At 40.1% G+C, this 71,592-nt stretch overlaps 5 protein-coding genes and 2 long non-coding RNA genes across 7 annotated transcripts in view; 6 read left to right on the forward strand and 1 right to left on the reverse strand.

Moving 5' to 3' along the window:
* Positions 1–34,364: 34,364 nt before the first annotated feature.
* LOC124199395 lies at positions 34,365–36,159 on the reverse strand. Its single transcript, XR_006876828.1, has 3 exons — positions 35,650–36,159; positions 35,428–35,585; positions 34,365–35,356 (listed from the first exon to the last, which is right to left on the reverse strand). It is a non-coding gene; the product is annotated as an uncharacterized LOC124199395 (long non-coding RNA).
* Positions 36,160–36,355: 196 nt separating this feature from the next.
* On the forward strand, positions 36,356–39,857 carry LOC124200566 (serine/threonine-protein kinase/endoribonuclease ire-1-like). The gene is made up of 4 exons (XM_046596832.1): positions 36,356–36,372; positions 36,470–36,625; positions 36,694–37,265; positions 37,335–39,857. The coding sequence occupies exons 1-4, from the start codon at positions 36,356–36,358 to the stop codon at positions 37,580–37,582; spliced, it is 993 nt and encodes a 330-aa protein (XP_046452788.1). The 3' UTR covers positions 37,583–39,857.
* A 981-nt stretch (positions 39,858–40,838) lies between these two features.
* Positions 40,839–42,621, forward strand: LOC124200567. The gene is made up of 2 exons (XM_046596833.1): positions 40,839–42,024; positions 42,089–42,621. Exons 1-2 carry the CDS (start codon positions 41,673–41,675, stop codon positions 42,619–42,621), a joined length of 885 nt encoding a protein of 294 aa, XP_046452789.1. The 5' UTR covers positions 40,839–41,672.
* A 7,898-nt stretch (positions 42,622–50,519) lies between these two features.
* Positions 50,520–51,939, forward strand: LOC124199396 (serine/threonine-protein kinase/endoribonuclease IRE1-like). Its single transcript, XM_046595198.1, has 3 exons — positions 50,520–51,103; positions 51,173–51,687; positions 51,760–51,939. Exons 1-3 carry the CDS (start codon positions 50,895–50,897, stop codon positions 51,885–51,887), a joined length of 852 nt encoding a protein of 283 aa, XP_046451154.1. The 5' UTR covers positions 50,520–50,894; the 3' UTR covers positions 51,888–51,939.
* Positions 51,940–53,494: 1,555 nt separating this feature from the next.
* Positions 53,495–56,127, forward strand: LOC124200568 (restin homolog). Its single transcript, XM_046596834.1, has 2 exons — positions 53,495–55,892; positions 55,985–56,127. Exons 1-2 carry the CDS (start codon positions 53,495–53,497, stop codon positions 56,125–56,127), a joined length of 2,541 nt encoding a protein of 846 aa, XP_046452790.1.
* Positions 56,128–57,559: 1,432 nt separating this feature from the next.
* On the forward strand, positions 57,560–59,635 carry LOC124199397. Its single transcript, XR_006876829.1, has 3 exons — positions 57,560–57,797; positions 57,858–58,364; positions 58,425–59,635. It is a non-coding gene; the product is annotated as an uncharacterized LOC124199397 (long non-coding RNA).
* A 7,640-nt stretch (positions 59,636–67,275) lies between these two features.
* The window catches only part of LOC124200569 (uncharacterized protein K02A2.6-like), a 4,541-nt gene continuing 224 nt past the window's right edge, over positions 67,276–71,592 (forward strand). Inside the window, exons 1-3 of the mRNA XM_046596836.1 lie at positions 67,276–69,207; positions 69,277–69,482; positions 69,543–71,592. The exon at positions 69,543–71,592 is cut by the window's right edge and continues 224 nt beyond it. Of these exons, the coding sequence (XP_046452792.1) occupies positions 67,533–69,207; positions 69,277–69,482; positions 69,543–71,592 (3,931 nt within the window). The 5' untranslated portion in view covers positions 67,276–67,532. The remainder of the gene's footprint in view (positions 69,208–69,276; positions 69,483–69,542) is intronic.

The following is a 71,592-nucleotide window of genomic DNA, read 5'->3' on the forward strand; positions in this document are numbered from 1 at the left end:
GTTTCATAATTTTTAATAACAAAGAGTATTTTTGTATAAGTTATTCACTTAAGTAAATTATTATTACATAAAATAACAAACATCCATTGCAGATACGCTAATGGTTCAAATCTTTTCAAAAGCATTTATTTTTTCATGTCAAGTTTGATGGTTATGTATTTTAATTTTATTTTTGAGTATTGATTACTATTCTTGTTGATATTTGGTCATTTCGTGTATTTTATTGAAGAACTATAAACCTAGAAGAACAAGAACAAATTTAAAAAATATGGTTTTATTAATTTCCTACTTGTTTTAATTTACATCTAACCGGAGAAATTGTTATGTTTGAAGATTTGTTATGTAGAAATATTAATATTGAGCTTATTTTTTGTTAAATAAATTTTAACTTTAAAGAGAAATGATAACACTACTTGGGTGAATAAATTTTAACTTTAAAGAGAAATGATAACACTACTTGGGTGTAATGGTTAGCGGTTCGAATGAACTTAAGATAGGCGTTGGCTTGAAAGGCGCTCCTGGTCTATACCAGTGTTCTCAAATATCTGCAGACTTGAATAACCAAGGATTGTTTTTACTTCCGTTTCATAATTTTTAATAACAAAGAGTATTTTTGTATAAGTTATTCACTTAAGTAAATTATTATTACATAAAATAACAAATATCCATTGCAGATACGCTAATGGTTCAAATCTTTTCAAAAGCATTTATTTTTTCATGTCACGTTTGATGGTTATGTATTTTAATTTTATTTTTGAGTATTGATTACTATTCTTGTTGATATTTGATCATTTCGTGTATTTTATTGAAGAACTATAAACCTAGAAGAACAAGAACAAATTTAAAAAATATGGTTCTATTAATTTCCTACTTGTTTTAATTTACATCTAACCGGAGAAATTTTTATGTTTAAAGATTTGTTATGTAGAAATATTAATATTGAGCTTATTTTTTGTTAAATAAATTTTAACTTTAAAGAGAAATTATAACACTACTTGGGTGTAATGGTTAGCGGTTCGAATGAACTTAAGATAGGCGTTGGCTTGAAAGGCGCTCCTGGTCTATACCAGTGTTCTCAAATATCTGCAGACTTGAATAACCAAGGATTGTTTTTACTTCCGTTTCATAATTTTTAATAACAAAGAGTATTTTTGTATAAGTTATTCACTTAAGTAAATTATTATTACATAAAATAACAAACATCCATTGCAGATACGCTAATGGTTCAAATCTTTTCAAAAGCATTTATTTTTTCATGTCAAGTTTGATGGTTATGTATTTTAATTTTATTTTTGAGTATTGATTACTATTCTTGTTGATATTTGGTCATTTCGTGTATTTTATTGAAGAACTATAAACCTAGAAGAACAAGAACAAATTTAAAAAATATGATTCTATCAATTTCCTACTTGTTTTAATTTAAATCTAACCGGAGAAATTTTTATGTTTAAAGATTTGTTATGTAGAAATATTAATATTGAGCTTATTTTTTGTTCAATAAATTTTAACTTTAAAGAGAAATGATAACACTACTTGGGTGTAATGGTTAGCGGTTCGAATGAACTTAAGATAGGCGTTGGCTTGAAAGGCGCTCCTGGTCTATACCAGTGTTCTCAAATATCTGCAGACTTGAATAACCAAGGATTGTTTTTACTTCCGTTTCATAATTTTTAATAACAAAGAATATTTTTGTATAAGTTATTCACTTAAGTAAATTATTATTACATAAAATAACAAACATCCATTGCAGATACGCTAATGGTTCAAATCTTTTCAAAAGCATTTATTTTTTCATGGCAAGTTTGATGGTTATGTATTTTAATTTTATATTTTGAATATTGATTACTATTCTTGTTGATATTTGGTCATTTCGTGTATTTTATTGAAGAACTATAAACCTAGAAGAACAAGAACAAATTTAAAAAATATGGTTCTATTAATTTCCTACTTGTTTTAATTTACATCTAACCGGCGAAATTTTTATGTTTAAAGATTTGTTATGTAGAAATATTAATATTGAGCTAATTTTTTGTTAAATAAATTTTAACTTTAAAGAGAAATGATAACACTACTTGGGTGTAATGGTTAGCGGTTCGAATGAACTTAAGATAGGCGTTGGCTTGAAAGCCTGGTCTATACCAGTGTTCTCAAATATCTGCGGACTTGTATAACCAAGGATTGTTTTTACTTCCGTTTCATAATTTTTAATAACAAAGAGTATTTTTGTATAAGTTATTCACTTAAGTAAATTATTATTACATAAAATAACAAACATCCATTGCAGATACGCTAATGGTTCAAATCTTTTCAAAAGCATTTATTTTTTCATGTCACGTTTGATGGTTATGTATTTTAATTTTATTTTTGAGTATTGATTACTATTCTTGTTGATATTTGGTCATTTCGTGTATTTTATTGAAGAACTATAAACCTAGAAGAACAAGAACAAATTTAAAAAATATGGTTCTATTAATTTCCTACTTGTTTTAATTTACATCTAACCGGAGAAATTTTTATGTTTAAAGATTTGTTATGTAGAAATATTAATATTGAGCTTATTTTTTGTTAAATAAATTTTTAACTTTAAAGAGAAATGATAACACTACTTGGGTGTAATGGTTAGCGGTTCGAATGAACTTAAGATAGGCGTTGGCTTGAAAGGCGCTCCTGGTCTATACCAGTGTTCTCAAATATCTGCAGACTTGAATAACCAAGGATTGTTTTTACTTCCGTTTCATAATTTTTAATAACAAAGAGTATTTTTGTATAAGTTAATCACTTAAGTAAATTATTATTACATAAAATAACAAACATCCATTGCAGATACGCTAATGGTTCAAATCTTTTCAAAAGCATTTATTTTTTCATGTCACGTTTGATGGTTATGTATTTTAATTTTATTTTTGAGTATTGATTACTATTCTTGTTGATATTTGGTCATTTCGTGTATTTGATTGAAGAACTATAAACCTAGAAGAACAAGAACAAATTTAAAAAATATGGTTCTATTAATTTCCTACTTGTTTTAATTTACATCTAACCGGAGAAATTTTTATGTTTAAAGATTTGTTATGCAGAAATATTAATATTGAGCTTATTTTTTGTTCAATAAATTTTAACTTTAAAGAGAAATGATAACACTACTTGGGTGTAATGGTTAGCGGTTCGAATGAACTTAAGATAGGCGTTGGCTTGAAAGGCGCTCCTGGTCTATACCAGTGTTCTCAAATATCTGCAGACTTGAATAACCAAGGATTGTTTTTACTTCCGTTTCATAATTTTTAATAACAAAGAGTATTTTTGTATAAGTTATTCACTTAAGTAAATTATTATTACATAAAATAACAAACATCCATTGCAGATACGCTAATGGTTCAAATCTTTTCAAAAGCATTTATTTTTTCATGTCAAGTTTGATGGTTATGTATTTTAATTTTATTTTTGAGTATTGATTACTATTCTTGTTGATATTTGGTCATTTCGTGTATTTTATTGAAGAACTATAAACCTAGAAGAACAAGAACAAATTTAAAAAATATGGTTCTATTAATTTCCTACTTGTTTTAATTTAAATCTAACCGGAGAAATTTTTATGTTTAAAGATTTGTTATGTAGAAATATTAATATTGAGCTTATTTTTTGTTCAATAAATTTTAACTTTAAAGAGAAATGATAACACTACTTGGGTGTAATGGTTAGCGGTTCGAATGAACTTAAGATAGGCGTTGGCTTGAAAGGCGCTCCTGGTCTATACCAGTGTTCTCAAATATCTGCAGACTTGAATAACCAAGGATTGTTTTTACTTCCGTTTCATAATTTTTAATAACAAAGAATATTTTTGTATAAGTTATTCACTTAAGTAAATTATTATTACATAAAATAACAAACATCCATTGCAGATACGCTAATGGTTCAAATCTTTTCAAAAGCATTTATTTTTTCATGGCAAGTTTGATGGTTATGTATTTTAATTTTATATTTTGAATATTGATTACTATTCTTGTTGATATTTGGTCATTTCGTGTATTTTATTGAAGAACTATAAACCTAGAAGAACAAGAACAAATTTAAAAAATATGGTTCTATTAATTTCCTACTTGTTTTAATTTACATCTAACCGGCGAAATTTTTATGTTTAAAGATTTGTTATGTAGAAATATTAATATTGAGCTTATTTTTTGTTCAATAAATTTTAACTTTAAAGAGAAATGATAACGCTACTTGGGTGTAATGGTTAGCGGTTCGAATGAACTTAAGATAGGCGTTGGCTTGAAAGGCGCTCCTGGTCTATACCAGTGTTCTCAAATATCTGCAGACTTGAATAACCAAGGATTGTTTTTACTTCCGTTTCATAATTTTTAATAACAAAGAGTATTTTTGTATAAGTTATTCACTTAAGTAAATTATTATTACATAAAATAACAAACATCCATTGCAGATACGCTAATGGTTCAAATCTTTTCAAAAGCATTTATTTTTTCATGTCAAGTTTGATGGTTATGTATTTTAATTTTATTTTTGAATATTGATTACTATTCTTGTTGATATTTGGTCATTTCGTGTATTTTATTGAAGAACTATAAACCTAGAAGAACAAGAACAAATTTAAAAAATATGGTTCTATTAATTTCCTACTTGTTTTAATTTACATCTAACCGGAGAAATTTTTATGTTTAAAGATTTGTTATGTAGAAATATTAATATTGAGCTTATTTTTTGTTAAATAAATTTTAACTTTAAAGAGAAATGATAACACTACTTGGGTGTAATGGTTAGCGGTTCGAATGAACTTAAGATAGGCGTTGGCTTGAAAGGCGCTCCTGGTCTATACCAGTGTTCTCAAATATCTGCAGACTTGAATAACCAAGGATTGTTTTTACTTCCGTTTCATAATTTTTAATAACAAAGAGTATTTTTGTATAAGTTATTCACTTAAGTAAATTATTATTACATAAAATAACAAACATCCATTGCAGATACGCTAATGGTTCAAATCTTCAAAAGCATTTATTTTTTCATGTCAAGTTTGATGGTTATGTATTTTAATTTTATTTTTGAATATTGATTACTATTCTTGTTGATATTTGGTCATTTCGTGTATTTTATTGAAGAACTATAAACCTAGAAGAACAAGAACAAATTTAAAAAATATGGTTCTATTAATTTCCTACTTGTTTTAATTTACATCTAACCGGAGAAATTTTTATGTTTAAAGATTTGTTATGTAGAAATATTAATATTGAGCTTATTTTTTGTTCAATAAATTTTAACTTTAAAGAGAAATGATAACACTACTTGGGTGTAATGGTTAGCGGTTCGAATGAACTTAAGATAGGCGTTGGCTTGAAAGGCGCTCCTGGTCTATACCAGTGTTCTCAAATATCTGCAGACTTGAATAACCAAGGATTGTTTTTACTTCCGTTTCATAATTTTTAATAACAAAGAGTATTTTTGTATAAGTTATTCACTTAAGTAAATTATTATTACATAAAATAACAAACATCCATTGCAGATACGCTAATGGTTCAAATCTTTTCAAAAGCATTTATTTTTTCATGTCAAGTTTGATGGTTATGTATTTTAATTTTATTTTTGAATATTGATTACTATTCTTGTTGATATTGTTACACTGGGGTTGAGGTGTAACACGAGTGTAAGGATTCCGCCAGGCTCATAGCATGTAAAAAGGGACACTTGACTTTCTAAAGTCACCCTCGATATTGAAAATAGTCAAGGCCAAGAGTAACCGACACAAACTAGACCCATAACTTCCAGAACAATTTAAACCTTATGCCTTTCTAAAAATGCCCCTTTGTTCATGAAAAAGCCAAGGCCAAAAGCTGACGCTACTAAAAAATGCAGCCCATTCTTCAACATTTCAAAATGTAATAAATAGTAAATAATAAGTAGTAATGTAATAACTAGCAAGTAAAAAGTTCAAGGCAGTGACGTTCGGAGTCAGTTCAGTTCAGTCCGGCAGTTCAGTTACGCCAGTTCCGCCAGTCCCGTCTAAACTGTTCTTCCTCTGCACTACTCGATTCTACCCTATCCGAAATTCTCTCACCGACCAGACTTTTCCTTTCACCTTAATTCCACTTCCCTCAACTGTATTGACCAGACGTATCAACGATTGTCCAGCATTCTCTTATCAGTGTAATAATGCGGTAAATACAAGTCTTAGTAGTATCTTTCTCTTATATTTTAATTCTTATGTTAGTAATTTACGCCATCACGCAGCGTAAGTTATTACATTGGTGGCAGCGATCTATCTGAACTCGTGTGTCTTTATTTTTCATATATGTTTGCAACTGTGTACCATCACGTCAGGTGCGGTCTTCAATAATTTATTATTTGATGTAAAAATCACAGCCATCGACGTTTATGTATTTTTGGTCCCAGAACCCTCGTGTGGTGGGTACCGAATGAGTAAGATACGAGTCTTACGTCATTCGAAGCGGCTGTCGAAGGTTTAGCGATCGTACCAGGAACACGGCGTGGATCTTGGCAGTCGATAAGGGATTGATCACGAGTATTTTTCTGGCTTTCAGAAAAAATTCAAACGAGTCAATCAAAAATATTTCTTATTGATTATGTCAAAAAGAAAGTAAAAAATTTAAAACAAACCCTCCAATAATTAAGAAACGGGAATAATGAGCAAAACATACATTTCGTATAGCAGTTCTGTTGGTCTTCGGCCGACTCTGCCTATTTATTTTTTTATTAAAACATAGCAGTCTTGTTGGTTTTCAGCCGACTCTGCCTTTTTTTCTTTTTTACATAAAAACATAGCAGTTTTGTTGGTACTCAGCCGACTCTGCCTCTTTTTTCTTTATATAACAGATAGCAGTTTTGTTGGTTTTCAGCCGACTCTGCCTTTTTTCTTTTTTACATAAAAACATAGCAGTTTTGTTGGTACTCAGCCGACTCTGCCTCTTTTTTCTTTATATAACAGATAGCAGTTTTGTTGGTATTCAGCCGACTCTGCCGCTTAAAATTTTTTACAATCATTCATGACAGTTTTGTTGGTCTTTAGCCGACTCTGTCTAGAATTTCATTAATTAAATCGATCCACCGAGCGTCTCAGAGTAAATTTTGATGAATAGATTGTTTAAATCTGGTTAATGATTTTAACCAAACAATCAGAAAAGGTTAATAACCGAATGGAAGGAGTAACTATCGACACTCCTAAGGAGAAATTAGGAACGCCAGGCTTTTTGAAAAGTATAGGGACAATTTTTAGTAAATTATCGCCTAAACAATTTCAAAGACGACCAAAATTGCCCCAACCAACTGACGCCATCCAAGTGGACGGCTCGCAACCCTCTTCTGAAGAGGAAGAGGACAACGAGGACGAAGAGGAGGAAGACGAGGAGGAAGAAGAGGAGGAGGACGAAAACAAAAAGAATTTAGACAATCGTCCTTTTGAGGAACAAAGAGAAGATTGGGCACAAACGAAAGGGAAAGCGTTGGCTAGAACGCCTATTCAACCGAAACGACTATATCCAAATCTAGAAGAAGTAGAGGAAGACGAACAAAGATTAGGAGCTGATTTAAGAGCTGATTCAGAGGACGGTGACGACGAATCCGTTGACGAAGCTGGACCAAGGAAACCAGTAAGAAGAAATCGCAATCTGCGTGTCAAAGGACAATCACCGACTCGTGTCAGTACACGTATTAGAGGCGAGCCTCCAGCACCACTAGAGAATGAACATATTGAAATAAATGTACTTGTTAATCAGACAGAAAAGGTCACAAACGAGCAAGAAAATTTGTCGATAATCAACGAATTGAGAAGAGCAAAATCATCGGACAGTGAATCTGACGAAGAGGAAATAACGGTTAACAGAAAGAATCTAATAAAAACAGTAAATAAAAAAGAGAAAGTGGAGACTAGGCCAACAAGCGAATCCGAAGAAGAGAAGGTAGCGGTAAAAATAACAAATCCTTTTCGAAAGGTTGAACAAAAAGGGAAAGTAGAAGAAAATAAAAAGACTAAAGTAAGGTCAATAACCCCCGACCGTTTGAGTGAAACAAATCCTTTTCGAAAGGTTGAACAAAAAGGGAAAGTAGAAGCAAATAAAAAAACTAAAGTAAGGCCAATAACCCCCGACCGTTTGAGTGAAACGAACCCTTTTAGAGATATTGAATTTTGGGAAACAACAACAACCTTTCCGAAAATGAAAGAAGAAGACGAAACAGGTATAATTAAAAGAAAAACAGCAACATCCCATTGGAGTCATTTTGAAAAAATATATCGATATTTAAGAAACGCAGGGGTCTCAAAAGAAGAAGCGACACATAGTGCCCTAATGGCATCAGAACCACTAAACGATGAAGCCCTTTGCGACAGCGAAGTCGAACCGGAAGAAACCATTTTAGCTAAAGATTGCCCAGTAAAATCTAACCAGAGTTATTATAACAGTCAGAAGCTTTTACAGAATCAACAGCAAATGACTTTATCGCTGTTGGCCCAAGTACCCGCTTTTAACGGAATGGGGTCGACAAAATTTGAAGATTGGATAAAACATTTCGAAAGGGTTATTGACACTTCTGAGTTTGAGGAAGGTAAAAAAATTAAACTGTTGTATTCAAAGCTTTTTGGGTCCGCAGAAGACTGCATAACGACTTTTCAATTATGCTACCCAAAAGAAGCAAAGTCTTTTACGAAGGTAAAACAATGTCTACATGAGCGTTTTCACGGAGGAGACAGCCGAAAAATGTATTTAACAGAATACAATAATTGTACACGTAACCCAGGAGAGTCTATCAGAGACTATGCGTGTCGAATACAGAAACTTTATTCGTTTGCTTATCCAACAAAAGCAGGGAAATCCTTGGATCTCGAGATGAGAGAATTAATGATAATGGACAGATTTTTAGGAGGGCTCAAATCAAATCTCCGGGAACGTATGAGTTTCAAGGAATTTAAAAGTTTAAAAGATTTAATAAAGGCTACGGAAAACTTTGCTGCTATATTAAACGAAGCGAAACTGGAGAAAAGAAATGTAGAATTTATTAATGCTATATCTACCAACCCCAATTCTCAAGCTTTGTCGGAATCAAAAAAAGAAGCGGAGGTATGGAAAATAGCCTTTGAAAAGAACTAGAAGTTATTAAGCGACCTTCTACAACAAAAGAAAGAGAAAAAGCTGAAAAAACGGGACGAAGGATTTATTAATGCTGTGTCCACCAACATTAATGTTAAATTCGGTAGTGAAAGGCGACTTTGTTATTCTTGTCGTCAACGGGGCCATGAAATCAAAGACTGTCCTGACAGAATATTCATGTAGTGACATAACAAAAAACAAAACAAAAAAATATATATATATAAAAGATAAAAATAAAATCAATCAATCAATCAATCAATCAATCAATCAATCAATCAATCAATCAATAAATCAATCAATCAATCAATCAAAATCAAAAGAAAGAATCCATTGCTGGGTGTTGTTTGTGCTAAATAAGTTTTGCACATTTTTTTCTGCATAGGCGCTACGTGCCAATTGCAGTTGTTTGTTTTTTCTTTGCTGGGTGTCTAGGGGAATTCAAACAAGCTAAGTGTTTTGGTAATAAAATAAGATGTAAGTGATCTGAAATTTAAGCTACGTGCTCAAGCAATTTAATTACCCATTTTTTTCATTTTATTATAATCTAAAACTTATCAGGGTATTATTTTATCATTTATGAGGAAGTGCAATTGTTGACGAACAAGTTAAATGAGATTCACAAAATTTCAAATGATAAAATTACAAATCCTCATCAATTCGGAAAAATGCTGAAATAAAGCTTAAAAATCTATTCTCCCTATTGTTAAGTCTGCGTTTAAGCACTGTATTCTTGGTCTACAAGTGTACGAAATACATAAGACGGGAACGGTAAGACCTTCCTTCACTCTCTTCTCGACTCGAATGCCGTTCGCTCCGTGGCCCTCTGGCGTAAGCCTTTCGTGCGCCATCTGTCCACGCATTAAATACATCACAACTCCTCCCGAGCCCTCGCTTGGTACAAACAAACGGACAAAAAAATAGAACGATTGTTCCATGAATACAGCCAATGGGAAACCGATTTTTCCAACACTTTGGGGCAAATCGGGGACAATTGCATATCAACGAGTACAAATGATCAGACGGGAATGGTTGTACGACATGAAATAAATTACACAGATGTGATGACCCTTTGCTTCCGAACGCGAGTTCCAAGGCGGGGGCCGTCCGGCGCCGGAACGATGGGAAGTTGTCGGGTTGGTGCGGGGGGAACGATGACGTCCAATACCGTGGGCACGCTGCCGTCTGCCGATGGGTTGATTCGGTCGATCGTCGCCGTTGTCTCTTCTTCCGCCGGGACCAAGGGGCGGAGGAACCGCCGATTGCGCCACAGGACACTGCCACTAGCAAATTTGATTCGGTAGGAGCGGTAGCGGCCAACCGCCACGATGACGCCCACATGAGTCCAAAGCTTGGAATCCGGGTCTTGGATTCGTACCTGTGTGCCGATCCGAAGGGGTGACAATGGGCGGGTATGAGCATCGTACCGAAGTTTAGTTTCGTCAGCTGCCGCCGCCTGTCGCTCCCGTGCTATCATGGCGTCCTGCCATTCGGGAGCGTAGAATGATCGATGCGCCGGGACGATTGAACGGAGTTGGTGGCCGAATAAAATTTGTGCCGGCGATGCACCGCTCTTGTGGGGGGTGTTCCGAAACTCCAGTAGCCCCGCGAGAAATTCTTCCGATGATAAGTCTCCGGTCTTCGCCACTAATTCTTTTATCGCCTTCACTGCTGCCTCCGCATGGCCGTTGCTCTGGGGGTAATGAGGGGTAGAGTTACCCCACGCCACGCCCCAACGTTTCAGTGTCTCTTGGAAGACTCCAGCATCGAATTGAGGTCCATTATCCGAGCGGAATCGCATGGGCACGCCCAGCTCGACGAAATTGTGCACGACTGCCTGGACTACTTCTCGCGCGGTGGGATTGCGTCGCCACTGGTGGCCTACCGGCCAACCCGATAATCTGTCCGCGTATACCAGCACATGGAGGTTTCCGTGCTGGAATAAGTCGGCCGAAACGTCTTCAAATACGAATGTCGGTAGCGGGTCTGACATCAGTGGCTCCTGGCACTGGCTCGGCCGCCTCTCCTGGCACTTGGAGCAGCGTTCGACGAGCATCGTGACGTCGTTTGATATTCCCGGCCAATATACCGTCTGCTGGGCCCGTCGTTTTGTCCGGACGATGCCCTGGTAGGCGGAGTGAAGTTTTTGGAGAATATTACGGCGAGATGAGAACGGCACCACGATGCGGGATCCAAAGAGGACAAGGCCGTCTTCCGTAGACAGTTGATGACGAATGGACCAAAACTGACGTATGTAGTTCGTCACGCGGGCACGGTCCGTGCCGAAACCCGATTCGACTGCCGCCACTAGAGCCGTGTAGTCCGCGTCTGCCACGGCGGTGGATCGTAGATCGGCCAGCAAAGCGTCCGGCAAATGATCCGGCGGGGCCGATTCGTCTTCAGAGTTGCATACAGCCGCGATCGACTGAATCACCACGTTTCGGACGGAAAAATCAAGGTCTGCGCCAACACGTTCATCTTCCGGCGCAGGGTCGTTGACTGGGGCCCGTGATAAGGCGTCCGGAATGGCATGCTCCTTCCCCTTTCTCCAAACGGTTGTGAAAGAATAGGGCGACAGTCGCTCTTTCAGACGCTGTATCTTGGGATTGTCTATAGCATCCAGGGTATACTTATCTAGGATTGCTACGAGGGCCTGATGATCCACCATCAGGGTGAAATTTGGTAGACCGGATAGGTATAAGCGGCACTTTCGGATCGCCCACTCGACTGCGGCCAGCTCCAGCTCCACGATGGCGTATCGTGACTCGACGTCGGAGCACCAACGAGAATTGGCATCCACCAGACGCCAGCCTCCGTCGTGTCGCTGCATTAGCGCATACCCCATTCCATTCTTGCGTGAGGCGTCGACTTGGATGACCGTTTCACGGTCTGGTTCGAAATGGCCCACCACGGGCGGGGAGATTAAAGCCAACTTAACGGCGGCAAATGCTCGGTCATGGTCTGGCGTCCACACGTACGGGTTGCGGGTGCTAAGAAGAGGTCGAAGGGGTTCCTTCGCCGCTGCCACTTCCGTCGAAAATCCGGCAAGTTGCTCCACCAAGCCCATGAATGACCGTAATTCCGAAATATTAGTCGGCCGGGGAAATTGAGACAGGGCCTTTAACTTGGCCTCCTCGATGGTAACCCCGCCGTGCTTGATCTCGTATCCGACCCACGACACACGATTTTGGGCGAAGCGAAACTTTTCTTTGCTTAATGTGATCCCGGCGTCGCGTGCCGCTTGGAGAACTTCACACACTCCCCTCACGTGCTCGGGGAAGGTACGATCAAAGCAAAGCAGATCGTCGACCACACGCACCGTATTTGACACTGCGGTGAACGCAACATGCGCCCTCCTGTTGTATTCGTCACCCGAGCAACTGAGGCCCATGGACGCGCGGAGGAACTTATAACGGCCCCACGGCGTCATAAATGTGGTTAAATGTTGACAGGAGGGATGGAGGGGAATTTGATAGTATCCGTTGGCGGCGTCGAAGCTGGTGTAGAATTGGCACTCGCTGTCTATTTCGGCGACCGCATCACGTGGAGTACGCGGAGGGTGAGTTGGCCGCAGGACGAACTTATTTAACCGGGTATGGTCGACACAGATGCGGATCTTGCCGGTCTTGGCACTCCTAATCACCACCAGGGGGGCGGCCCATTCCGACGCTTCGGTCACTGGCACGATCACTCCCTGCGACACTAATTGGTCCAGCTTGGACTTTACTTCCGGACGATCACTAAACGGGATTGGTCGGGCGCCGCTCACATAATACGGCACTGCATCGTCCCGCAACTGAATCATCATGTCTGGCCCCACCATTGTACGTAAACCGTCTTCCTGGTCAAACACAGAATCGAATTCTGCTGCGATAGCCGCCTCGATTTCTGCGATCTGTTCCGCTGATGGGTCCAAGGGTAAGTGAATGTGCCGTAGAAATTCCCACTCTGCTGGTTGAGTCGGCTGATCTGCATCCTCCGTCGGCGAAATCTGCACGGACTGAATTGGTGTCAGTAACTGTGGGTAATACGCATGGATGATTGCAAGATTCACGCAATCCAAACGGCAGATGAGCATTCCGCGGATTTCCGGGCAAAACACCACCGTCATATGAGTACACCGGCCGCCATAACGGACGGAAATTTCGTGCTGCCCGATGGATAGGAGTGGAGTGGACCGGTCAGCCATGACCAGTTCGAAAGGGGAATGCAATAGGTCCGCTTTGGTCATACCTAAAGCCGCCATGACATCACGCCCGGCCACGCTCACCTCTGCTCCAGGGTCGGGGATTGCGTCATTGATTGTCGCGACCGACGAGCCGCTCTCGTCCAAAAAACCTCCAATGCGATGGTGGGGGATCTGCGTTGCCGATGGTTGGCTTGCACGTTGCCGATAGTAATGTGACCGACTTTCGATTTCGATCCGCCGCTGCCGCCACCGCCGCCAACGCCGCCACTGCTGCCACCGCCGCTGCCGTTGCTGCCACCACTGCTGCCGTTGCCGCCACCACCGCCGCTCTTTCCTCTGTCGCGATTAGGGCACTTTGGAGCAAAATGGTCCGGTTGACCGCATGAATGGCACGTGCGTCCTATGGCCGGGCACGTCATCCCAGTGGAGTGCGCTGCGTGACCGTATGATTTGCATTCGTTTGCATATGGGCGCTCCGTGCGATTTCGTTTGTTCTGGATCAATGATATGCCGGAATGGCCACTTAAAGATCGTTCATTGGCCCGTGCGGATTCTTCACTCCTGCAAATGTTGACTGTCGATTGCAGGGCGGGAAATGGGCTCATTGACAGCAGCTTTTTCTTGGTTTCAGCATCTCTCGTGCCGGCAATGATGCGCGTGACTAGACGGGTGTCGAAACAGGTTGCACATAAATCTGCCGCTTCAGCTAAGCGGCGGAGTGCGATATAAAAATCGTCGAACGTTTCCGATGGACCTTGTCGCCGTTCTTCGAAGGCGACTCTGTCGAGGGCGATATTACGTTTCGCGCGGACGTAATCGGCGATGCGATCCAGTACCAAATCCCGGGTGGTGACCGTGGTGGGCAGTATACCCAGCGCCACCTCGACAACTTGTTGCATGGCTGGGTCCAGAGCCATACGGAAAGCCGCCATCTGCTCCGACCCAGGGTATGTTGCCAGCTGGCTTAGTTCGGCGAAGTCGTTCCAACGGTTCCTCCAGGACCGCAGGAGGGGAATGGTGACATCGCCGTGAAGTTTTTCCACGTTAGAGGTGTCCAGCCGCCGGCGTTGAGGCGTTGCCGGAATGACAAGACCGCCGCCGCCACCGCCACCGCCACCACCAGCGCCTCCACCGGCCGCCGTGATCAATGTTTGCAGTTGACCAGAAATGGCCAGTAATTGAGCCTTCAGGGTGTCGATCCGGTATCCGGCCGCCGCCGCTGCCGCTAACGCATCCGCCGCCGTTGGTGCCGCCGGTGCTGCCATTGGGAGTGTGGCTCGCAGACGAGCTCGGGTGATGATGGGTGAAGAAGCGAGATGTTGCTTCCTTTTGGACATAAACGGAGCGCGAGTATAATCACAGCCGCCCACTGGCCACTATGTTCAGCGATGCCGTGTCACGCAGAATATGCGATGCGTGGATGGTACGAAAGGCACAGCGACGATTTTGTACCGTGTTTTGCGCCACCTGTTGGTCGAAAGCAAACTTCGTGGTAATACGGAACGAACAATGCTCTGGCGAATAAGGCACTAAGAACACTCGTCGCACAGAAAAAGAAAAAGTCGGGTTGAAAAATTAACTCAGCGAGAAAAGTAGTTGGGGCCTGATATGCCGTGAATTTGATCTGCCGACACACAAAGAAGGGCTGCAAAAACCAAGATGGCGGCGCCCATGAACCGCATGCGTTGGTCGGATTCGCACCACCAAAAAAAATGTCGATAAATCGAGAGAATTCAAAGCAATCTTAAATGCCACACAACTAACAGTACGAGGACCGGCACATGTGTGACGCCTCCGACAGAGTGGCCTTCTGCACTATCAGGAGTGGGGATTCGATCGTCAAGGCAAGATGGCGGCGTGTATGGGCCGCATGGACGAAAGTCGAACACTGAGGCGAGGAACACAGGGAAACGCAGGGTTCACTAGAGTCACGAAAAAGTACACCACTGTGATTAGCAATCGTAGGTGCGTGAGACCAACTGCGCCATGTTAAGTCTGCGTTTAAGCACTGTATTCTTGGTCTACAAGTGTACGAAATACATAAGACAGGAACGGTAAGACCTTCCTTCACTCTCTTCTCGACTCGAATGCCGTTCGCTCCGTGGCCCTCTGGCGTAAGCCTTTCGTGCGCCATCTGTCCACGCATTAAATACATCACACCTATACTCTCCTCGTTAATTCTCATTTGAAATCTGACGACAAGTCAGAGGCAAAGGAAGAGTTTGATTAGCTTCAAAAATTTTAACTGTCAGAATCGACCTCCTTGCCATTTACTTTTTCCTGTTTTTTACTCCTTTTCGCTCGCATCGCCACTAATTACCCCTTCATTTTTTCCGCGCTTTGCGCAGCAGTGGATAAATGCGTTATTTTTACTACTTGGTGGCTATTCTCGAAAAAAGTGGAAACACGTGATCAAGAGCCATGGCCCTCGCTCGTTCTAGGAAGAGTGAAAGTGATGGATACATCACGGGATCTCAACGGGGTTGGAAATTATTTTTAAAATCTAGAGAACTAATAAAAATGAAAATGGACGATTGTCAATGAAACTTCCTGCTTTAAAAAATTTAAAATAATAACTCACAACTTACGGCCAACAGGGTAAACACTGTTGATAAATCCAATACCTCAAGGTAAACAAACTACCTACAGAAATAGAATGGAACAAAAAACAAATTAAGAAATTGAATACAAGCTTAAGTGAAAAAATAGTCAAAAGAAACTCCCGAAAGAAATAATTCAAAGGCTGTGGGAAGAAAAACAAACAAAATAATGAAACTATAAAATGAGAAAGTAAACACAAATTCACAACACGATCAACAGATCAGTAGCAGACGACGTCTTGAAACATTAAAAAATGAAGCTCTGCCCACCAGATAACAATAATACGTGCCTGAATAAGTTTTTCGTGAATATCTCACGAACGGTTGGAAATATGGCCAAAATAATTAAAAACTCATCCTAAGGGTTCGATTTTGCGATCCTGAACGGGACAAACTCGGTTTCGTCCACAACGTATGACGCGTTCGGAAGAAAAAACTATTTTTTGAAATTTCTCCATTATCTCATTGCTTATGTTACAACGCGATTTTCGCGAAACAATTTTGTGTACTAGGAAAATTGTGAAAATTACTACACACGCTCAATTATCATTCCCGAACAGAACAAACATTGTGTGGTTGGAATGAGAGAGTGCGTGCGGGAGTTATTAACAAAAAATTTCGAAAAAATTTGAATTTAGCGCGGGTTGAGAGAATAGTAAGCTTCGAAGCCTCTGCCCACCACGTAACAGTTATACGTGCAGGAATCGGTTTTTTGTGAATATCTCACGAACGACTGAAAATGCGGCCAAAATAATTGAAAATTAGCCCAAAGGGTTCTATTCTGCGATTCCGAACGGGACGAACTCGGTTTCGTTCACGACGGATGACGCGTTCGGAAGAAAAATAAAAATTTTTGAAATATCCTATTGACAAATAGAAGAGTTCCATAGTAAAAAATTAATTATCAACGGAAAATCGTGAATTTTTCCGTACAAACTCAATTTTCATCTCCGAGAAGAAAAAACGTTGTCTTCTCTGGATCGGACGTAGCGTGCGGGAGTTTTTTTGAAGATTCCAAAAATTTGAATTGAGCGCTGATCAGGAATAAGAGAAGCTCTGAAGCTCTGCCCACCACTTGAAAACATATACATTATAACGGAGAAATCTGTTTTTCTCGTGAATAACTCACGAACGGCTGAACGCTACGAGGAAACAAAATGAAAACCAAAGGGCTCGCAGCAGCCACACCTGCGCCAGTTATCATCATGCCACTTGCCGATACATATTCATCCCGATCAACAGCCGCAGAACAATCAACTGAACCACCACGAAGAAAGAAACCGAGACAACCACGTTAACCACGCCCACAATACGGCCCAGACGGCGAGGCTTTCATCCCAAGAAGACCAAGACCTCAATAAAAATATCCACATGACATTGTATAATTTTGCAATAGTGCTCCCTTTTAATATCATTAGAATTTTTTTTCTTTTACTCTTTTTCCAATCCTTTCATTACGACACGTTCTCTCTTCCCTGTTATGTGAAGAGTAAGGTCTAGCTTGTGGAAGTTAAGGCCATGCAAAAAGCGAGTCTACATTCAATACCCAATTAAAAGGCTAGAACTACATAATGATTGCCAAAAAGAATGCCTGCTATATGGTTCAACTTGGGAGCACGAAACTGACGAAGTCTACAGTCATGGGAAATTGTATCCATGACATCGTGTCCCTAGTCGTAAGCAAGGAATCACATTCAATTGATGTTCAAAAAATTCGGAAGCCAAGATTAATTGTTGCGGGACGCAACAAAAGGGGAGGGGAAGTGATGTAAGGATTCCGCCAGGCTCATAGCATGTAAAAAGGGACACTTGACTTTCTAAAGTCACCCTCGCTATTGAAAAGAGTCAAGGCCAAGAGTAACCGACACAAACTAGACCCATAACTTCCAGAACAATTTAAACCTTATGCCTTTCTAAAAATGCCCCTTTGTTCATGAAAAAGCCAAGGCCAAAAGCTGACGCTACTAAAAAATGCAGCCCATTCTTCAACATTTCAAAATGTAATAAATAGAACTAGCAAGTAAAAAGTTCAAGGCAGTGACGTTCGGAGTCAGTTGAGTTCAGTCCTGCAGTTCAGTTACGCCAGTTCCGCCAGTCCCGTCTAAACTGTTCTTCCTCTGCACTACTCGATTCTACCCTATCCGAAATTCTCTCGATCAGACTCTTCCTTTCACCTTAATTCCACTTCCCTCAACTGTATTGACCAGACGTATCATCGATTGTCCAGCATTCTCTTATCAGTGTAATAATGCGGTAAATACAAGTCTTAGTAGTATCTTTCTCTTATATTTTCATTCTTATGTTAGTAATTTACGCCATCACGCAGCGTAAGTTATTACACGAGTGTATTAGGACGTCCACACTTTAGGACGTCAAGTAAGAGAGAGCGAATACAAGAGACAATACACGCCTATTTATGGTAGGTGAAGAGCAAGGTTGAACCATCGAGTTTTTTCGCCCTTGCTGCTTCTACGAATAATCAAGATAACCCTTATGACTTATTACTGAGCAAGGGCGGTTGTACGAGTACATCCGCCCTTGCTTTGTTTCTACGAAAGAGAAGATGCACTTATCCGTTTACTACAAAGCAAGGTCGAACGTTTGAGTACATTCGCCCTTGCTTGTTTCCCCGAAGCGCTAGAGAAGGTGTAAACGTCCTATGTTGCTAACGCGACATTCAGGCAAAGCAAGGTCAAATGTACTCGTACATTGGCCCTTGCTGGTTTCTAAGAACGAGATGGGTGTGGGGTGTGTCTCACGCGTATGTCACGTGATCTCTACGTGACAGATCCCCCCTCGTGAAGGCAGTCGCCCCGACTGCTTCTACAGCAAAATAAAACCCACAGAACGGGTACCCCAAAACCAAAAAACCCAAAATCAGAAAACCAAACACCCGAAAATATAAGAACCAAATCCCGAAAACACAAATTCCAAAAGAACATAAAAAAGAAACCCTCAAAACAAATTTCGTATTAAACCACTTCCACCTGTTCGAGGTGTGGTAGGAAGTGATCGTCTTAACTGTCTAATTGTTCGTGGGCCCTCATACGGCCTCTCAGCCAAACAGTTTGGTAACTGAGATACGTCGTTGCGAATACTAGTAATAGTAGCATGAACAAAAGTTCAAACGGATATCTGGACTCCGTCAGCTGAAATTCTTTAGTCGTCTTCTTCATGAGTTCTTGAATCTGGAACCCTGTCATCTCCGATGACTCACGAGCGCCGTCGTTTCGGCGTAGTAGGTCGCTGATGAAGTTAATAGATGTGGCATTCGCCTTCAGGAGCTCAATGACGGCGACTGATTTAAATGTGGTCACATTAAATCCTACTGCGCCCAGAATGGGTGGGTGGTTCGGACTGATTCAGTTCGCGTTAAAACCAACGACACTTAACCTCCAGTTTTTTCGCAGCTGATGCCCCTTGTTGATTTCCTGTTTTACGGCATTTTACGGCCATCTCGGAGTACTCCTTCAGTCTCACTTTCAATGTTTGAACTACTGCCTCTGCGGGTCGTATGTCAAGATCTGTGATGACTGTTAGAACTATTCTCCAAACGCGACACCCGGCTTTTCATTGAAGATGACGGTGTCACGGACGAGCAAAGTATCTACCTTGACTGGCCCGAGGAAGGCCAATACACAAATTGTGTAAGGTAGTAACAAAGCGAGGTAACGATCCGGTCGACCAGCTCGACGAGCCGGCTGTATTCGAGTGGGGAGACGGACAGGCCTGTTTACTGTTTTTTGTTTACGCACACCTCCCGGGGAAGGCACTGGAAGAACGTTGCTGTCGTGCAAAACTGCCGCCTCCTCGCCATGGGTCCCATTATCCGGACCTGTCTCCCGATGAATCTCCACAGGTGGTGGAGGGACGTTGGGGAGAGGTGTATCAAACATCGCCTCTGTGGCTTCCGTGTTCAAATTTGGACCTCGTTCGACCAGGTCATGGAAAAGCTTCATCTTTATCACGTGCACAATCTCTGATCTTCTTGATCCGGAACTCAACTTCACTTCGTAGTTCACAGGAGTGGTCTGGCGGATCACGTTGAACGGTCCCTGCCAGCGATGAAGCAGTTTTTCTGCCCTTTTCACTTTGCGAAAGGGTTTGTACACCAAGACTTGGTCGCCTACTTTAAATTGGAGCTCTCTGTGGCGACCGTCGTACTGACGTCATCGGTTGTCCTGGGCGACTCCCAATCGCGTGTGCACCAATGCTCGAGCCTTCGCTAATTCGGTCACAACATGGGTTGCATAAGCCGGAGCCGTTCTCGACGTTACCAGCAGAGGGTTGGCATCAGCACCTAATTAAGTAATTCCAAATCAATAGGTAACAGTGGTTCACGTCCGTAAAGCAAAAAAAATGGTGAATATCCCGTAGATTCTTGCCGCGCCGTGTTGTAGGCGAAACACACATAAGGTAATGCCTCGTCCCAATCCTTATGGTCCGCGCTGACACACATAGACAGCATGGCCGCCAAAGTATAATCATACTTTGGATTCATCCGTTCAACCAAACCGTTTGCCTGCGGATGGTAACTTGACGTTGTCTTGTGGTTGGTTCCGAGATTCTTCATGACTGCTTGGGTAAGTGTAGCTATAAAACATTTCCCTTGATCCGAAATGATGGACTCCGGGGCTCCGTGACGCAGCACAATTTGCTCGACAAAAAATGTTGCCACCATATCCGCCTTTCCGGTGGGCATGGCTCGTAGTTCCACCCACTTCGTTAAGTAGTCCACAGCAACGATGATCATCTTATTTCCGGTGTTGGATAAGGGAAACGGACCCAAAAGGTCGATTCCCACCTTTTGAAATGGGCCTGCCACCTGAATACACTGCATAAAACCGGCTGGCCGTTTGCTCACGCCTTTTCGACCCTGGCAATTAGGACACGATTGCACATAATTTCTGGTGTCACACACACTTGGGGCATCACATCTGGTGGTGATGCTGGTTGTTGCGTCATAAAACATTGCGTCATCACGGCGACGACATCCGATGGGCATGTTTGGGCATGTTCCATTTTGGGGGAGGAGCTTGTGTCCGTGACAGACACAGGCTCCTCCCCCAAAATATCCGTGACAGACACAGGCTCCTCCCACAAAAGCTTGTTGTTTTATTATATATAGATTTTTGTCAAACAAAAATTATTTTAATACGTTCTATTCTACAGTCCTTGGGTGTAATGGTTAGCGCTTCGGGTGGATCAAGTAAGTTGTGCGTGAGCTTGACATAGTGGGGCCGCACACCGTTGTGCGTGAGCTCGAATAAGTGGGGCCGCACACCAGAGCATACCGATATGTTAAACTTACATGACTGAGGATTGTTTTTTGCTAATTAAAAGTTCTAATTAAAAAATATGATTCTTGAAAGGAAATTGACTTAGGTCAATTATCATTCGTAATTCAAATATTCTTATCACATGTGTGTTAATGGTTCAAATCTTGATATAAGCAAAACGTTTTATTATTTCAATTTTCAATTTTATTTTATTTTATTTCGATTTATGTGAAAAAATTAGCGTTCAATTTGATTTTTCTTATTTTTCGTTTCATTTGCACAAGAAAATATACGAGAAAGCAAGAGGGAACTGAAAGGAAATGGAGACATTCCCGTGGAGGAACACTAATATTATACTAGATTTTTGTCAAACAAAATTTATTTTAATACGTTCTATTCTACAGTCCTTGGGTGTAATGGTTAGCGCTTCGGGTGGATCAAGTAAGTTGTGCGTGAGCTCGTTATAGTGGGGCCGCACACCGTTGTGCGTGAGCTCGAATAAGTGGGGCCGCACACCAGAGCATACCGATATGTTAAACTTACATGACTGAGGATTGTTTTTTGCTAATTAAAAGTTCTAATTAAAAAATATGATTCTTGAAAGGAAATTGACTTAGGTCAATTATCATTCGTAATTCAAATATTCTTATCACATGTGTGTTAATGGTTCAAATCTTGATATAAGCAAAACGTTTTATTATTTCAATTTTCAATTTTATTTTATTTTATTTCGATTTATGTGAAAAAATTAGCGTTCAATTTGATTTTTCTGATTTTTCGTTTCATTTGCACAAGAAAATATACGAGAAAGCAAGAGAGAACTGAAAGGAAATGGAGACATTCCCGTGGAAGAACACTAATTGCGAGCCCGAAGGGTGAAGCTAATAACCGCATACGCAGAAAAAAAAGCCATGTCACTTTGTATGTATGTGTGTATGTAACGCTCCATAACTCGTGTGTTTTACGACAGATTTCGGACTTTTTGGTCTTAAAAATTACACAAAAAATATGCGGTGCGACCAGAACAAAAATAATTCCATTTACTTAATTAGTTCTCCTACAATTAATGAAAAACTGCTAAAATAATTGTTTAACGACTAGTGACATCTGGCGGTGGCGACTACAACTGTTTCACCTTTGGTTTAAATTCCAGTTTCCACTACATGTGTATAAGCTTGTCATTTACTAAACGTGTTAAGTTTAAAATTAATCCTTTTCTTCGAATATTTTTTATTGAAATATATTCGTAATGTATGGTTAAACATGGGTAAAATAATATTACGAATATATGCCCCCCAAATAAATCACCACCAGATGTCCATAGCATCGCCGCGATGACGCAATCTTTGATGATCCAACCATGACGCAATAACCCGATTTGTATTTAAGTTTTGCAGTTATTAAACTTAAAGATGTTTGTTTTTTAAATTCAATCCTTGAATTTTATGTGTAAAAATAGGAAAATTTGACTTGAGAAAACTAAACGTAAATAACTTGCAAGGATATTGAACTGTGAATGAAAAATCTCACAGGATTGCAGTTCAAAAAAAAGTGTTGATACGTTTACTGGCTTCCTAAAAGTGCACATCTGTAAAAATATTGTTTTGACCCATGCCCTTTGGTAACCATGACTCAGACAAATCAAAATTTCGCGATAGAATTTTTTCACAAAATTTCATATAAAAAACATTGAATTAATAGAAAAATTCTAAAAAATTAGGATGGCATTTAGCAAAAAGTCCGACTTAACAATAGGCCATGAATTTTTAATTTAAGACAGTTTTTAACTGGCTTACGACTATCCCTTCGCGGCGAGCTGATAAGCTTGCTTTTCTATCTTATTATACTAGATTTTTGTCAAACAAAAATTATTTTAATACGTTCTATACTACAGTCCATGGGTGTAATGGTTAGCGCTTCGGGTGGATCAGTAAGTTGTGCGTGAGCTTGACATAGTGGGGCCGCACACCGTTGTGCGTGAGCTCGAATAAGTGGGGCCGCACACCAGAGCATACCGATATGTTAAACTTACATGACTGAGGATTGTTTTTTGCTAATTAAAAGTTCTAATTAAAAAATATAATTCTTGAAAGGAAATTGACTTAGGTCAATTATCATTCGGAATTCAAATATTATCACATGTGTGTTAGTGGTTCAAATCTTGATCTAAGCAAAACGTTTTATTATTTCAATTTTCAATTTTATTTTATTTTATTTCGATTTATGTGACAAAATTAGCGTTCAATTTGATTTTTCTGATTTTTCGTTTCATTTGCACAAGAAAATATACGAGAAAGCAAGAGGGAACTGAAAGGAAATGGAGACATTCCCGTGGAGGAACACTAATAAGATAGAAAAGCAAGCTTATCAGCTCACCGCGAAGGGATAGTCGTAAGCCAGTTGAAAACTGTCTTAAATGACAAATTCAGGGCCTATATTTAAGTCGGACTTATTCACAATTCACACTTTTCTTCACAGAATTTTTGGTTTTAAAACGGGATTTTTCTGTCACAGTCCAATATCCTTGCAAGTTATTTACTTTTAGTTTGCTTAAGTCATATTTTCAAATTTTTACACATAAAGTTCAATAATTGAATTTAAAAATAACCATCTTTTAGTCAATTAACTGTAAAACATAAATGCAAATCTGGTTGTTGCGTCATGGTTGGGACATGAACGATTTTGGTTTAACCCGTGTATTTTTACTAGTAAGACAGAACAATAGGCCTAATATAAATCAGACAAGAATAAACGATAACTACAATTTACTTGAGTACAAATGGTAGGCAGCGGTCGAGCGTCAGGCTAGTTGATGAACTAGTAAAGGGTCGATACTATTTTAAAGAAGATTTGACAACACTTAAATGGAATTGAATTTAATACAAAACAGTACGAAAAAGAGGAGCGAATGCCTCGGTAATATACGGGTAAAATGAGAGAGAGAAGTGCGGAACAGAATAGCTTTTACATCGGGTTTATATACTCATGCCAGCTGCGTTTTTTAACACGCAAGGCATAGGGTTTAGACAACAGGTTCAGACAAGTTAAAAAGTTATACAATCCTGCCCGACCTTGTCAAAAAGAGGCAAAAACCAAGTTCAGACGAGACAGACAAAGGTTATATAACGACTATTTCTAGAGTTCCGAGAAGGGTAAAACGAACCACAAAATATAATAAAAGATAAAGATAAAGGAATAAGAGAAAAACAAGATTCCTTCAGTAATGTCCTTCGGGAATTTTTTAAACGTTAAAGAGACAGAAAATCAAGGTTAAATAGTAGATAAATACATACTATTATGTTTGGAAAATTTTGTTTCCCTTTATTCTCTTAAATTAATTGATTCTTATTAACTAATTGACTAATAATCTGTCAATATTATCATAATATTCGTAATATTCGAAGTCGCACCACTCATAATATTATGAGTGGTGCGACGTGGGGTGGCGGGGCGAAGCCTCCGCTTTATGTTTAGATTAAGTTAAAGTAACACTTATTACTATAGTAACAATACAATTCTATCATGCGGTCACATGTTGCATTACATGAGTCTTGGCTAATAGATAGCGAGCTACCATCATACCCATTTTTTCCCTTTTATTAATGTAACAATGATGGTCTAATGGTCATCAATCGAGGCTGCCATTCACATAGTTCGGTGTTCGAATTTCGATCAAGTCGGAAAAGAAAACTAAGTTTGTAATTTTTGAAATATTCCTCTTAATAAGCTTTCGGAGGTAAATGAAAGTGGAAGATCGTTGGTAACTCTTCACGACCGCAAAGAAGATCTTGATGACCGAGGAGAGGACAGAGGAAGAAGGGAGAGATGACCCAGAGCTTCAAAATGAATATAATCTAACATTTTAAAAATGTTCCTCGACTTCTTGGTTGATGACTAACTGTTAAAAAAGGAGGCATAGAAATTTTACTTGGACAACCAAATTTATTAAAATAAAGATAAAAAATAGTAAACAAAAAGAGGTAATATAAATAAAACAAAAAGGGTTAAAAAAATAAGAGTGGGAAAATACAAAGTAAAAAGAAGAATAAAGACGAAATCGAAATCGAACATAAAACCGAATCAAATAATTAATACTCTCCACTCCCATAGCAGAAAACTTGTCTTGCTAGGCAAGATCCAAACTTTTTTTTTCTTTTTGTTTACATTGCTGAGCATGCACTGACAGTTGGAAGGTTACACAAAAAAAAGCGAATTCACTGCCTAGGATTCGGCAACCAGCTAGGTAACAAGTACGCAAATTAAATTTTTAAAACAGTAATGAAAACAAATGAAAACCCGTTGCGACATGTATCAAATTTTGACAGAATTACGTACAAAATTTGGTGACGATTGGTCATTCAGGGAAAAAACGTATAAAGGATAACTAAATGGATATTAAACCCTCTGAATTTCACTACTAGCTACTACTACCCTACCCCCTATACCCCACACCCTATATTGTTAAGGACCTTCGTATATAAATATACCTCAGGGACATGAAGTAAAATGTAATGGAGTAAAAGATAAAAGGTAAGGGAATAAGAGAAAAATGTAATTAAAGTTAAATGCGCTCTTGTCATCCGGTTGAGTCTTGCTTTTGCGCTTCTTGATAAATCGCTTCTGGCGGAATAAGCGCAGCTGGTGCTGACATCTAGTAGTCAGAGTTGGCGATTGTTTTGCAGCAGAAAAAGGGAACAGATACGGGAGTGAGCCGAGCGCTCTGTTACAGTTATCTTGATTACTGATTTCGTCGTCATTTCTCACATCTTCGTCGTCTTCTCCATCTTCTTCGTCATCTTCTTTTTCCGTTTATTCTTCATCCGATTCTTCTTCTCCCGGCCTTGCTACTCTTAATTCTATTTCTAATAATTCTTCCATTCTTTCCATTCAAGCTTGTATTTATTGTAAATCACCAATTAAATAAATAAATGACATGCTGGGAAGTTTACTTGTATGATGTATGAGTGATTGATGAATATTGATGAAGTACACAAAACTTTGAATGGGAACTTGACACTTGATAAATCTAATGGAATAATGAAAGGGGCGATAATTCAATGAGAGTGAACGAAAGTGAACCAACAAAAGAGGGTTAAAACACTTGACACTAGTTTCGCACAGAGCGGTTATCGAGTTGTGGTTTCTGAGACAGATGTTGTTTTTAATCTGATTTTGCTCTGAATGGAAAAGAATTAGTTCGGCGGATCGTCGCTAGTAGCGCCACTCGACTCGGCTCCACTTCTCCCGCTCAGAGGTCCAGTCTCTTTCTAGGGCGCACCTTCCGGCCGGCTTTCGTAACGACGGGATTTTCTACACTATTAAGTTTCATAATTGTTTTTCTTTATTTCCCTCTGTAGGCAATTGGTTTACCTTTGAGTTCCTCGTCTGATCTATTTAGCAACAGTGTTTAGCCTGTTTATCGTAAGTAGTGTAATTGTTCCTTAACCTGGCCTTTATCCACCCTTACCACCAGTTAAACGAACAAGAAGGGCTGATAGTCCTCCAACTTGAACTTCTCCAACTTCCATCTCCTCTCTTACCCATTATCATTCCGAAGAAACATTGCCAAACGAAAAACGAAATAAAAATAAGCTCGTTGGTGATCTTATCTTATATAAATATCCGGTGACAATTGCCAATCATCATCTGTCAGTTCAGTTGGATGATGTGGTGGAAGCACCACATCGCGCGAGAGAACCTTATGTAAATGGCGATTTTCGTGGCGTTCCCAAAAATCAAATTTTTGACAAGGGATATCGATATTTTTTTTAGAAGTAGCCATGGGGGTTGACTACTTCCTGATTTTTTTTTTTTAATTTTTAAGGGCCTGGCATCCATAAATGGATGTAAACGTTTAGGAACACGTGGGAGGAGCTTATCAAAATCTGGCTACTTTAACGGTCTATAAATAGGGAACCAAGTGGCTTAGAACGACGCGAAAAGTTTGAAAAATAGCGTCGTTAGCTCTACAACTTGCGTCATTTCTTATTTAATGAGATGAATTTCGAATTGAATATGGAATTTATTGTTTTATCCCTTTTCCTCCCTTTTCTATCCCATCCCACGGTGTTTTCACGATTTCCCCTTTGTTTTATTTTCGTTGTAGGGGTAAATATCGGATCAAGCTTGTACCAAGCGTGATTGCAAAACACAACTCGTCGTAAAATTCAACGCTTCGCCCTCTACGACTCAGTTGACCGCAAGACAAATACTTACATGTACCTGGTATCTTCCAGATACGCTAAAGAGATCTAAATTGCCGACTCTTTACCTATAGAACCCCAATTCCATGTAATTATCGGCGCCCAGACCTCCAAGGAGGAGCACCCACAATTGTATACATCATCAATAATCCAAGATAATACTAACTTCACATAACCCTTCTAAACGCGGCCTATTCACGAGTTGTGTTTTGCAATCACACTTGGTACAAGCGTGATTTGTATGAAGTTAACCTATGGGTGAAGAACAACATAACTCGAGGCCTGCTAGCACACCGAGAGAGCTGCCTGAGCTTACCGATCGGACAGCGTGTTGCCGGAACATCCCAACCCGCAGCTTTTAACCTCTCATCCTAGAAGTAATAACAAAAAACAGACAGGAAAATAAAGTATAATAAAAACACAAAGAAAGAAAAAAAGTAAATGAAATCACGTAAACATAAATTTTAAAAAAAATCACAATATAGCCGCAACGGTGTTAATGGGTTGAACGACGTCTCACATGAGTCGGCATCCAATTCTGGTATAAAGTTTCATATTGAATCTGGTAATACATGCTTTCCCGGCAATTATGCTTATAAGGTTCAAACATCATCAAATACGAACGAATTATCTGAGTTCTTAAAAGATGATGCGCCTCATAACAAAGCATAAATTTCTTAATTCATGCCGACTCTTCAATTTGCCTTCTAATATCACGGATCGAAAAGCGATTCTCCGACTGTAATTTCAAAATTTCGGGATATAAAGTAGCCTGACGAGGAACAGAATAACAGCTGCCAATACCGGATTCTGTGTACCACAGACATCGGACCTGACGGAAGGGAAATATTGCCATGGTTGAATTCACAATGGCAATTAATACTCTTGCTGAATGCGACACTACAATGTAAATCACTGAGACGCTGTCAACATGGCACAGTACGGGACAGTGAATCACACCATCGGCATCGATTTTTTTCATTATTGAAAACTATTTCTCCATCATTTGTATTATGAATTCATCGTTTCAATATACTTTAAAACGTGTATTGGACATCCTTAAAAATATCCTGTAAGAATGAAATGTTTTGTATTCGTGAAACAATCAATATAGCAACTTAAAACTCATTGATGTGGTGTTTCAAAGTTCCTGGAAGAGTTTCCATGTACCCTTATTTTTAAAACTATTTCTTCATCATTTGTATTCGGAATTTATGGTTTCAATGTACTTTTAATGGTGTATTGGACATCTTTAAATATATCCTGTAAAAAAAATGTTTTGCATTCATGAAACAATCAATATAGCAACTTCAAACTCATTGAAGTGATGTTTCACAGTTCTTGGAAGAGTTTCCATGAACCCATTCTTCTAAAACTATTTCTTCATCATTTTTATTATGAATTCATTGTTTCAATGTACTTTATATCGTGTATTGGCCATCTTTAAACATAACCTGTAAAAAAGAAATGTTTTTTATTTTTGAAACAATCCAAACAGCAACTTAAACTCATTTGAGTAGTGTTTCACAGTTTTTGGAAGAGTATCCATCAACCCTTTTTTCTAAAACTCCTTATTCATCATTTGTATTATGAATTTATTGTTTTAATGTACTTTAAATGGTGTATTGGACATCTTTAAACCTATCTTGTAAGAAATAAATGTTTTGTATTCATGAAACAATCAATATAGCAACTTCAAACTCATTGAAGTAGCGTTTCACAATTTTTGGAAGAGTTTCCATGAACCTATTTTTATAAAACTATTTTTTTCGTCATTTGTATAATGAATTCATTGTTTCAATGTACTTTAAATGGTGTATTGGACACCTTTAAACATATCCTGTAAGAAATAAATGTTTTATATTGGTGAAACAATCAATATAGCAACTTCAAACTCATTGAAGTAGTGTTTCACAGTTCCTGGAAGAGTTTCCATGAACCCATTCTTCTAAAACTATTTCTTCATCATTTTTATTATGAATTTATTGTTTCGATGTACTTTATATCGTGTATTGGCCATCTTTAAACATATCCTGTAAAAAAGAAATTTTTGTATTTTTGAAACAGTCGAAACAGCAACTTAAACTCATTGAAGTAGTGTTTCACAGTTTTTGGAAGAGTATCCATAAACCCATTTTTCTTAAACTATTTCTTCATCATTTGTATTATTAATTTATTTTTTCCAGGTACTTTAAATGGTGTATTGGACATCTTTAAACATATCCTGTAAGAAAGAAATGTTTTGTATTCATGAAACAATCAATATAGCAACTTCAAACTCATTGAAGTAGCGTTTCACAATTTTTGGAAGAGTTTCCATGAACCTATTATTGTAAAACTATTTTTTTCATCATTCATATAATGAATTCATTGTTTCAATGTACTTTAAATGGTGTATTGGACACCTTTAAACATATCCTGTAAGAAATAAATGTTTTATATTGGTGAAACAATCAATATAGCAACTTCAAACTCATTGAAGTAGTGTTTCACAGTTCCTGGAAGAGTTTCCATGAATCATTTTTTCTAAAACTATTTTTTCATTATTTGTATTATGAATTAATTGTTTCAATGAACTTTAAAACGTGTATTGGACATCTTTAAACATATCCTGTAAGAATGAAATGTTTTGTATTCTTGAAACAATCAATATAGCAACTTCAAACTCATTGAAGTAGTGCTGTGCTGTTTTTTGCTGTGCAGTGCTTAAGCAAAGCTGTGCATTTTTCTAAAACTATTTTTTCATGAATTGCTTTATGAATTTATTGATTCAATAGACTTGAAATGGTGTATTTGACATAAATTCGTGATTGAAATTCGCATTTTTTTGAAAATTGCGCCAAAAAATCAAATCAAATGTATTTTTTGTAACATATTTTTGTTTATTCTATTTTGAAATATTAAATATGAATTTTAAAATATTAAAAATACATTTTAAAATATATTAAAATAGAATAAACAAAAGTAAGTAATAAAAAACGTGAAAAAAAACACGAAACCCGCAAAAAGACCAAAAACCCGTCCTTATAACACCCCACAGGACCCTGACACCGGAAACAGCGTTTCACGATTTTCAGGCCCATTTCAGAAAATCGTGAAACGCTGTTTCCTGGGCCTTAAAATCGGCAAAAAGGGGGTTTAATAAAGGAATTTATAGATTGTATATATAGATCACAAAGAAATTTCAAAAAATTCTCACAACATGGAGGATATCTAAGCTATATTTGCACAAAAATTCACTATTGAAATGTTAATGGTTTAGGGGAGACTGGAGTATACCGGGACACCGGGTCAAGAGGGACAGTGAGGGGAAAAATCGAAAATATCAATTAAATTGAAAATTTTTTTAGTGTAACATGTAAAAACATGTTATCTAATCGGGGTTGAAGTTTGGTGTGATTTTGTCAATAACTGTGGGAGTTATTGACAAAATTAAAAAAACGGCTTTTTGATGTAAAAGTTTTTCGCCGCCATAAAAGATATTACGGAAAAAATACAAAAAAAATACATAATATATTTATATGGGAAGAAACTTTGTTCATTTCTTTATCGTTTAAGAAAAAAATTGGAATTTTAGGCCCATTATTTTAGGAAATATGGACATTTAAAAAAAGAGAGATTATCGGGAATTTGGGACAGCAAATTTTACTGCAGTTGAGATAGGCAGGGAGCTCCGCCCTCAAATCGGGCGTAGCTAAGCTATATTTTTCGTAAAATGTAAATCTCAATTTACACGATAATTCATCAATTTTTTTTTACAGACATATAGAATTGATAACGGGAAACACGATTTAAATTTTTATTTTATTTTTAACAAATTTTAAGGCTTATAAATCAAATGTCCCACCCCACCCACCCTAGTGTCCTCATTTACCCCCAAAAATAGGCACCTCCCACAAATTTTTTAAAACTTTAGCCGTTTCCTACGGGTAAACGGTTTACTCTAAAATTAAATAAAAAATATGGGGGGTATCTACATGTTAGATATATAAAAATGTAAAAAAAAATAAAATAGGGTGATTATATTGGGAGATATGGGGGGAAAACGAAAACCGTCCCGTATTACTCCAGTCTCCCCTACTTACAAATTTACGGTGTTTGAAGACCCAAATCAGTAAGCAAACGAGGAAAAATAATGGCTTTGGTAGGATGAGATCAACGCGCCACCATACGGCATAGGACGAGCATAGCTTCAAGCATTCCTCTCAGCCCTATCCCCCATCGTAGTCTTTTCCCTCTTAGTCTGTGGTAAAGAGGGTTTACCTCACTTACTGAAAGTCCACGTTGAACCAGGTCCAGAGATTCAAGCCACAATTGATTTTCTATCACAGTGCACCTTTTGCTATTAGGTAGGCTTATTCACGAATTTATAAAAAAATGTTATTTCCAAATAACAATTTTTAACGCCGAGTCGGTTGCAAACCAGAAAGGAATAGTTGCAGACGATGTTTTGATCGCAAACAGGGACAGCAGCAGCCGTCACCTACCGGTAGAAATGTGAAACTCTTCTGAGCGGGGGAATGCCGTAATTCAAACTAGATTCGTCTCGTTGGTTTCCAAAATAAATTGAAAACATCTCTGTACTAAATGATTTAAATAAATGCGCTCAAGCTCATACTTCTTGTTTTTAGAAATAAAAAAGAGTACGTGAAAACCAATTGTGTTGTAGGGGAGAGTGGGGCGACTGGCTCACTTTTTTTTCTCTTAGCTCCCATTCCCTTATTTTCCAACGTATTTAGATCCAAAAAATCTTAAAAGAAAGAGAATCCTTCCTGCTTTAAATGGTGATTTTTCAATTCGATCTAAATAAATGAAGACTAGGTTATTGCCGATCAAAAAAAAAAAAAAAGAGCAAACCCGCCCCTGATACGGGGTCACTTGCTAACACCGCCGGGGTGTCTCGGCCCCTGTTTTTCTTACGGAAAAACCGTTGACTGACATTAGAAACTCAAAATTTAAAAAAATAACCCAATAATGCAACCCACCAACGGAATATCAATAAAAAAGTTTAAATAAGTATGGTAGTTGACTAAAAACACGAAAAAAGTTGACCAAAAATAATTTTAATGCTATCATATGCAATTTTAAGTAAGCCAAAAAGCCCCAACGCTGTGTGGCCGATGTGCCCCCAACAAAGGGGTCTTGGTATATTATTGAATATATCTTGTTTAAACTATTGTAAATATAAAACAAACTAAACAGGATTAAAGAGGAGATAACGTAGAATATTTTCCATATTTTTTTATAATTTTCAAGTAATCGGGAAAGCCGATATTTGATTCAAAAGTCAAGGTAGGACGACCCAATTTTAAGACGAAAAATTTATTTCATTTTTCATTCCTCAACCGTTCGTCGTACTGCCATGAAATTTGGTTTTTAAGTGCGCATTACTAACATCTACATCTCCTGATTTTTTCAATATCTTATTGCAATTCTAACCCATCAAGAAATCAATTGAGCCATCCGATCCGAACGCCAGATCGCCCCACTCTCCCCTACATATTTCCCTTGTATTACATAAGTCCACTGTTTGTATTTTTTGAATTTTTTTTTCTCCCACAAGGTGATTGATATTTCCCGATCAAACAATTTTTAAATTTGACACTGACGAATTGACGACAATGTTATTATACAGTCGCGGCTGGAAGTTTGTATACCTTATGCTCAAATACCCGCCTTTTTACTCTGTATTGGCGGATAGTGTGAGCCTATCGCAAGAGAAAAGGGGTGTTATTTGTGCGCATTTTTCTTTTATTACCCAAACCTCTCTACTCCCTTTTTACTTAACTCTACCCCTTAACATCACTAACTATTTTACCGCGATGCTGCAGACGGTTATGCAACCCTTTTACCTGATGCTAAATGAATAGAGAACAAGGTTGATGGACAAATTTTATTAATCGTCACTATTCTGTCACATCACCGTTTCATTCTAGAACTCTAGCTAATCTAGCGTTCGTAAATTTCATTTAGCGTTCCGTAAAAGGGTTGCTTAACCGTCTACCGTTTCGCGGTAAAATAGTTAGTGATGTTAAAGGGTAGAGTTAAGAAAAGAGGGGGTAGAGGGGTTTGGGTTAACAAGGAAAAATGCGCACAAATAACAACCCCTTTCTCTTGTGATAGGCTCACACTACCCGCCAATACAGAGTAAAAAGGCGTAGGCCTATATTTGAGCACAAGGTATACAAACTTCCAGCCGCGACTGTATAAAACACCATGTAATGTTAACAACTTTTTTTCCATTTTTTCTGCTTGGCTGAGCCGCTGGGGGAGGGGGGAGCATGTCTACATGATTACATGATGCACACAAAAACTCGCTGCGCGCATACAGTCAAATATGTTTTTTGTGACTTTTAATTTCTTGTGTCTGTGATGGACTGTGGGGCGTCGCCAAAAGGCAGGAGATGTTTTTTCGTTGTTGACGGGAAGGAAACACGAAATTAAACAGAAGGAACACGGAAAAGAAAAAAAGCAACGGCGCGGTTCTTATCGTCGTTGAATGGGTTGCAATAAAAAAATAATGGGAGCTGGGAGGAGTCAAATGTATGTACAGAAACAATGGAATCATCAATAGAATTTCTTATTTTCATTTATTTTCGTCTGACGAGTCATGGGGGTCAGGTTGCACAAGTGCACAGACAACTCTGCCCCAAGTCAAATTCTCTCTAAAATAATAATCATATTTAAAAAAAAGAAAAGAAAAATGCATTTGATTGTGTGCAAACCGGAGGGAAAAATGCGGCCCATTGGAATGTCGATTATATTAGCATCATCTGCTAAAACATGACTGTCATTTAACAAGCGATCCACGAATCAAGTAGACCAAAATCCCGGAGCGGGTTTCCAGATCTAAATCCGGAAAAGGCCTTAAAAATATAAAAAAAAATATAATCATGTTCGTCTCTGCACGCCGGATTTACCTGCGTTTGCAGAAAGACGAAATTCCCGCCCGTTAACGAGATATTAAGCGTTAAAGTGTGGGTTTTTTTTAATTTTGTCAGAAATGGGGGGTGCTTTTACATCGCTTTTCTGAAAAGCGAAGGAGCTATAGAAAAAACTAATTGTATAAAAAGGTTTATTGCTATCTCAGCTAACAAAATCTCAGCAAGCAGAAGGTTTTATCTGTTGGCCTTCATTTTAGACCCATAGAAGTCATATCGGCCTTTATATTTATAGGAACCAAGCTGGCTTCCGCAAGGGGCGCGGAGGAGAGTACAATAAAAATGGCTGCCAGACAGAGAGGGAAAAGGGGAAAATGAGCCTCTCAGGAAATTAGTCATAACTCAACCAATAAAATCCGGAAAGAAAATTCCTTTTGGATTTTGGTCGTTGACATAGCAATAAACCTTTCTATAAAATTAGTTTTTACTATAGCTCCCCCGCTTTTCCGAAAAGCGATGTAAAAGCACCCCCCATTTCTGACAAAATTAAAAAAAACCACACTTTAACGCTTAATATCTCGTAAACGGGCGGGAATTTCGTCTTTCTGCAAACGCAGGTAAATCCGGCGTGCAGAGACGAACATGACCATATTTTTTATATATTTTTAAGGGCGTTTCCGGATTTAGATCTGGAAAGCCGCTCCGGGATTTCGGTCTACTTGAATCGTGGATCGCTTGTTAAAACCTAATTTAGAAATCATCTACACACCTGACTTCAGCATGTGATTTAAATTGCCCCGCCCCCCGTAAATCTAATCAGTCCAGTTTGAGATTTAAATAATCCAATCCTTCTTTCAGGACGTGGCGAGATTTCTTTCCCGGCTATTGGCTGACGAAAGGGGCCACCACGTTAGCCTTGAGCGTTTGCGTCTGCTGATGTCGCTCTTCCTCACTTTAGACTCGTTAATCATTACGAACGTTCGTTCAGACTCGAATCGCTCCGGCTCGTCTGCAACGGCTCCGTCGTTTGTTGTTGTTCCGGTTGTTCCGGCGATGCAATCTCCTCCCCTCCTTCGGTTGGGTCGGGACGGGCGAAGAAGCTGAAAAATAGAAACAGAGTCGTCAATTAAAACGAAAGTAATTAATAAAGAAAAGTGGAATAAAAGTTTACTGCTGTCGGGCCCTTCGTGTTCGCTGCTGTCGCCGCAGCTGATGGACAAACTGTTGGCGGATGGCGTCATGGAATCCTCTTCCGATTCTTCGACGAGATTAGGAGCCTTGGCCGTTTCTATTCCGTCCTCACTTGTGCGGCGTTTCCTCGTTGGGAACCTGGGCAACAATTTCAAACAATTATAAGAGAAATTCCAGGGAAAGTCTTTCTACATTAAATTACCTGTGGCCAATCTGGCTCACCAGGATGATGACGCTGGCCAGTGCGTCGCTTATAGATGGACCAGAGGTGGAGCCAAGTGCCTGTGCAGGTGGCGATGTCGCCTGTCAGGTCGTTGATGTCGTTGGCCGCAAGCGGCGCATTATGCCCCGTCGACTGGCGGATGAAAGTGGAACGCGACAAATCCCAAACGATGGCCTTACGGTGCCCCGAGCCCGACACCGGGATCTGAGTGGGTAATGCATCAGGTCGTTATAGGAGCGACTGGTCAGCGTGTTGAGGTGCATCACATACTGGAAGTTGGACAGCTCGCTGCTTTACCGTCTTCATGGTCGACAAGAGTCCGGCCAACTGCTCCCTTTCTGGCCGACCACCGACCGACTGGCCGAGTCCGACAGCCCAGTAGCTGTGGCCGTGGCCAGCAGCCGCATCTCCAGGGCAATATATCCCGTAGTGGGTTTATCTCTATACCGAAACAATCAAAAAGCAGAAAACATATCTGTATAAAACCCAACTATACAGTCGTGGCTGAAAGTTTCTATACCTTGTGCTCAAATATACGCCTTTTTACTCTGTATTGGCGGGTAGTGTGAGCCTATCACAAGAGCAAGGGGTTGTTATTTGTTCGCATTTTTCTTTGTTAACCCAAACCCCTCTACCCCCCTCTTTTCTTAACTCTACTTTAAACATCACTAACTATTTTACCGCGATGCGGCAGACGGTTAAGCAACCCTTTTACCTGACGCTAAATGAATAGACAATAAGGCTGATAGACAGATTCTATTAATTGCCAACATTCTATCACACCACCGTTTAATTCTAGAACTCTTGCTAATCAAGCGTTCGAAAATTTCATTTTGCGTTCCGTGCGAATTGAATTAGCAAAATGTGAAAACAACATAGAAGAGAATGCTCTTAAAAAACTTGATCATCCAAACGTCGTCAAACTTTATCACGTTGAAAGCGACCTTGATTTCAGGTAAATATTGCAGGTGGCTTTAAAAGAAAACAAAAAAATACTCTAAAATTTGTGTTCTATCCAATCAGAATTTATGCGCTGGAACTGTGCCAATTATCGCTGCATCAATTATTCCACGGCGAAGAGGCACAGAAAAAATATCGCGATAAAATGGCCCCAGAAAAGGATGTTTGCCTCCAGTTGGCCAAGGGATTGGCACACATTCATGAAAACCAATTGATCCAGCGCGATCTCAAGCCGGAAAACGTTCTCATCTGGGTGGATTCCACTGGAGAAAAAGTCGTGGTGAAATGGGCCGATTTCGGACTTAGCAAACAAGTCAACCCACGAGGAAGTCATTCCATAAGTGGAATGAGAGGAACCGACAACTGGTATTCCCCTGAAATATTGAAGATATTTGAAGAGGAAGGAAATGATGGTAAAACCTCGGGTAAAACCATGATCCGCTATAACATAACAACCATAACATCACTGAAATCACTGACATCACCCAACATTCGTCAAAGAGGAACAGTCAAGAGCGACGTTTTTAGCGCGGGACTTGTTTTTGGCTATTATCTATTAGGCGGTGATCATCCTTTTGGTTCAGCTTTAAATGTTCTACTAAACATTGTCAACAATGAACCAGTCAATCTGAAAAGTATGTTCCTTTCTTAATAAGCCAGATTTTAAGAGCAAATTACATTTGGGTGTTTCATCATCATTGCAGAAATAAAAGAACATCATGCACGCGATCATCATGAACATGCTGTTGAAGGCCAATCCCAACGAGAGGATTTCATCGGCCGATGTTGTTTCGAAAATAAAATTTTTGAATATTCAGAAAAACAACTTGACAGAACTCCAGTTAAGAATTGCGCGATCGGTTCAACCTATTTCTGCAAACAATCGATGGAAATTGGGGAACAAAATTTCCATTTTAAAATTACTGGGAGGGTACAGCTCCCTGAAGTTTGATGTAACTGTAGACGACGATGCTTTATCATTTAATTCTTTCTTATCTGCAGAAGATAATGAAGGCACTCATTCTGGGGCCGACAGCCTTTACGATACGATGTTGCAACTCATCGACGAATTTGACGCCACCGGCATTGCTGAGATTTTCCGTCTGTTGCTGGAAAGGAGGTCTGCCATTCCGCTTTTCGTTCCCAAATCCAAGGAACACTATCTAAGCTTGCTAAAGCACGTTACATTGCCCAGGATCGCCAACATTAGCCTGGGTAATGACAAGTCCTTGCATCGCGTCGCTGTCATTTCCTGCCGCCAGAGGGACAAGAGTCAGACTTGCGACATTCTGAAAAGCGTCTTCAACATTTTCAGCCTCCATGCCCTCGATTTGTCAAAAAGTAATATAACTTCGGAAAATATGTTGGCCGAAATTGGGTGTGGCTGCATAGTGACAGCAGACAAGTCCGGCACCCAAACGATTCAAAACGTCTTGGTCGTTCACGTCATTGGAGATTTCAGGCCACTGTGGTCATTTCTGCGACGTTTTGCCGATTGTTTTATGATTGAAGATTCGACTGTTCCATCAGAAAGTTTCTTCTCTTCATTCATGACAGAAGAGAAAAAAAGGGAAATCGATTCAAAAGACGCTTCAAACGGAGTAGCGACGAACAAGTCAACTAGTTGCATTTGGAAACCGTCGTTTGAAAGGTCGAGCAGTAAACGAAATGTGAAGAAGTCAATGGATTCAATCATTTTTTCATAGAAAACCAACTTTCAGACGTATCAAAAATCGAATTAAAATCGCGTATTATCTCCTGCCTACAGATAACGTCGACTCAACGTTATTTTGAAAAGAATCGATGGGAATTGCACAAAATTCCCATTTTAGAAGCGGAAGGGTACAGCTCGTTGTACTGCGTGTCACCGGAAGAAATCGAGTCAAGAATTAGGCGATCGGTCCGAGTCAAATATAATTTGGTAAAGAAATCCGCATTTCTGCTACAGCAAGATTTTATGCAGGAATCGAAACACGTAGAGGTCAAAATGGAAAACCAACTGCAGGAAGAAATTGTACGTGACCAAGAAGAAAAGATCAAAGTCATCCGTGAAAGGCGTCGAAAAAACACCCGTAGGGTTGCATACGACCAATTACTCCAACTGTTTCTGAGTTTTCTTGACAGCCAAGACCCTTGCTCTCGCGTTTTGTCCATCCGGGTGTTGGAGAAAGAATTGGCCAATCGCGGAAAACAGGAACTTGGCCATCTTTTGGAGAACGCTCAGAGGTTGTCAACGTCGTACTACGACAAATTACACAAAACCGGTGATGAAAAAGATTTAGAGTGGGCGAAAGAAGAACTTCTCTGGGCTAAATCCGACCTGATAGAAAGTGCACTCAACATGGAACATTTGTGGAGGGAACTGAGTCATCTCTACATGGACACGGAACCGAAAGAGCGTTCGTCGATAATTCAAAAAATTCCCCAACTGGCAGCTCAGCATTTACTGGACGGATTCTGCCTCGAGCTACTCGACGGCGACTCCAATTTGATCCACTTGCAGTGGGTGGAAGAAGTTTTACTCCAACTGGGCAAATTGGTGAAAGGAAAAGGCGTCTTTGTCTTGTCCGTCATGGGCATCCAGAGCAGCGGCAAATCGACTTTGCTCAACACAATGTTCGGCATCCGAATGCTGCCGAGCAGCAGCCGAGCAGCTGCTGGCCTTCGAGGGCCGACCAGAGTACGACTACATTTTACTGCTGGACACGGAAGGGACACGATCACCGGAATATCACGGCCTGGCCGGAAGCGAAAAACGGGACAATCAAATGGCAACTCTGCGCATTTTACTGTCGGACGCGACCATCATCGTCATCCCGGGCGAGAACGATGCGGCCGTCAAAGAATTCCTGCCGATCGTTTTAATGGCCAACCAAGATTCCCAACTGGCCAAAGAAAACGGCGGACGACTTCGCACGAGGATCTTTTTCGTTTACAACCGCATCGACACGGAACAGAAAAACAAGTTAGACACCATCATTCAAACACTAGGAACTTCACTTCACGAAGCTTTCAGCCAAGTCCAAAATATGACTGGCAATTCGAGTAATTTAAAGTCGGAAAGTCCTTTCGCCAATTTCAATCTCACCTCGACCTACTCGTCGCGTAGTGACGTCTGCATTTTGGGAAACGTCAACAAACAAACCAAACCGCCAGGTGATGTGCCGGATGAAGAATACAGACAAGAACTCATACAGTTTCGGGAACACATCCATCAACGTGTGACAAAGGTCCACTGTTAAAAAAGAATATCGTTTTTCGATATTTTTAATCTCTAAAACCGATTTCCGCCAGAAAGACATTTTTAAATAACTGTTTTCAAAAAACGATAGTTATGCCTAAAAATGTATTACATAATTATTGAAAAATGATATTTTAATTATATCTCTTATTAACATTTTAAAATCCCTGTTACCGTTAATATAGATGCATGTAACCCATACAAAAAAAAAATTTGTATTACGCATATGTATTACAGAATTGTCCGGGTATTGAATATATTGTTTCCGGCGCTTAGTTATGGGAAAGTGATGTCTTCGAGAATTGTTTTAATTCAGAAATTAGAAATAGTGATGTTGGGAATTGAACCAATGATCTATAGCTTGCCAGGCCACTGCTCTACCACTGAGCTACTTTGACAATTATTATGATAAATTTGGTTCTGATGTACCTGTTCTGGTGATTTGGGGGCAGCTCTATAGGGCAGGTTATTAAACTACTCACGATTCTCGATAAGATAATATGGTTATGAATTTATGTCCCAGTTAAAGTAATGTTTGATTGTTGTGAAACGGTACTTAATAAATGTTTTATTTCATTAAATAAAAGTATCAATATCTGTTTTTTGAAAATCAATAGTAAAGATTTCATATTAACGAATATGATTTCATTTTTAAATATCGGAAAATAGTACATTTTAATAACAAATTTGACTATAATAAATTGTTTTTAATACGCAGATTAATTTCGACATAAAAAAGTATCACATTTCGTAATATATTATATCATTTTTCGGCCTTAAAATATATCTTTCTCGTAAATGTCTTATTACGTAATTTATTATTACAGTTTTAGCAATACTTATATCAGAAAATTTTAAAAACGATATATGCTATCGTTTTTCGTTACCATATCTCTATTTTAGACATATACATAATGTCGAAAAAAAAATACATTTTTAACAGTGTCGAAGGCGGTCAAATGTGGCAAAGTAGATCCATCAGCGCATTTTCCAATTGCATAAAAAATGTCTGGGAATGTATCTTCTCCGCCAACTTCACCTTTACTTTCGTCACTGTGATGGAACATGCAATGTTTGACCAATTGGATTTCGAGTACAAAAAGATTAAACAAAAATTGGCTGTGATTAAACGAAAATTGGCTGAAGCTTACAAAAAGTCCTTAAAAGTCGTCAAAACAGAAATGATCAAATCGATCGAAGAAAGAAAAACTTCAGTTTCCTTTAACAACTACTTTAACTACGAAGACAAACTTCGCAATGAAGTACATCTTGCTGTAGAGGAACTAAATAAAGAGGTGAATGACTGGTGTACAAAAAAGGCCAAGAAAAGTGGAAACTCCAATTTCAAAATATGTGGGATCGCAACAAGAAGGATCAAGATTTTAACTGGAGATTAAAACTGAAAAACGCCTACAATAAACTGTTCAACTTCGAAAGTCGTGTGGAAGAATACAAAAAAAAAGTGCGTCAGCAAATCAACAAATTCTTCGAATCAACCAAATCAAACGTTTCCGGATGGAGAGAAAATGAAAAGAATCAAGTATTCGAAGAAATGTTCCAAAAAATTTTAGACGAAGCGAAAATGGAATTTCCTACCATAGACGTGAAAGGTGAAATTTAAAAAGTGTGTCAAAACAGCAGTGTGATTAACAAAAGACAAACTGAAATAAAATGGACTGATGAACAGATCAATTCAATAATGGACTATCAATCGTTCTTAAAACTTGAAGAACAACAGTTTGATAGCGTTTTAAATGACAACGGCAACTAGAGAGAAAAGAAAAAACAAAATCGCGTCACAATGTGTGCTGATTCTGTTAGAGACACCATCAACAGAATCGCAGCTGTGACGCTCTGTTATGATAATAGTATCGTTTCTCATATTATTCGTGAAATACATTCCAAACTACGCGCACACCAACTTACTTATCATTCCGATGTTCAGAATATGTTTCAATATGGTATGGTACTTACAGTCAATTTCATGGAAAAAATTCAAGATCAATGGGAAAAAGAAAACTCGGTGCCTGCGAAACTCGAGTCCAACAAAGAAAATCTGCGCAAGAATTTCATGATGGTGTCAAACGGCGTGGCAAAGACCAAGCTGTTTGCTTCTAACATGGCAGACATCTTGGAAGAAAAGATTATTCCAGGTAATTATCAATTATCACCAACTATACATTAACAATAATTTAAAGGCTCCTTTGTTTTCTGCAGCATTTGAAAATGATATGGTGCAGAGGACTTTTCGAAGAATTCGAAACGAGCGTTGGCTATACGATGCCAGATTCATGCAAAAGCACATGGATCTCCATTTGATCGACTTGCTGGAAAGAGAGAAATTGAATCAAGTATTCGATTACATAGCCAATCCTCAGAGACTTTACGCAGACGTGCTTCACCTCTTAATCGCTCAAAAGGTCCCCAACATTGACAATGAATGGGAAAGTTTCAAAAATCATTTGAGAAATGCAATTAAAAAAGTGGCAGCAGTCGAAGTCGACAAAGAAAGAGCGCAGAATTTGGTCGACCAATTACGAAAAGAATTTGTGTATAGTTATTTGCAGAGCGAAATTTTAGGCTCGGCATTTCGAATCGATTTCAGTGGCGAATACGAAGACTGTGACAACGAAGAAAAGAAAGAATTTCAAGAGGCCTGCTGGACAAAATTAATTGAAGTTCTAGAAAAGCAAGAAGCTATTACAAATCATAGAGAATATTTTGAAGAATTAATTCCATGCAAACGATAAAGCAGCACTACCTCGATGCAACGCTTTTTGTCCCTTGTGCGATAGTCTGTGCATCGAATCGGCCAATCACGACACACAAGACAGACCTCATGATGCAGTCCATCAACCAGGGGGAGTTGCCGGAGTATCATACGTACGCTCTGAGGAACTGGATCACATGACATGCAGTCAATCTTACGAAGAAGACGGTGCATTTTACTCTCTAAGAAACGCTGTGTTCTAAAAGGAAACTAATGTTTTGCTATATCTAAACATGACTTGTTTGTCACCTCCTCCGACACACGATGTTTAGAAATTTTTTTCGAAACAAAAATGATTCCCCCCAACCAAACACATTTGTTTTCTTTTTGTTTTTAACCTAACCGCCCCGAAAGAACCCCAGGCTATGCTGGAAGCCATGGCCTTGTTATCCCTCCCCTTATTTGCATATTTCTCGAAATTCTTACAAAATTTTATTTACATAAATAAATGAATTAACTTTAAAGTTGAATACCGTAATTTGCAGCTAATGCATTTATACCTAATTTGGTAAAAATCTAATCCTCTGCATCCTCTATATATTCATTTTATTAGATAAAAATAATTCATTGAGGGGACAATTCCAAACATAGTTTCAAGAAAGCCATAAACAACTTTTTCAAATAACTACGATTCAAGAGATTAAGTACTTAAAGTCCCAAAAGTACTATCAGTCAACATACTTAATACAACTAGTGTAAAAAAAGCTTTTCATTAAGTACTGTTTCTTTCGTATGCTATATGTATGCGTATTGCCTAAACATACGTAACGTGCATTGGCACGGTGCGTGAAATGGCCTATACATCTAGTTTGTCGGTCGATATTGTTGACTAAGCATATCTATGCATCGAGTGTGTCGCCAAATGGCTCACATAATGTTTTTTAATTCATTTGTGTGGTGTGTGTGATGGGTGCTACGAAGCGAATTGGAAGTGATGTTTGGATATTCGGAAAAATTTTCAAAGGTCCCAACGCCCATCGTCTAATATGCCATGATTGTGAAAGATTCGTAACATAAATAGAATGGCACAGTGGATCAGCATCGAACTAGGACCCGGGAGTCCCGAGTTCAATACCCATCGCAGTCATATCAAACAAGTGGCACGGGCCTTTTATTAAGTATGTTGAATAATTATTCTACCACCGCTGTGTGAAATTTGGACGAAACAAGCCGTTGATAATTTTCTGCAAGGATGTATACAAACTAAAGATAAGGTTTGCAATAAACTTGATTATCAAACCAAATCACGCGATATATACTTATTTCATTTGTTAATGTTTCAAAATGTTTGTTTTTTACATCCCGCCAAAGAGATGCAAAAAGTTAACATTTTTTCCTTTTCTTAACGCAATGTTTAGTTAAATCATGAGTCGTTTAATGAGGGGCGTTTATTAGGTTTAATGTCAAAAGTGGCGCGAAGGTAAAAATGAGAAAAATAAATTTACTCCATTTTTTAAACTTTGTGTTTCCGTTTTGAAAACATAGAATTTAGAATATTTTCAAAGCATGGTCATGTTTCCCTTTTTCAACACAGCGTTTCTTAGAGAGTATCTTAACAACGATGTCCGTTATCGATACAGCGACTATGCCAAGGCTTTTCCTGGATGGAATGATCCTCGCATCAACGAAGAACTGCCATTGCGTCAATACATTTTAGCTACTTACAACGAAATTGCCAAAAATTACAACAAGAAACCTTCGACGCGAATTCCCCCAAGCTACTCTTCAAGAACTTTGTCCTCCATCAAGGAACAACTGGAAAGGGAAATTAGGGATCGACGATATAATGACTCTTGATCACGTTTATTTTTTGTTTGATTAAATTTTAAAGCTTTCAACGTAGATTTCATAATCAATAATCGGCTTTACTTGGGGCTTGGTGTTTGTTCTTGATTTCACTTATATGGTAATAAACTAATCATTATAGTTGAATTGCTTTCTTACTTTCCATGTGTTATAGCTACTAGGTCTATATGTATATACCGACAGGAACAGACTGAAAATATTTCTTTAGAAAAAGTAGATCTTGAATTTAGAAAGGTGATAGGCCTACTAAATAGCCTAGATTAAAAATTCCTCAAAATTTAAAACAGCAATGCACGTTGTCGAGTTTTAACGTCAGTACTCGTTCTGGCAACAGTGGTCGAGATATTCTATAATGGTGGTCTCCAATTAGTATAAAATTGGTTAAAGATATTAACTTTGGATTAAATATATAACATGGAAATCGACTGCGGGAATAAAGTGTTGGGAAAGGGAGGCTACCGTCTTTGAAGGAGTTTGGGGTGTCAATCGTCGACCGGTGGCCGTCAAAAGAGTTTTCCTACACGCAGAAGGTACGAGACAAGAAGAAGAAGCGTTAAGGAAACTTCACCACCCCAATGTAATCAAACTGTTTCACGCAGAGAGCGGCATAGAATTGAGGTGAATGTCGTACCCAAAAAAGTTCCTTATTATTAGATTAGAATGAATCATTTTTTAAGACAGATTTTTCGCTCTGGAGTTGTGTCAAGCTTCATTGGAAAGACTATTTTTGAAAGAAAGAGATCCCAGGAAATACTGCGGCCCGATGCCTGCCCCTGCGAAAGTTCTCTACCAGTTGGCCGGTTGGGCAGCAATGGGCGGATCATCAGAACTAAACACAACAAACCCGGGGCGCAGCAGCACATAAAATAACGTCAGCAGCCAAACATTTCCCCGTGTAGGCTATAATAAAGTTGAGTGCGTGCAATAATAGCCAAAGGAAAGAAAAAAGAAAAAGCTTTGGCATAAAAGCTCAGGATCATCGGCTTTTTAGCGAATTCTTCTTCTTCGTCTGCTGGTTTCTCCATTTAAAAAAAAAAAACTGGCTGCCGCACCTTCCCTCCTCTAAGGTGCAACTGCTTTATTGGCCCATAACAATGAGTCAAATGGACAGTGACAACTTTTCTTCCATCACATATGACTGGAAGGAGAATTTGAAATAGTGTCACATCAAGGATATAGCAATAAAAAGTTATTTGTAGCTTCAAGAAAAAGTTTCAACATCTTAAATTCAGTAATATGATTTGACTCAACAACGTTCCATTGCGTTCCAAGCCTGGGAATTTTGAATTCAACGTTTGTTTTATTCAGTTCGGCTGATATTTCGTTCAACAGAGACAGCAAACAACTCAAGCCACATCAGAAAATCAATCGTTGGTTAGATCAAAGCAGATGAGATGCAATAAAATGGAGAAGAAGAACAAAAGAAGCTTCCAATTGTCAGATTATTATTCACGACTGAAAGTGTCTTTTGTTATTCTCTTTTGAATCGACAAAGGTTAGTAGAGATGATTTTCAACATCCATGTTGACCAATTCCTTTTCACACTGCGACTGGAAAGCATTCGATCTGTCAGTGTCCATCTCATGATTAAATAACAGATGGCAAAATTCGATCATTCGACCGAGCATGTCCCTCAAGAAATCCGAATTGGTTATCCGCTGATGAGTAAACACGTTCCGTTTAGCCCACACTTGCCTCAAAATCTTGGCGCAAGCTTCTTGGACTCGTTTCCGATTATCAGCTGACCGGACCGAGACGAAATAAGAACTCGTCGACGCCAAACAGTCGACATTCTCTTTCAAAATGTCAATGGCGCCTTTATTCTGAATGCCATGGTAAAGCGCGGCATTGTTACCATCACCAGCAACAGATCCATAAATCGGATTCAAAATCACTTCGTGGAAACCACATCGGCAAATTCGGCGAGCCAGGCCTGCAGTAGAACGGGTCGTCGATGTTCGTTGGCTTTGGCGCTCGTTCGGTAGTAGTCGCCGTGAATCATATTAGCCAATCCCACGTCAGCAAATCCTTGAGGATCCATATTTTTCCGAAACCTTTTGATTTCATGCAAACCGCAAGGCTCAAAATGATGTCCATCAAATTTTTAGGCAAAAAGCATTTTAGACCAATACCTTTGTTTCCCCTTTTTGAATCGTCTCGTCTGATTTTATTTTGCTCAACTGCGTTCAAGAGTTACGAGAGAGCAACTTGCTCTCAGAGTTTCTTCGTTGTCAAGTGAAGAAGGAAAGACTGGCCACAACCGCCAGGCATTTATACGGGTTTTGTATGGGGCGGGACCGTAGAAATGCTCAAAGTCTCGACGGAGGACAGAGATGCGACCAATGTTACAATGTCTTAAGTTTTTGGTGAAGAATAACAAGCATGGGTGGACGAGTACGTATGTTCTATTCAAATAATTACAAGACCCATCACACATCACGCAAGATAATTTGACTCGAAATTTCAGACGGATTTCACACGAAAATCCCATCGAAATGCGGGCCAAAAAGGTCAAAGAAACAAATGAGTCGTAAATATAGCCAAGCACCTTCAGCAGCAGCGCGCGCGCCGCCAACTGAAAAGCCTCCGGAAAGAATCTGGAGGTTGACACCATGAAATCTTGCCAAGTGGAAAGCCACCTGTTGCGGACAACTGCCGAAAAACTCAGCACGCCATTTTTTGGCTATATATACAGCAACACCACGTGTGCAAAGTCACCACACTCTTCGCACGATTCAACTTGCCAACTGCGCGTATACCATCATCATCGGTTGATCGGTTCGAATTTCAAGTGCATCAGTGATATTATAGGCCTAAGTGAGTTACATGAAATTCACGTCAAACTCATCTATGATGACATCAGTCATGTCGTCAATTGCTGTGCGCAGAACACCAACACCTCGTCAGTGTTCGAGAAATAATTTACCAATAAGAAGAACCAGCAAAGATCAAAAACCAACAAAAGCACCGACCCAAAAGGGACACCTCATTGATCACGGGAAAGGCGGTGCAAATATTATTCACGTGGCAGAAAAAACAGTTGCTGATGTGAAGACGAGTAATCGGATTGGAAAGCAGCAATTGCAGCAGCACTCTGACGTTGGTTTGTCGTCACCCAAGAAAAAAACACGCCAACATTCGCCAGTGCCGTTATCGCCGACGCAACATAAAATAAGTGATTGTAGTCAAGACGATGCCGACAATTCGGATCAAGACTTGTCCATTACAGTGTGGCATGGCCACCACTGCTCCAACTGTGTCGCTCTTAATAGCATAAACGAGGACAATTTTGCGCGACTGCAGCATCGCTTTAAATACTGTGCCACCTATTGCGTCTATTATCACCTGATGACAGATATCGAGAAACAAGTCGTGTCCAACGAGAACATGGAAAAAAAGTATGAAAAACTATCGCACATCTACCGACCGGAACAAGCTCAGCGTCTGTGCGTATTATTGGTCGAAAATGTGCAAGAATTCCCGTCCATCATCAAATCGGAATCCTCGAAAAGGGCCATTCAGTTGTTCAAAAAAGCCGCCAAATTGAGTGGGGAGTTATTGGGGCCAGCGGAGACGACCGCATTCGACTGCCATCGCTACGAAGAGTACATGAGATTATTGCTGATGGATATTGCCCAAATGATCCAAGCCGACGCGCAACTGATTGGCGACATCAAAATGTACCTGAAACCGTTCGAACGCAGCAATCCAATCGGAACGCGTTCTAAACCGAACGTGAAATGGGACGAGACTTTTTTCGATTTGAAACATTCACAACAAGACGAACATTTCGGCAGTAACTTGAAAGAAATTGCTGAACTGGAATCGGGTCAAGAGAGTTTCTTAAAATCGACAGGATACACAAAAAATTGCCATTAGATTGCCTTACTTTAAAATCATTAAAAAAAACGTGAAAAGTGCCTCGGTATTCGAATTTAGTGAATACGTCAGAGACTTTACAGTTTGTTAGAAAGTTAGCTTAATGAATTGTGTACAGGTGAAAATAATATTTGACAGGCATTAGGCAATGGTGTTATGGGGCACGGTAGACATTTTAATAATTCAATAATTCATTTAAGTTTGAAATGACGTTGTTAATTTTACAAATTCTATTAACTAACCCGCTAATGGGCTAATGGCTATAAGAAAAGAGCGAAGATGAAAAAAATGCAAAATCCATAAAAAAACTTGCGGGTGTTGTAAATTGGAAAGTCTAATAAGAAAAGAAAAAAAAAAACCCCTAAGAGGATCTTACGACAACAACAAAGATAAAAATGACGACGAAAAGCAGTAATCTTTATGTTTCTTTTCACGACAACCCGAAAAGAATTTTAAAACCGAAATGGGCGTTGAAGAACAAGCCATCTGTTGCCAGCCATCGCAGATTGGACATCTCCTTGTACAGTCAACATATTTGAGTGTGTTTTACGTCAGATAGTGATACTCAGAGTTGCCAAAGAGAGAATGTCATGGAACTTGGCGCAATAATATTGCGCTGTAATTCCAGATACGGAAGTGAATTCAAGATATATACCGTCTTTTGAAGATACGCAAGACGTAAAACAAGACGCAAATTTGGCCATTCCCCAGCAAGGCCAAAACTTTCCCAAGAACGAAACAATAAATGGGAAAAAAGTATCTGTGCTGTTGTTCTTTTCGAAAGCAGCGAGTAGATACAGACATCCATCTGCCAACAACAAGTCCTTGACTTCATTTCTCTAACAATATTGGATGAAGATTATTTGTTTGAGAAAATACTCAGATGACCAATAGGATGTCAAATGACCCAAAAATCTAAGTTCGAGTGCTATGGTTCTTCAAACTCACACAGTTTGAATAAACAAAGTCCTCTGTCGTGTGTCTTCACTGAAAATTAAAATGTTCAACGATTGATTACATCCAGAAATTCTGGAAGTGCGCTTCCTTGATGTACGCAATAGCCTACTTTAACTTCATCAAACAGGCGCAATCGAAGAGCAAAGAAAGAACGACATGGTCTCCTACCTTGACATGCGGCGGATCAGGAAGTCGCGTTCACGAGACGTGTGGAAATTGACGGGGAGCGCTCCATGTCCATGACATCACCTAAAAAGAAGATTCACATATCATAAGCATGTGAAGAATTTTATAACACATTCATATCACTATCTAAAATTTGAAATATTCGTGACCAATGCTAATGCCAAGATTAATAATAATTAACGTTTGCAATAACATGAACAAAAAACAAATATCAGCACAAGCGGAATATTAACAGAGATATAATTATATAATTTACAAAATTTGTCTAATGATTTTTTTGTTTCAATAATTGTACACAATATTTATATAACTCTTTTGATTTTTAGAATGCTTATGAGTGCCATTGGGATGATTCATGATTTGATGTTACACAGCATGAACAATTTTTTATCTAACCTTCATCTTCTCAAATGAATTTGTCTGTGAATGAAATGTAATGTTTTAATTGGGTTAACAAATTTAGCTTAATTCGAAATAATAAAGAAAATAAATAGTATTTTGGCATTTAAATTTCTTATAGTCATCAATATTTGGCATTACGTTAACAAAAGATTCAAGTCCTTTTCAGCTAGTCATGTTTCAAACTCGTAACAACAGGTGAAATAGAAAGGTCAGCTATAGCCCGCAGATTAAAACCGTAGTGTTGATAACCGTCAGGATAAGCCGTCAAGGACAAAAAAATAACAGCTGGCAATAACCAGGAAAATTAAGGGAAAAAAATCATCAAGTCATTTTACAGCCTTCAATTTAGTCTCAAGTCACGACGTATAAACAAGAAAGAGCTATAGCTCTTATCTTTGATATTAATCTGCATGGGAGTGCATGGGGACATGGCTTTCACAGTCCATTGAGGCTATCAGCAGCAGCATTCGAGAACGATTGTTTGTTTTCTACGCCGCCGTTGGGTACTAATAAGAAAGACTACTTCAAATGCCATTCCTTCCTATTTATACACCCATACGGCCATACACAATTGGAATATCTGGCGTCCTGCCAAAAAAAAGCGCTGTAGCATTCACGTGACGGCGGGGATACTCGAATTGTTATCTCTAGCAAAATATAGGATGACTTCCGAACGGCTCATATTGCAGCTCGATTTTTGTTCTTTTATTTTCGGTGTTCTACTTTCGGTCAACTCTGCCAAGGAATAACGCACAGCACCAAAGTCAGTGATTTCCCCCCGTCGTAACCGTCACGACATTTTAGTCCCGATAGACCGTGATGAATCGAACCAGTCCTTTGTGAGCCTCAAAAATGGCTATTCAATTAACAAACGTTTCAAGTTACAGACCAGACGAGACTTTGTGTCACGAGTCTTAATGTTCTCGGTTGCGTCATCCCGCCCTCTCATTATAGAACTTTGTCTCCCTGGACAGCAGCAGCAGACGGAATACAAGTGTTGGGCTACACTCTTGGTGCAGCAACATGGAAATCGATTGCGGGAATAAAGTGCTGGGAAAGGGAGGCTACGCGACCGTCTTTGAAGGAGTTTGGGGTGTCAATCGTCGACCGGTGGCCGTCAAAAGAGTTTTCCTACACGCAGAAGGTACCAGACAAGAAGAAGAAGCTTTAAGGAAACTTGACCACCCCAATGTAGTCAAACTGTTTCACGCAGAGAGCGGCATAGTATTGAGGTAAATGTCGTACCCAAGAAAGTTCTTTATTACCTTATTATTAAATTAGAATGAATTATTTTGTAACAGATTGTTCGCTCTGGAGTTGTGCCAAGCCTCGCTGGAAAGACTATTTTTGAAAGAAGGAGATCCCAGGAAATACTGCGGCCCAATGCCTCCCCCTGCCCAAGTTCTCTACCAGTTGGCCACTGGACTCGACTACATTCACAAAATGAAACTGGTCCATCGCGATCTCAAGCCGGAAAATGTTCTCATCTGGGTGGGTTCGAAAGCCGATAATAAAATTTTGATGAAATGGTCGGGATTTGGCCTATGCGAACCGGTGGACGAGTCGGGAAGTTACGACGTGACCGAAATCAAGGGGACCTTGAACTACTTGGCACCGGAAATATTAAAATTGAAAATTCTCAAGGACAACGGCCAAAGAAATGTCCCAGAGCTGCAAAAGGCAACCCTGAAGAGCGACGTCTTTGGGGAAGGTCTCGTCTTTGGATATTTCCTATCGCATGGCAAACATCCATTTGGATCTGAACATTCAGAAATTCAATCAAACATTATGAATCAAAATCCTGTCAATGTCGAAAGTAAGGCCACATTTAATTTATCCGCTAAACAGGATCATTTGAATAATGAAAAATGTCTTTTTGTGATGACAGAAATTGAACCGCAGTACAGTCAAGAACTGATCCTGAAAATGCTGGCGGATGAACCCGAAAACAGAAAATCATCGTCGGATGTCGTCGACTACCTCGAAAAATTACGAAATCAAACAGAAAATGTTTGATGAGATGGAAAGATTTGATGTGAATAATAATAAATGTGCAGTTTGAACTGAATTAACCAGGATTGACACCCTATATTCTAAAAGACAAAGGCCAATTGAAGACAGTTTAGCCTGACATATTTCGCTGCATCACAAAATCAACATTTGAACCAAAATGTCCAAGATCACTTTTTGGACGACAAAATCAATCCTTAAGCAATAAAATTTCAGAAATAACCACCTGAGAAGCATGGGGAGACGAGTCCAGGCTGCAATTGTAATTGATCGTGCACGTCTAAGAACGTCCACAATGAAACGAATCGCAATTAATTATTTTAAGAGTTTGTGACTCTAGCTCATGAAAAATTGGCTAACGAGGAGGTGCGACGGGCGACGTCAGGTAGAGCTTGGTTAGAAAATGTTCTAGTTCCAGCACTTTAATTCAAGCGGGCTTCAAGTGTTTTTAATTTGATTGTTTAACCCACAGACAAAGTTGTGAGTACAAAACCGGGCCTGATCTGCAGTCGTTCTACAACATTTTCCATTTTAAGTTTCCCCCTTCCATTGGTTACTTACTGAGTCATTAAAAACGACAAGAGAGAAAACAGTGCGATAGTCAACCGCCTAGCTCCGGAATAATCGTACTCCATAACGATTCACAATCAACACTACAAAACAGTCCAAAAGGAAGAATAGACATGTATTTCTCCTACCTTTAAGCCTGGGAAGTATACGGTCAGGCATCCATCCACAGGTGCTCCATCCGTTGAAAAGTGGAATCCACCAGGCGGGATAGGAAAAAGGAGGTCCTCGTGAATACACCCACACTCACATGGGTGTACACTTGGACATTAAAGAAAGGGGAAGAATCAAGTGGGACGTAACTCGGCCAACATCGGTAGTTTCTCCAGTCGGGATGCTGTTTATCTAAATAAAAAATAAATAAAAAATTGGTTACGAAAACCATACTAAACTTTAACTTGTTTGAAAAATTATTGTTTTGGTTTGAACGCCACTATCAAGGTAGTACCACACGAACTAAATAGAGAGTACCACACATAAAACCATTTAAAAAAAAACATACAAACGTATTCTTCCCACGTATTTCAAAACATATTAAAATATTAAAGATAGGCCTACAACCGAACGCATAAAAATACAAAAGTGATAAGAATTAAAAAATTATGTAATACTATTACGTAATACTTCTTTAGTTTGTGGATTCACCACTATGGGCGCCCTGTCGTTTTCCAGACATGTCCAGACCGGGAATATTGAAATCCCAACCGGAATTCCGAAAACCTGTATTTCAAAATGCAATTAAATAATTAAAATGAATTGCAATTAATTCAAAACTAAATGAACAATGTTCGTTAGACCTTAAAGTATGATTTCAAATCAATACAAAAAGTTAAATACCATAAACATAATTAGAAATCCGATTAAAACAGAGAAAATTGACAGTGCAAAACGGGATTCCCCTGGCAAGTCTATATAAGCTACCCCAACGGCATTAGCAGGTATATCGCAGTTTTGAATTGCAAACAAACTATCACGAACTATCACACAGTTTGAAAATGATCGGAACTTTGGAAGTAACTATATTTGCTTGCCTTTTTCTTTGGATCATGGAATTCTTCAGTCGAATGACCGAATCACAAACTCGGCGTTCGGCTGCTAACCTGAATAAAATTAAACCTGACGTTGCATGCACCAAACAGCATGCACTTCCCCGACCTGAAATTAACGATGGATTTTCGACTGCCAACGGAGAAGACTTGAACAACCAAAGTTTTCTTCGTCTGAAGGCAAAAGTCGACGAAACGAACCTGATTGTATTGGAAAACCAACGTTTGGCGAATGAGTTGAGTCTTGTTCAATCACAACTGACAGACTCCCATTCCAAGTTAAGACAATTCCGCATCGAGTCAGCAACTACCAAAAGCAAACTCGAAAAACAGAAACGTTTTATTACTGACATTACAGTAAAAAATATTCGCTTGACAAATGAGGATTCGCGACTAAGGCGAACACTGGAAAGTACCAATCATTTTCTTAAATCCAGTAGAGCGGAATCGGAACGTCTCCGGACTTCCCTTGCTGAACAACAATTGGACACTCGTGAGTTTGCCGTGGCTGCACGTGAGCTAGAGACAAAGAATACAACCATTTCTGAACTTGAAACGGAAAATCTCCGTTTAGCCGACAACGATTCGCAACTAAGGCGAAAAATCGAAGACCGGGATAAAATTATCGCATCTAGTGCGATTGAAAAAAACCTGATTTTATTGGATAAAGAGCGCTTGGAGAATGAGTTGAGTCTAGTTCAATCCCAACTGACAGACTCCCATTCCAAGTTACGACAATTCCGCATCGAGTCAGCAACTACCAAAAGCAAACTCGAAGAAAAGGAAAGTCTTATTACTGACATGACAGAGAAAAATCTCCGCTTGGCAAATGAGGATTCGCGTCTAAGGCGAAAAATTGAAGACAGGGATAGAATGATCACACTGATTGTGTTGGAAAAAGAAAGTTTGGCGAATGAGTTGAGTCTGATTCAATCACAACTGACAGACTCCTCATCAAAGCTGCAAATGTTTCAGAATATACACGACGAGTTGGAAACTACCAAATGCGAACTGGAAGAAAAGAAACGTGAAATGACTGACATTATAGGGGAAAATCTCCAGTTGACAAACGAGAATTCGGGGCTATGGCGCAAAATTGAAGCCAAGGATAGAGTTATTGCATATAACCGAGCGAATTTGGAGAAACTACATAACAGCCTTGAAGAAAAAAAATTGCACAAGGTGCACGAAGAACTGGCTTCGAGTCAACGTGTTCTGGTATCCAAAAATAGAACCATAACAAAACTTCAAGAGCAAAATCGAGAAAGTCGAGTGGAATTGGAGCAACTCCGGACTTCCCTTGATGAACAAAAATTGGACACGCTGCAGTTGGCCATGGCTACACGAGAGCTTGAGTCAAAAACTAGAATCATTACTGAACTCGAAGCGAAAAATCTCAGTTTGGCCGAAAACGATTCACAGTTGAGGCGTAAAATGGAAGACGCCGATCGTTTTGTTCTATCCAGTAGGGTGACAATAGAAGAACTCCAGCTGTCCCTTAACAAACAGACCGAAAGGGTCAATCAGCTGGTGGATCAAATGAGAACCCTAGACCAGGAAAAAGACGAAGCGGTTCGGAAGTTGACCGAATTACAACAGAAACAAATCCAACCGAAAATGACAACGGACGTCGGGTGTGGTGAAGTATTCCACCAAGTTGAAGAGCCTATCCCTGCAGTAACTGAAATTACCGAAATTGTAACTGCATTTTTAGCATCTGGATTAAAACCTCAAGCAGACTCATCAATCACCGAGCCACAACCCGTGAACTTGTCTGAAATTTTACCCTCAGTATTCCACCATCACCAAATTGAAGAGCCCATCCGTCCATCGGATAAAATAACTGATGTCGTAACGGCCTTTTTAGCTTCGGGTTGCACAAAGTCTCAAGCGAAATCGCCGGTCACCGTACCACAGCAGGCACATCGGCCTCTCACCACTGACGTATTGAAAAATTCTCCTGCACGCACCTCAGTTGAGAAGAAAGCCGTCAAGGTATCTACTAAGCAACCGTCGGCTGTACTACCTGAATTTTACATTAAATCAACCGTAGAAAAAGAAGTTGACGTCGATCAAATCGTCGTGTTTGGGATATCGAAAAGTGATTGCGGGAAAGTTATTGGACGAAATGGTTGCAATGCCGAAAGGATAGAAGAAGAGTATGGGGTGGGGCTAAGTTTTGTCGAGGGCGAGCTTTTTATCACCGGAGGAGATGCTGAACGTCGACTGGCCGCTTGCTCCGACGTCTGCGAAAAATTGACAGTGACATTGGAGTGCACCAACCTGGATTTGAGATATAACAAGTATTCCAACAAATATTTGTTGAGAAAATTGTCCTTCGACAACTTTGTATGCATCAATCCCCCCTCGCTAGAAAACAGATACGTCAGCATCTGGGGTACGCTAGCCAATTGTCGTACAGTTTTCGAAATACTCAAGTCCGGTTCTCGCTAGTTTTCTATTTTTTTTTTTTTTTCTTAAATTTTAAAGTTAAGTTATTGAAGCTGGACGTCAGTTTTGCCTATCGGAATAGTTGTCGTCTTGCGATGACGTTGCCTCCTCGTGACAATCCAAAGGGATTGGCGGATGAACCCGTCGACGGAGTTGGTTCGCTGGTCGCTGGTGGGATGTAAGTGAAGACTTTCGAAATTCCTGGCACTTGTATATAAGTTGAGTTATCATGGCTCCTATATACGGTGCAAAGAATTAGATCGTCTTCACTCGCACGCCAGTGTACAGTTGACTAACACCTTGACGGGGGGTTTCAGTACCCTCAAACGAGTCCGTCAGTTTCTGACGTGCGTTGCAGGTGGATGTAGCCGAGCAAGTGGGCGACTATTTTGATGGTAGGCGAGCTGGTCCAGTTTCTTTTGTTTTTTTCCTTTGATTTTGTTTTTCTCTCTTATTGATTCAAATAAAATTTCATTTAAAATTTCAAATCTTTTACTTTCGTTTTTCTCATTCATTTTGCTCGGCAAAGCCGAAGAAAAAATTAACAAATTCTTGGCCTGATTTTTCGTTGAATTTAAAACGAAAATGGTAAAAAAAAGGGAATTCGTCAGCAAGAGGTTGCCGTATTCGAAATGTCTAAACTGTTTTGCCATCAAGGCCAATATTGAGGAGAGAAAAAAAGACGTCAACAAGCAGAGTCACAAGATCTTGACGAAAAGATGGAACGATTTACTTTTGATTAATAACAACGAACAAAAATGGTCTTCGTCTTGTGTTCGGCTATTACACGACAATGTGGAAGGCTAATTTCGGTCAATTTTGGCAATAAGACTATTGAGAATGGCGATATGGAGCTGTCGACAATTTACAACTTGTGATATGGAACGCCATCAACAGTAAACCTTGGGGAGCAACGTCAAAATTCCCGGCACGGAATTGATTTGCGATTATTCCTCCTTTGAAAATAGGCAAGACTTATTCGTGCTTAAAATGACCAACACGATGAGGAAAAGATAATTAAAGAGCAAAGTTTTTTCCCACCAGCAGCGCCAAACCTTTTCCAAGAACGAAAGACAACCAGAACGCAATTAGTTGCGTCCTTTCACGAACGTGGAAAAGAAAATCAGTCCAATTATATAGGGAATAGGTATGAAACCTTCCACCAAAATGGCTAAAAAGCAACACATTATCCTCGTGTCATGGCAAGTCATTATTGCCTTCGATCAATGACGTATTTCCTGAGTTTCAATGAAACGCGAGTTAACACAAAAAGAGAAAAAGCCAAATAGCAAAGAAAGTGTCTTCAATCTTTCTTCGGGCTCCTAAAAACGAACACGAAAACACGCGCGTAAAAATTGTTAAAGAGAAATGAAACCGGGCAGTGAGCTAATAGACAAGTTAATAAACACGCAGGCAACCTCACGAGCAAACCCTGTTGTATTGATGGATTGCTGCGTCAATCCGTTCAAGCTAAAGAACACCACACAAAAAAAAGAATCTATCAGTGAATCAGCTGATGATTCGCAGGGAGATTCGACCGAGCCCGGTTTTGGGGAGGAGGGGCGTGGCCGGATTGCGATGGTCGGTAACTTGCCTTTCCATCAGTTGGCGAGTCAAGCAGTCAAGTCTCGACAGCCGTGAGCGAGAGTCGAGAACATGGTGCAAGGTGCAAGTTTATTGGAGAGGGGATTTACGGGACCGTTTTCGAAGGGACGTGGAAGGGCAAAACGGTGGCCGTCAAGCGAATTCAATTCCCAAACGTTGAAAACAACAAAGGGGCAGAGGCTCTGCAAAAACTTGACCATCCAAATGTCGTCAAACTTTATCACGTTGAAAACGCTGATGATTTCAGGTGAATAAAATTTGCGAGAGGAAAAAAAAAAAATCAATATTTCTGTTTCTATCTAATCAGAATTTATGCGCTGGAACTGTGCCAGGCATCTCTATATCAACTATTCCACGATGACGATGCCCAGAAAAACTATGGCGAGAAAATGCCGCCAGAAAAAGAAGTTTGCTTCCAGTTGGCCCAGGGATTGGCGCACATTCACGAAAAGAGATTCATCTACTGGGATTTCAAACCCCAAAAATGTTTTAATTTCTGTTCATCCGACTGGAGGAAAAATCTCGATGAAATGGGCCGATTTCAGACTCAGTAAACCACGCAACGAGAGGGAAAGTATCTCGACGACAGACCGCGACTAAAAGCCCGATGATTGGTTTGCCCCTGAAATATGGCAGATAAAAAACAATTTGGATCTGACGACGCCCCTCCGTTCAGAAGGAACCGTCACGAGCGACGTCTTTTCCGCAGGTCTCATTTTCGGCTATTATCTTTTGAAAGGAAGTCACCCGTACGGCTTTAAATCCAATATTATCAAAGACAACATTATCAATAATACGCCAGTCAATCTGAAAGGTAATATTTCTTAAATCACATTTCAATATGACAGATAACGATAACATGTCATCATTGCAGCCATAGAAGAGCAGCAACATCCCATGCGAGCTATCATCATGGACATGCTGAAACACGAGCCTGACGAGAGAATTTCATCAGCCGACGTCGTAACAAGAATCGCCAACATTAAGTAAGAAAAAACAATCGACACACAAACAGTGATCTTTTACCAGCAGGTTGACTCTTATTGAACCCTCCAACTACGACAACTCCCCCAAAAAGGAATCTGCCCTACCAAAATTTTGAAATATTTAGGCGACATTTATCTAACTCAGACTATGCAGTTCTTTTTGGGTCGGTTGAGATTCGTGGTTTTTTCATTCCACTTTTTTGGGGAAATGGATGTGGCTAATAAAATTTAATCGCCGACGGTTGTTGTTGCCGATAAATCTTACTCGCCAGATTTCTTGTCGCTTAGAATTTTCTACTAATATTACAAAATCAATCGTAAATTTGAGTGTCAAATAAGCAGATCAGGTGCATGGTCGAGTACAAGGTTGCTAAACGGCTAATCATTGTCAGCTTTCCGTCGAGCTGATTCGTCGAACTCATTTCCTTAAAGTTTCTTTCTAAATTTAGGTTAGCCCTTACGGAAAAATCTCATTAAAACTCATAAAGAAATACATGAGAATAAACTTAATACTCATTCATTTTGTCGTGATATTTTGGTGAGATTAACAGCAAAATATCATTTATTTGATGACTTTTGATGAGAATTTGGGACATTTTCAAGTTTAAAATCAGCCGTTAATCATTAATTTCATGTGAACAAAGTGAGAATTATGTTATTTCTCATCTAAATATAAATTATTAGTCACGTAAATATAATGATTTCTGACTGAGGGTTCACTGTAATCTCGCTTAATTTCTCTTTTTCCCCAAAAATGTTAATGATTTTCTCACTAAAATTTGAATGAGAATTTGAGCGCTTTTAAATGAGATTTTAATTATATAAATTGAAAAAAGAATTGCCCTGACCAGGAATCGAACCTCGACTTCCAGGGTGGCTTGCCAATCTGCTAACCACTACACCACTAATTGATGTTATGGTTGAAGCTTTTTAACGGAGAAATTAATAAATTGGTTAGTTTAGTGATATAACAACAGGGTTATGGGACTTAGAATAATTTACACAAAAAACACATACCAGAGTCAAATAGAAATTGCACTCAAATTTACTTAGCGCGTGAAAAAACTTAGTAAAAATTTCTATGATGCGTTTTGACATACCATATTATCAATTGGTTAGTTTAGTTAGATAAAAGCCAGATTTCGGGACTTAGAATAATTCACACACAAAAAAACACACCAGAGTAAAATAGAACTTTCACTCAAATTTACTTAGCGCGTTAAAAAAAATAGTTATCCCAGCCTATCTTGTGATTATAAAAACATCGCGTAATTTTTGTGAGAATTAGATAGCTACCATATATTTACGAAAGGTATAAAATAAAAAATGTAAAAGTTCAAAAAGAATTTAAAGTCAGAATATTTCATTCCAGGTAGGCCTATATATTTATTTGCTGATTTTAACTGATATTTTTAGGATTGTATTATTAAAAGAATACAAGAAAATATTTTGATGTCATATATGTAGAAATTTTCCCTTGATTTTTCACACATCATTACAAAACATAAGAAAATATTGACGATTAAATAGTTATAATTTCACATCTGATCTGTTGAATTGTAGCTGATTATTACTGACTTTTTGTTATGAATTTGAAGATTTTAAAGCCCAAAATTGGGTAAAAATAATACAAAAAAATCTTTTGATTCCTTAGTGGGAACTGATTTTCACATGATTTTAATGAAAAATCTCACTATAAAGCATTAGAGAAATGATTGATAAAAAGCTCTTAATAAATGATAATATGCAAAATAATTATAATTAAATATCATGATCTCACACCTAAATCAACCTGATTTCTGATAGACATTTAATAATAAATTTCGTTATTTTTAAGCCAAAAAACTGTATAAAAGAAAACCAAAAAAATCTTATAATGTCATAGGTAAAATTGATTTTCACATGATTTTATACAAGTATCTCAACACAAAACATCAATAGAAATTAATGATTGATAACTCAGAATATATGATAAAATATTGATTTATTATAAGAATATATCATGATATTCCCGCTTAATAATCACTGTTTTTTTGCAGATTTTTCATGCGAAAAAACTGTGGAAAAATCATGAGATTTTATTGATTTTCACATGAATTTATACAAGTATCTCATTACAAAATACCAATAGAAATTAATGATTAAAAACTCAGAATTTATGACAAATTACTTATTGATTTTAAGAAAATATCATGATATTCCTGCTTAATAATCACTGATTTTTTGCAGATCTTTTATGCGAAAAAACTGCGGGAAAATCATGACATTTTATTGATTTCCACATGATTTTATACAAGTATCTCATTACAAAATACCAATAGAAATTAATGATTAAAAACTGAGAATACATGATATATTACTGATTTATTTCAAGAAAATATCATGATATTTATGGTTATTTATCACCAGTTTCTTGCATATTTCTCATGCGAAAAGTCTGTGGTAAAATCATGAAATTTATATGATTTCTTTCTGATTTCTTACTACGGATTGGGTTATATCTCATATAAAATGAGACAAAAATATTTTAAACACTTTTAATGATAAATATGAGGGTGAAAATTCTCATCAATTTAATGAGAAATATATGAGATCATCAAAAATTATTAAAAAATCATTGATGTCATTAATAAACATATGATTTCTCATATAGTTTGATGAGATTTTTCCGTAAGGGTAGGTTAGGGATGACATTTCGTTGAGGTTCAACAAAGATTTTTTTATTCGTATCTAACCATCACGAATTTTACGATCTATTTTTTATTTTAAAGGATGATTTATGATAAAGGATTTCATGAGCTGACGCTAAAAGATTCACTGACATTGAATGGCAATTTTAGCAACAACAATCTCCCCCCGACGGACAGTGATTTATTTCCATGCCCAGAAAGGACAGAAATGAAACCAGAATCAGCTGGTTGTATTTTTTTTAAATCTGGCGCAACAAAGAGAAACACCTCGAAGACCTCCTTGAAATCCAAACGAGATTCGTCTCGCTGAAAACACAAGGCATTTAAGGACTTGATCAAAATAAAAGCAGTAGACTATTTCAATAACACGTCCGCATCTTTAAATGGTTAACTTTGTTTTTTGAAAGCTAAAAAATGAGTTGTTGGAGTTGTTGAATCAGACTTTTCTCTTGTGGTAAAAAAAACAAACAAACTACAAACTGACTTTCCAGAATTTCGGTTTGGTGCAGGTGCACTTGAAATCAAATGGATGAAGAAGAAATAGAACTCTATTTTATAGTGTTATTTATCTCGAGATCATTCAGGCTAACAGAACTACGCGCTTTGATAAGATACTACTGTTTTGATATTGTCCATGTGGATGCCAATCAAATATACGTGCAAGCAGCTCGTTTGGCTTCATTTGGAATCTGCTGAAAATGAGGAATTGTTTAGGAAAGCTGCCGAAATGAGATGCGCAGTATCGAGAGCCGACAGACAAACGAACGAATAGGGAAAAGGAGAACAACAAAAACTACGAGAATGGCATACATCCGCATCCTTCTAAGAAACGGAAAAAGAGACGTGTATGACAAGACGTCTGGGTCTTATCTATACTGTTGGTTGGGCCGGAATAAGAGTGATGCGTGTCAGAAACAATAAGAAGAAAGCTTTTGCAATTGCTGATAGGTTTCATTGGCATTTTTTTTTTTTCAAATTCTTCTTCTTCCTCTGATTTCCTACTTTTTCGTGGGTGATGCGACCACCGCCGACCACTAGACATGGAGACTATAGTCTGGTGCTCGAAAGAAACAAAAAGAAACTCGTTCAGCCCTGTGCTGTGTGCTTGGAGCGTATGCGTGTTTTTCACGTTGTCCGGCGCGGCACTATACTTGTATTCACGAAGGAGAGAGGGGAAATGCCCAACGGCGATGACGAGAATTGCACAAGAATAATGAAGACAGGGCCAAAGAAATCAAAGTCGTAAATCAAAAATTAATGGAAAGCTTCAAAGAAAAATCAAGGAGAAACGCCATCTTCACTAGAAATGACTTTTTCAGAGTGAAAACGAAAAACGAACGAAAAGCAAATAGCTGTAAGCGGATAAACCTCGGATGCCTTGAACGTCGCGTATTTCGTCTCTGGGCGTTGGATTTAAAAAAAAAGGCAGATGACCTTATTGGAAAAAGACTGTGGCCAAAGCAACTTGCACGACCCAATGAAACGACCCACTGTCCATAACACGACAGTGACAACTTCTCTTCGTCTGAAAAGGACTCGGAATCGTGTTGTCCCAGCATAGGAATGCAAACTACAGCTATAACCTTATCTGGTCTCAGGAGAAATATAGTGAGTAGTTTTCATGTCTTATTGCAATCCCCAAGAAAATAGCACGCCGACAGTCACCAGTCTCGTCATCGCCGATCAAGTTTGATTCACAGCAGCCGACGCAACTTGAAAGTGACTGCAGCCAAGACGTTCCATCACTACGGTATGACATCATGGCATGGCCACCACTGCCCCAACAGTGTCTCTCTAAAAATCATAGACGAATTAAATTTGGCGCGACTGCAGCAGCCCTTGAAATACTGTGCCACCTATGGCGTCTTTTATCAATTTGTGGAAGATCTTGAGAAAAACAAGTCCCGTCAAAAAAAATCAACAACAAGGGAGAGTATCAGAACCTATCGCCCATCTTCCATTCGAAACAAGCTCAATATCTCTGCCAACTAAAAGCAAAGTATCCACAGGCATTCACGTCTGCAAGTTCGGAATTATCGAAAAGGGCGGCCAAAAAATTATTCGAAAGAGCTGCCAAGTCAAGTGGTGAGTGACTGGGACCGGGGCCATCATCAAATTCATTTCCTCTCTTCCTCCACCACAAACTGAAATGATGATCCAAGATCTGATAACATGGCATATCATTCAAAAATGAGTACGCCTTAGCGCCAAACAAAAACAAGACGCATCCTCAAAGTTTGAATAAACAGCGGGCAAACAATTTTCAAATCCCAAAAAGTAGCTAACGACAAAAGAGGATGCAATTAGCTGTCGGGACAAGATATGAAAAATGAGATTTCAAGTGATGAAATGTGGTAGGATCTACCTTATCCTCCCCAGGTGGAGGGAAGCCCCTTCGTGATAAAAGTGACAAAATTCATTCAGGACTGATCAGTCCTTCTCATTGATTCAACACTAACGGATAGGCCTACATTGCACACGTACTGGAACCTTCGTTTACCTTGTTTTGAAAACATTTGTGCATCAATGTGAAGAAATGAATTAAAATGATCCCATTTCTGCGTGACTATTTTGTTGTCGACTCCCAGTAAAAGCTACTCTTTGTGCCTAAAGAAATAAACCTGAAGAGGAGCACGAAATAATGGAATCTGCGCTATTTCGATTTTTACTCATGAACGAAGATTTAATGAAGTATAAATGGGGCGACCGCTCTCCATCATGCATTACGAGCCAAAAACATGAATAATGTTCGCTACTTGCTGAAAAGGGAGCAGACCCCATCATACGCAGCAAAAACAATGGCTATACTCTACTCCATGGCGGTATTACTGGCTAAAGATATCTTGAAATTGACGAACTACTCCTCAATCACGAAGAGGTGGACGTCAACTGCTTGGACAACCGCGGGCGAAACGCGCTGGAATGCGCAAAGTTCAACAAACATGGACAAAGATGAGACGGAATTGCTAATCGATTAAAAGAAAAAGGCGTCGTGGGAACAAAAAAAAATGTATATATGTCTAGATGAATGCTTTCATTCATAGGGGGAATAGCACTACTAAAAAATCGCGTTTTCAAATGTTGTTTTGTCCTACAATTAAGTGGTCTATCGCTGGTGTGTATAGCGTTACAGAATAACTCCTATTGTTTATACTAGTGGGTAAGCTAAGGAACTGACCTGAACAAAGGCACTTGCGGTGTGCTGTGTCACAATCAATTTCCGCGTAGACATCATCCGACAGCAGGAGCAGTGGCCATAATCCGGAGGGGACGGGAGGTGAGCTGAAGACGCCGGAAGAAAATTCCCTGGATTGAATTGTCTTCGTTATTATTAGTGAATGAAATGTACAATTGAAAGTCTTGATGAACTTTGGTGTCGTTTGGTGGCTAATCTCAGACCTTAGCGAGGGTTTCGATTGAGCAACAATGTACCCCGTGAGTTACCCCCAGCGCGAGATTGCCGCGCCATTTAAGCCAAGACAGAAAGAGCCCAAATCATCACTGCGGCACACACAACTTACGCAATGTCGATGATTAACCAGTTACCGCCAGATGTACACGCACTGCAGCAACGCCAGGCTCCAACACTAGGATTCTCTGAAACAAGACAATAACAACATGTTAATGTTAGACTGTACTGTAGGCTACAAGCAATACAATTTTAAACGATTGTCATAGTATCCTCAAAATCATCAGTCCTAGTAAATGGTAGTTATCACATTTGCAAGAAATACTACCACAGAATGAGAATCAATCTTCCAGCTGATTATGTTGGTGACGAACGGGAGAGAAACAAAACGTTAAGAGCTGACATGAATAGGTCAATCAGGAAACAACCTACGAGAGAGAAAATTTAGCACAACCACAAATTAAATCTCACATTTTGAAGAAAATACAATCCTCAAGTGATAAGCTTAGATGTTGGCAGATATTACAGTTGATAGTCATCCATACAGGGTGACTGGCCATCAAACACTAGTTATAGGGCACTGAATGAATAAGGAACTCGTAATTTCATCCAAAACAGTTGATTTCACTTCCATATCATCAGCCTGGAAACAGAATTTCTTTTGTTATCATTGTTAAGTTAACAATCCTCCGCTAGGGGGACTATCCTCGATTATGCACAACGACTCTCAATCGTTGTCATCGTCTTTCTGACGTTCTATTACGTGTGTGTGTCTTCTCTTTCTTATGGTGAACACTTTGTTCGTTCAGCATCCCACCTAGATTATTATCTTACAAGTGTCTCTGTATTCTGTGCTAGTGGACTGCGATCAAAGGTAATATGTTATATCAATCTACCCTCTTTACAATAAGAGATGGCAGCCCTCTTGATGTCAAGAGACGGCATGTTTCCTCAATGTTGAGATGGTAATAAACAAGATGAAAAGTAATGTCTATCCCTTGATCATAATCTAATAGGTTATGGGCCCAGAGACGCAAGTCGACTCATATCAAGATGGAATCAAATCCCTCGACAAGAGAAGGAGGCATTAAGACAGAAAGGTTCAACGGAAAGAACTTTGCCATTTGGAAATATAGCATCCAACTGCGACTCCAAGAGCATGATCTCAAAACCATAGTTAATGGATCAAGAGCTAAGCCTGCTGAGGTCAAAGAAGGCACTGTGGTCACGAACAAAGCCCTTATTGACAAGTGGATGAAGGACGACAACTTGGCAAAGTACTTTTTGTTCAACACCTGTCACGAAGAGCAACAAAGATCTCTTTTGACATGTGACACAGCAAGAGATATCTGGGTCTCCATCGAGAATCAGTATCAGCAAAACTCCATTGAGAGAAGACAGGCTCTTCAACAGCAGTTTCTTAATGTCACTTTCAACAGTGAACACGGTGTCAGAGCCCACATCGAGGGAATCAAGCTCCTGGCCAAGGACCTTACAGAAGCAGGCTGTGCAACAGACGAGCTGAGCATCAGCAATCGTATCCTCACTACTCTGCCCGATCAGTTTCTCGGCTTCTTCACTGCGTGGGAGAGCACAGCAATGGCAGAGAGGACCCTCGCAAATCTCACGACGAGACTCTGCAATGAAGAAGATAGAAACAAAAGACGCCATGTCAACGTTCACAACAAAGATTCGGACAACAACAAAGCTCTTTACGGTCAGCCCTCGCATCACTCATCATCGCAGTATCCAGCTCCAAGTTCCTCACACCATGACGCCTCACGAGTCGATGCCGGCCCATTTAATCGAGAAGCAGCTCGATTTAATTCGAGCCCCTATCCACAGAGGGGTGGCAGAGGAGGAAGAGGAAGAGGAAATCGCGGTGGATTTCGTGGCGGCAACCGAGGTTCCGGACGTCGGGACTCTCGTTTCTCTTCATCCAACGATGGGAACAAGAGAAGAGACGGGAAATGCTGGCATTGCAACTACTACGGCCACTGGCAGAAGGAATGCCGTTTCTTAAAGGATGATCCGGCAGCATATGCCGCATACTTGCAAGAAACAGATGACAGAGCCATCATCTTGGATCCCAGCCAACCAAGTGTCAGCATGATCGCCCACGCCGCTCAATCCTCTCTCTCGAACCATCAAGCTTCTGAAGTCTACTTGGACTCGGGCGCAACTCAACACATGTTCCACCAACAATCCAGATTCTCGAACTTCAAACCTATTCCATCAGGAGGGAAGTCGATCGAAGGAATCGGCAACAGTCGCGTGGAGATAAGAGGAATCGGTGACGTCACCTTTAACGCGTCGGTGAATGGATCAACTCAGCTCATCACATTCCACAATTCTCTTTTTGCACCCGAGCTCGGCATCAACCTCATTTCAGTCGGGGCTATCACAGCAAAAGGGGCAGCGATCCATTTCTCCGGAACCAAAGTTCACGTCAACCTGAACGGTGTTACCATTCTCTCCGGAAAACGTAACTCGGACGCTACTCTCTATCGTCTGGAGGAGACGACCGAGACCGCTCAACCAGCATGTCAATCTTTCCGAGCTCTCTCCCGTTCTAGTCACAATTCTATTGAAGAATGGCACCTTCGCCTCGCACATTTGAATTATCCAATTGTTGTAGAATCTAGCGCTAGATGGCGTGCCACCTAGAGTGGGCATATCCCCTCGATGCAGAGCCCAATACAAGCAGTCTTAGACACACACTTGTCTTTATAACATGGTGTCAGAAGTGTGCTCTCAAAACTCGACGGTGTTGAGTCGTAACCGCGTGGTTTGTGAGTATTGAACTGCATCCTTCTTTATCGTACGCATCCTCCGTGTTGTTGAACTGCATCCGTCTTTATCTCGTGCATCCGTTTGTCTTGCACCATTTTCTTGAAATGTCGTCTTCGTTGAGGGCTCCTGAACCTTTTTCTTTCGGGGCCAGTGATTTGGCGGCCCAGTGGGGTATGTGGCGTAAACAGTTTTCGTGGTACTTGGTGGCTACAAATAGCGGCCTTAACGTGGATGAAGAGCAAATGGTGGGCGTGCTCATCACTCTTCTTGGCAGTGAGGGCCTCAAAATTTACGAAACTTTTGTGTTCAATCCAGCCACCGATGCCAGAAAAATTGAGCCGGTGTTAGACAAATTCACTGCCCATTTTGAGCCCCGACGTAGTGAAGTTTTCGAGCGTTTTAAATTCCTGCGTCGTCATCAACTCCCTGGTGAAACTTTTGATGCGTGGTTGATTGATCTTCGTGGTCTCGTGAACTCATGTGGCTATGGTACTGGTGTTGATTCGGTCTTACGGGACCAGATAGTACTCGGTGTGGCTGATCCTTATGTCCGTGAAAAGCTGTTGTACGAAAAAGATTTGCTGCTCGCCACTGCGTGTGAAATTGTGCGTGCATGTGAGTCATCGAAAGCCCAGCTCAGCCAAATCAACACACCGTCGACAGCAGAAGCCGCTCACGCCATTCAGAGTCGACCTGGTGGCCGGAAGGTTGAGAGAAAGCCGGATTCATCATTCAGAGCTCAGCATGAGCAGCAGCCGTCCGCTAGTCAACACTCAGCCCAGCAGTATCCCAAGTGTAAAGATTGCGGTCGTTCCCATAGAAAAAATCAGTGTCGGGTCACGAATGTTACGTGTTTTAATTGCAACGTGGTCGGCCATGTATCTAGTTGCTGTCCGAATCCACCCAAGCCCCGCCAGATGTCGTCACGTCAAGCACCAAGCCCCGCGGCCAAAGTTCATGCTGTGGAGGAGGAGACGCACTGGATTGGTGATGTCGATCGTGGCGGTACGGCGATGGCCCTCCCGCGGTCGGTTGAAGAAAGTTACTACGTCTCTCATGCCATAACGTCATCTGGTGGTGAATCTGAGTGGCGCCAAGAAGTGACAGTAGATGGCGTTAAAGTTAACTTCAAGCTTGATTCGGGCGCCACATGCAACATTCTGCCGTATGAGTCATTTTCTCGGCTGCCCAAAACACGCCGCTGTCTTCGCCCTGGGCCCATTGTTCGCAGTTATCGTTCACAAGATGGCCTCTTACGCGTGCTCGGATTGCACACAGCCAAAGTGGTTCACAGAGGCGCTTTATTTGTCATCGACTTTGTCGTAGTTGACGAGCCTGGCCAGCCACCCCTTCTAGGACTCCCGTCTTGCGACAAGCTGAACTTGATTCGGCGAGTCGATGCTGTTCAGTCGCCAGTAGAAGCTCCGCTGCCGCCAATCGTCGTGGAATTTATGGACGTCTTCGAAGGATTAGGTAAATTACCTGTCGAACACGACATTAGGCTGCTGTCGGGTGCTAATCGCGTGGATCCTGTTGTGTGTGCAGCCAGTCGACTTCCGTTCCGGCTGGAGGATCGCGTTTTCAAGAAATTGGACGAAATGGTCAACGACAAAATCCTCACCCCCGTGCAAGAGCCAACTGAGTGGGTCAGCCGAATGATGGTGGTGGGAAAGCCGGACGGTGATGTCCGTATTTGTCTGGACCCGTTTGAGCTCAACAAGGCTATTCAACGTCAACATTTTGCCGTCCCCACCATTGAGCAGCTGTTCAGCAAGTTGGGTAAGGCTCGATATTTTTGCAGCCTTGATGCTGCGTCTGGTTTTTATCAGATTCCTTTGTCCGATGCAGCGTCCTATTTGTGCACAATGGCCACTCCGAAAGGCCGTTATCGCTTCCTCCGGCTGCCGTTTGGGTTGAAGTCAGCCCCTGAAATTTATCTTCAGACGATGAACGACTTGTTTGGAGACCTGCCCGGTGTCCTCATCTATTTTGATGATTTCCTTGTAACGGGTGAAACGGAAGAGGAACTACTCGCCAACCTTCGTCAAGTGTTTGTACGCTGCCGTCTCCATGACTTGAAGCTTCAGTTAAAAAAGTGCAAATTCTTCCTCCAGGAGCTCCCGTGGCTAGGCCATGTTATTGGCCAGGGAATTTTAAAGCCGGACCCTCTCAAAATTTCGGCGATTGTGGAAATGCCTGATCCGACTTGTCCGGCTGATCTCGTCCGTCTCCTGGGCATGGTGACATACCTGGACAAATTCTGCCAAAATCTCGCGGGTCTGACACGACCCTTACGTGACTTACTCAAAGCAGACGCAGCGTGGGTGTGGGAAGAGCCCCAGAAGATGGCCCTTGGTCAGCTTAAAAGTGCATTGTCGTCTCTTCCAGTGCTACGACTGTTTGACCACTCACTGCCCTTGGTTGTGTCCGTTGATGCGTCTCCCGTCGGCATCGGTGCAGTGTTGCTTCAAAATAACCAGCCGATCGCGTACTCGTCAACGTCGTTAACCGATACTCAAAAACGGTACTTTCAGATCGAAAAGGAGCTGTTGGCGGTCCAGTTTGGACTCATGCGCTTCCGGCAGTACGTCTATGGCCAAATGGTGGTGGTTGAAACCGATCACAAGCCGTTGGTTGGCCTCCTGGAGAAGCCCATTGCGTCTTGTTCCCCGAGAATCCAGCGGATGCGTCTTCAACTCCAGCGATTTGATTTCCAGCTCGTCTACAAGCCGGGCAAGGAGCTGTTTATCGCCGACACGCTTAGTCGGGCTCCGTCGCCCCGCCTCTTTACCGATGACATCACTCAAGACTGCGAGGAGCAGGTTCACGCTGTTCTTGACCTGATAATTCCTCATGATTCAACTCGTGTCAAGTTTGCTGCAGCAACAATGGCAGACCCGACTCTCCGTCTCCTGAAAGAAGTCCTTCGGCGTGGATGGCCTGATCACAAGGCCCAGTGTCCGGTGGCCGTTAAGCCGTTCTGGCCAGTACGCCACCACTTGTCTGAAGCTGATGGTCTGCTACTCAATGGCAGCCGGTTGGTGGTTCCGATTTCGCTTCGGCAGGAAGTGTTGGCCGGAATACACGACGGCCATTTTGGAGAGGTGAAGTGCATCTTACGGGCCAAGTCAGCCGTTTATTGGCCCGGGTGTGACGAGCAAATTCGCAACATGGTGGCCAGCTGTTCGACCTGCCAAACGCATCGCCATCGAAACCCAGCGCAGCCTCTTCGTCCAGTGCCGTTGCCGGTTCATGCATTTCAGTGGGTGTCGGCTGACATTTTTCTACATGGTGGCGTCAACTACCTCCTGATTGTTGACGCATATAGCAAGTGGCCGGCATGCGTTCCGTTGCGCAGTTTATCATCGTCGTCCGTCGTCGCCGAAATGGAACGCATATTTAGTGACTTTGGCGTTCCGGAAATTGTCATGTCCGACAATGGCTCTCAGTTCGATTGCGCCGAATTTCGAGAGTTCTGCGAGGGCCGTGCCGTTCGGTCAGTGACGTCCAGCCCAACCTACGCACAGTCCAATGGTCTGGTGGAGCGCCACATACAGACAGTAAAAAAGACGCTCCTAAAAATGTTTACGGATGGCCGATCTCTGTGGGAGGCCTTGGCGGCCATTCGGTCAACTCCAATATCGTCGGAATTGCCGTCTCCGGCAGTGTTATTGCAGGGACGCCACCTTCGTGGCAGCTTGCCGTTTCTGCAGGATCGTCTGGCTCCACAATTTGTATCTGCCAAGTTCGTTCACGGCCAGCTCCAGCGTCGTCAGGCTACGGCTTGTTTTACTCACGGCGGTCGTCCGGATGTTCGTGGGTCGGCGCTCATTATCGGTCAACGTGTCCGGGCGTTCGTCTCTGGATTGTGGTTACCAGGTGCCGTCGAAGCTGTTTGCAGCGAACCGGACTCATATGTCGTTCGGTTGGCGGATGGGCGAGCCTTTCGTCGGACGCGCCGCGATATAAATCTTGACAACTCGCCGTCGGCAGGATTGGCCGTGGGTCAACAGAGTGGTGGTGCTGCTGTAGTCCCGTCAGCTGTTCGCGGTTATCGCCCCGCCCCTGCTAATCATCTACTGCCGGCCCTGTCTTGGTCTCCGCCTGGTCCGCCTGCCCGCGCTGTGAATGTTCCAGTTGCCCAGCCGCTTCCGGTAGCCCTGG

This window comes from Daphnia pulex, chromosome 8, assembly GCF_021134715.1.
Source record: "Daphnia pulex isolate KAP4 chromosome 8, ASM2113471v1".
Taxonomy (NCBI): domain Eukaryota; kingdom Metazoa; phylum Arthropoda; class Branchiopoda; order Diplostraca; family Daphniidae; genus Daphnia; species Daphnia pulex.

What these genes read in the sequence shown, in the direction of transcription:
- LOC124200566 (XM_046596832.1), top strand. An exon ending in GAAAGCGACCTTGATTTCAG is followed by an intron (nt 36,626 to 36,693) that starts GTAAATATTGCA and finishes CTATCCAATCAG; the next exon opens with AATTTATGCGCTGGAACTGT. An exon ending in TGAACCAGTCAATCTGAAAA is followed by an intron (nt 37,266 to 37,334) that starts GTATGTTCCTTT and finishes TCATCATTGCAG; the next exon opens with AAATAAAAGAACATCATGCA.
- LOC124200567 (XM_046596833.1), top strand. Translation starts at nt 41,673, where the DNA reads ATGTGTGCTGATTCTGTTAGAGACACCATCAACAGAATCGCAGCTGTG. An exon ending in GGAAGAAAAGATTATTCCAG is followed by an intron (nt 42,025 to 42,088) that starts GTAATTATCAAT and finishes TGTTTTCTGCAG; the next exon opens with CATTTGAAAATGATATGGTG.
- LOC124199396 (XM_046595198.1), top strand. Translation starts at nt 50,895, where the DNA reads ATGGAAATCGATTGCGGGAATAAAGTGCTGGGAAAGGGAGGCTACGCG. An exon ending in GAGAGCGGCATAGTATTGAG is followed by an intron (nt 51,104 to 51,172) that starts GTAAATGTCGTA and finishes ATTTTGTAACAG; the next exon opens with ATTGTTCGCTCTGGAGTTGT. An exon ending in AAATCCTGTCAATGTCGAAA is followed by an intron (nt 51,688 to 51,759) that starts GTAAGGCCACAT and finishes TTGTGATGACAG; the next exon opens with AAATTGAACCGCAGTACAGT.
- LOC124200568 (XM_046596834.1), top strand. Translation starts at nt 53,495, where the DNA reads ATGGAATTCTTCAGTCGAATGACCGAATCACAAACTCGGCGTTCGGCT. An exon ending in CAGATACGTCAGCATCTGGG is followed by an intron (nt 55,893 to 55,984) that starts GTACGCTAGCCA and finishes TAAATTTTAAAG; the next exon opens with TTAAGTTATTGAAGCTGGAC.